The 66,273-nt window shown below is 35.1% G+C and overlaps 4 protein-coding genes across 6 annotated transcripts in view; 1 reads left to right on the top strand and 3 right to left on the bottom strand.

Moving 5' to 3' along the window:
• Positions 1-13,965: 13,965 nt before the first annotated feature.
• Positions 13,966-31,345, bottom strand: ywhae2 (tyrosine 3-monooxygenase/tryptophan 5-monooxygenase activation protein, epsilon polypeptide 2). The gene is made up of 6 exons (XM_056462466.1): positions 31,101-31,345; positions 29,060-29,259; positions 27,257-27,363; positions 25,294-25,500; positions 23,323-23,459; positions 13,966-19,330 (listed from the first exon to the last, which is right to left on the bottom strand). The coding sequence occupies exons 1-6, from the start codon at positions 31,162-31,164 to the stop codon at positions 19,278-19,280; spliced, it is 768 nt and encodes a 255-aa protein (XP_056318441.1). The 5' UTR covers positions 31,165-31,345; the 3' UTR covers positions 13,966-19,277.
• A 3,503-nt stretch (positions 31,346-34,848) lies between these two features.
• On the bottom strand, positions 34,849-42,198 carry psmd9 (proteasome 26S subunit, non-ATPase 9). The gene is made up of 6 exons (XM_056462467.1): positions 41,897-42,198; positions 40,506-40,605; positions 39,781-39,968; positions 36,322-36,423; positions 35,681-35,769; positions 34,849-35,025 (listed from the first exon to the last, which is right to left on the bottom strand). Exons 1-6 carry the CDS (start codon positions 42,023-42,025, stop codon positions 34,998-35,000), a joined length of 636 nt encoding a protein of 211 aa, XP_056318442.1. The 5' UTR covers positions 42,026-42,198; the 3' UTR covers positions 34,849-34,997.
• Positions 42,199-53,565: 11,367 nt separating this feature from the next.
• LOC130232513 (uncharacterized) lies at positions 53,566-56,919 on the top strand. The gene is made up of 7 exons (XM_056462465.1): positions 53,566-53,648; positions 54,123-54,215; positions 54,363-54,500; positions 54,602-54,694; positions 55,094-55,143; positions 55,924-56,026; positions 56,332-56,919. The coding sequence occupies exons 1-7, from the start codon at positions 53,631-53,633 to the stop codon at positions 56,650-56,652; spliced, it is 816 nt and encodes a 271-aa protein (XP_056318440.1). The 5' UTR covers positions 53,566-53,630; the 3' UTR covers positions 56,653-56,919.
• Positions 56,920-61,211: 4,292 nt separating this feature from the next.
• lrp4 (low density lipoprotein receptor-related protein 4) overlaps positions 61,212-66,273 on the bottom strand; it is a 165,469-nt gene continuing 160,407 nt past the window's right edge. For 2 of the 3 annotated variants that reach the window (XM_056462455.1, XM_056462456.1), the window contains exons 37-38: positions 66,006-66,147; positions 61,212-62,307 (exon numbers count right to left, since the gene is read on the bottom strand). In XM_056462455.1, the coding sequence (XP_056318430.1) occupies positions 61,978-62,307; positions 66,006-66,147 (472 nt within the window). In that variant the 3' untranslated portion in view covers positions 61,212-61,977. Of the gene's footprint in view, positions 62,308-65,340; positions 65,422-66,005; positions 66,148-66,273 lie in introns of all 3 variants that reach the window. The other variant, XM_056462457.1, reaches the window with a different exon arrangement.

Below are 66,273 nucleotides of genomic sequence, written 5' to 3'. Positions count from 1 at the left end.
TATATATTGATTATTGTGACAGGCCTAATTACAAGTTCATATTTGGATATATATATATATTATATTATATTGGATATATATACATTATTTCAAAACATATGCTTCATATATAACACATTTTATAAATTTAAAATCCAAACATGAACTTGTATGTCACGTATGTTATTTGTATATATTGCCATATATCAGATTTCTATGTGAGTAGATTCTCTTTGCTCTTGTGAAAAAGAAGTACACTTTAGCACATTTGTATTTATGTGCTAAATATTATTTCTGTAAATATGAGTTGTGACGTGTTTTGAAAAAAACATTTTAAAAGAATATACTTAAGTGTGAATGATATGCAGTGTTTGCAGACAACTGAATGTTACTGATATTAAAAGATAATGAAAACTCTTTATAATTTAATTTGATGAAATTGGATGCATTACATTATCCACTCAAGTAGGATTTAGGTACATCTTTTTTGCACGTTTATGTATTAATAGTCTTTGAAATATTTGAAGTGCACTGCCAAAATGTCATTACTGTCATTTCAACTGAAAGGTGTGATTTTCTATTTGTAGTGACACATTTGGAAAACTAAATACTGCTAAAACTATAATCAAATCCCTTACATGTGCTGTAAAGCACAAACATATTAAAAATAAAACTTTAAGAAACATTCAAGAAAGTGTATCATGAAAATGTATAAATATATACTGTTAAAGCGATTTAAAGTAAAGCAATCGCCTTAAAGAAACAAGTTGACAAAAAAGGAAAACTCTTAAGTTGACTAAGTTATGCAGTTCATTTCCTTTACTTTAAAAAGTGAGTAAACTCATTGCATTAAAATTTAGTCAACTAATCACTTAAAGAGAGTGACCCTGTTGCTTTTAAAGTAGTCAACTAATCGATTTAAAAGCAACAGGTTTACTCTCACTTTTTTAAGGTAGTCAACTAATCGCTTTTAAAAGTAATGAGTTTACTCTTTTAAAGTCAACAAATGATTTAAAAGCAATGGGTTTACTCACTTTTCTAAAGTTAAGTCAACTAATCGCCTTTAAAGCCTTGGGTTTACTGTCTTTTTTTGAAGTTAAGTCAACAAATCGCTTTAAAAGCAATGGGTTTACTTTAAAAAAAGAAAGTTGTCAACTAATCACTTCAGAAGCCACAGGTTTGCTCACTTCTCTAAAGTAAAGTCAACTAATCGCTTAAAAAATAGGTTAACTTTACAAAAGAAAGTAGAGTCAACTAATCACTTTAAAAGCAACGAGACTTCTCACTTTTCTCAAGTTAAGTCAACTAATCGCATTTAAAGCCATGGGTTTACTGTTTTTTTAAAGTGAAGTTAACAAATCGCTTTAAAAGCAATGGGCTTACTCTCTCTTTTTAAAGAAGTCAACTAATCACTTTAAAAGCGATGAGTCTACTCACTTTTCTCACGTTAAGTCAACTAATCACCTTAAAGAAGGTAAAAACCCATTGCTTTTAAGTCAACTAATCACTTTAAAAAAAGAAAGTAGTCAACTAATCACTTTTAAAACGAAGAGTCTACTCACTTTTCTAAAGTTGTCAACTAATCGCCTTTAAAGCCATGGGTTTACTGTTTTTTTAAAGTTAAGTCAACAAATCGCTTTAAAAGCAATGGGCTTACTCTCTCTTTTTAAAGAAGTCAACTAATCACTTTAAAAGCGATGAGTCTACTCACTTTTCTCAAGTTAAGTCAACTAATCACCTTAAAGAATGTAAAAACCCATTGCTTTTAAGTCAACTAATCACTTTAAAAAAAGAAAGTAGTCAACTAATCACTTTAAAAACGAAGAGTCTACTCAATTTTTAAAAGTAAACCCATTGCTTTTAAAGTCAACTAATCACTTTAAAAGCATTGGGTTTACTTTAAAATAAGAAAGTCAACTAATCAATTTAAAAGCTACGAGTCTACTCACTTTTCTAAAGTTGTCAACTAATCACCTTAAAAGCCATGGTTTTACTCTCTTTTTAAAAGTTAAGTCAACTAATCGCTTTAAAAGCGACAGGTTTACTCGCGTTTCTAAAGTCAACTAATCGCCCTAAAAGCAATGGGTTTAAAAAAAAATTGTCAACTAATCACTTAAAGCCACAGGTTTGCTCACTTCTCTAAAGTAAAGTCAACTAATCGCTTAAAAAATAGGTTAACTTTACAAAAGAAAGTAGAGTCAACTAATCACTTTAAAAGCGACGAGTCTACTCCTTTTCTCAAGTTAAGTCAACTAATCGCCTTTAAAGCCATGGGTTTACTGTTTTTTTTTTTAAGTTAAGTCAACTAATCGCTTTAAAATTAACAGGTTTACTCAATTTTATGTAAAGTTAACTGATTGGTTTTTTTTTTACAGTGTAAGTTGTCTTATTTCACCCGCAAATAGTCGTAAAAACAGTCTTGTAATGTTGTAAAAAGTGCACATTCAGTATATTTATTAAGTGTACTTCTTTTTCATGAGGGTGTTTCTGTTGATGAGTATTTACACAACAGCTCAGCTGGTCCTTGAATCTGATTGGCTGAGCCGCATTACAAGAGACGCGTCAATTTGTATTAGTCTTAGGCTGTTTCTCAATTCCAAGAACGCAGAGAACGGACTTGCGTTCTTGTGGAAAGCGGTCTTGCCAGATGTCCTCGGAAGAACGAACCTGGGAGACCACGAGAACAGAGAACGCGTCCTCTGAGAAATGAGATGCTGCATTCGTCCTGATGGTCACGTGACCTTCACGCGTTTTAAATGGAAAATGATTTAAACATTACAGTGTTCATACAACGATTTATTGTTTTCCCCTTTTCACCAGATATACTCTGCACAATATAAATAAAAGATTTTAAGATGAATTTTAGCAAACAAACACTCTTAATGTGTTTATTCCTTTATTAAGATGTCCATGGTAATGTTTATATTGACCGTTTCATTTAGGGAAACTCCTGAGGTAAATCAGTGATATCTCTGAGCTTTAATAATGAATCTATATAAAATGCTGTGCTTCCCACCTCCATTCGCATTGACTTCTGGGACTTCTAGAGCAAGTTCGGAGCTCAAGTCTGCATAGGTGCGTCCTCGATATCAAGAACACATCCGGGAAGTTTCACGCGTCCTCTATTCTTGCGGTCTTGAGTATTGGAACTGAACTTTGGCAGCTGATGATGACGTTACACGAGGACGCAAGACCGCATATTGAGAAACAGCCTTAATCTCCGTGTTCACAATCTAAAACTATTGTGTTGAACTAGTCTCTCTATTAAACAGCACTTGGGGAATATTTTGATTAAAAAAATGTATAATGAATTCACTGGAGGCCTAAAATATGGTATACATGTCCTATAAAGGGGAATGATTTGGAGCTACATCTGAGAATGTGTTTATTGCAAAATTGGGAAAAAAAATATGAATAATTAAACAAAAAAAGAGGGATCATAAAAATTGCATGGTGTTTATTATTTACTGCCCTGAATAAACAAGCTAACAGAAGAGATGTTTATAATTGATCAAATAACTGAAGTGGCACAGATGAAGCAGTTTTAATGTGCGCACATCTTTCAGTCCTAATAATGTGCATCATGATCTGCATAATCAAGGATTGCTTTCATCATATACATGTTTTTCATATATGTTCTGCCATTATTTTGTCTATATATTTGCCTGTAATGTCAAACAGCACATCCAGCATAGATCCTACATGCATTTCTTTTATGATCCCTCTTATTTGTTTTAATTATTACAATTTTGAGTCCGCTCATAGAATCTTAAGTATTTGCCTGCTTAAATACAACAGTGTGTTTTATTTATAAGTGTACATAATATACAGTATGTGTTATGCAGTGTTGGATATAACTCAAATTTAATTTACCATGAAATATAAATTAAATGAGTTCAGTTTTGGGTTACTTGTAATTAAATATGAAGAGTTCAGATGTAAACATCTCTAAGTGCTGTCTGATATTTTGCGGTATGTTTAGTTGTTTCACTTTAAAGGCAATAAAAATAACCTATTCTTTACACTTTGATTAATTATTACTGAAGCTACACACAACAGCCTGATAAAAATGCTCTAATCGAATGACAATTTCACACGGCACTTGGAGGTTTTTGCATTTAAGCTCTTCATCTTTAATCTAATTACTTTGGCAGATCTTTTTGTTTATTTGAATGAAGACTAATATTGTATTGTTCTGACAAAAACACACACAAAAAGACCAAAAAGGAGCATTTTCCTTACACTACTGCAGCTTTTTTTGTTGACACAACACAAATAGCCTTAAATGATTCTTTATTTATTGCATGTTTTAATGGAAATCTAGTTTATATACTGAATTATTACACATCTAAATCTATTATAAATCTGCTCATCTATAAATTAAAGGAATGTTCACCTACATTGTATTAATAACTGTGGTGATCACTTCAGGAGTTTATACATAGAGAAATATAAGTCTATATAATATGATATTTAGAGGAATATTGGTAACCGTTATTATCTATCTATCTATCTGTCTGTCTGTCTGTCTGTCTATCCATCTATCCGTCCATCTATCCATCCATCCGTCCGTCCGTCTGTCCGTCTATCTATCTATCTATGTATGTTTGTGGAAAAAAGGGCCACTCAATCTATCCATCCGTCTATCTATCTATCTATCTATCTATCTATCTATCTATCTATCTATCTATCTATCTGTCCATCTATCCATCCGTCTATCCATCTATCTATCGTCTATCCGTCCATCATTCCTTCTGTCTATCCATCTATCTATCTATCTATCTATCTATCTATCTATCTATCTATCTATCTATCTATCATTCCTTGTCTATCCATCCGTCCGTCCGTCCATCCATCCATCCATCATTCCTTCTGTCTATCCATCTATTTATCCATCAATCTATCTATCTATCTGTCTGTCTGTCTGTCTGTCTGTCTATCTATCTATCTTAACCATTCTATCTATCTATCTATCTATCTATCTATCTATCTATCTATCTATCTATCCTTCCATCCATCCATCATTCCTTCTGTCTATCCATCTATCCATCTATTTATCCATCAATCTATCTATTTGTCCGTCCGTCCGTCTGTCTATCTATCATTCCTTGTCTATCCATCCATCCATCCGTCCGTCCGTCCGTCTGTCTGTCTACTGTCAGATGATGAGTGCTGTGAGCTTGTTAAGAGAGGACTGTTCAAATAAAATAACATTTCCCAGTGAGCAGTAACAGCTGCTGATTCACAAACAACAATTGTTTAATTTATTTCAATAATGGTGACAAGATTAGTCTGATTGTTTTTAATTTATTTATATAAAAATCTAATTACAAAAAATGGCTAGGTAACTGTACCAAAGTTTGTGAACTTGTTTTTTATTTGTGAATTTATTGCATTTTATTTTATTTTAGGAAGATAAAGGTTCCTTTAGATGTTAAAATATCCTTTAAATGTTTTTATTTAAATATTTTTAAACATAGTAGATTATTAAAAAAAAATTGTAAATAAACTGAGAAAAAATACCTATAGAGCAAGAGAATGTTTTGAGTTTCAATGCTAGGGCCCCTTACCTTCAATTGCTTATGGCCTCCAAATCACTGAGTCCACCCCTGAGTATAATGGTTACCAATATTCTTCAAAACATCATCTTTCTGTAATATAATTAATATTTTTGAGGGAACTATCCCTTTAAGTATTCACCTTTCAACACATAATAATTACCTAGATAAGACAGCAGGCATTAAAGCTGACTAGAAGTTAAGACTACACTAAAAAAAGTCCACATCTTAGCATTTTTCTGTTTATTTTTTCCATTATTTCTGCTTTTGAGTTGCATTATGGGATCTTGATATTTCTTCCAGCAACTTTTAACCTTGAAAAGTTGGAAAAAGTGACTTTGAGGAACAGTTTTAATAGTTTAAAATGATATATAGTGTGAGTTGGTGTTATATATTACACTGCAATAATCTTGTAATAATCACCCTGTACATTTTCTGTTATTTTACAGACTTCTTTCTCTATATATCATTTCTTAAACATTATATTATTTACTAAAAAGTCAATAAAAGTCACTTTATTAAACTGTAGAGTTGAATTCTCAACATCAGAAGAGCAGAAATCAACATCCCATAATGCAATTCATGCAAATGCAATTCACAAACTACAGAAAGTGTTAATTAACTCACATTTTTACAGTGTAGTTAACTTTAAGGCACGAAGGTCAAGCGAATAAACCCAAAACTACAATTACATATATACATATTCATTAAAAAATGCATTTATTTCTGTTGAGTGATGGTGAAATAATACATCAGCATGTAGTCCATGAAAAAGTAACTGTGCTCTACTTATGTGTTGTGTTTTGTAAATGTGATGTACACTAATTACAAGTATTAGTTTTTTGTAATCGGATTATGTACTAGCACTGGTTTATTTACTGTAGTCATTGACAAAGTAATCACGCTGTGGTAATTCTGTCTTTAATCCATTTGCACTGACTGTAGCAATACAAAACTGAGTGTGGAAATACTTACAGTAGTTATTTTAGCGATAATACGACACAGGTTTTGCCTGTAGTGGTCATTTCTTGTGATTGTATTTTTGCTAGATGTTTTTCGGATGTTTTCTAAAGAGGTTTGTAGCTGGTTGTTATAACACACGTGTACTGATATTTTTATTTTTGGTGAAACTGCAGAATAAAAAAACATCATAGATGTACATGGATAATGTTAATAGCGAAAAATGTTATTTATATAGATTTAGATTTGTTGGTTATCATGAGTGTGCACACACACGCACAAAGAAATCTTTACGGTTTATATTTACTACAATTTACCTAGTTTTATAAAGTCTAGTTGAAGTGTTTTGTAATATTTCTATATTATTAAATAGAAATTAATACCTTGAATTATGGAAGACCGTTCCTGACTCTGAATAAAAAAAAAAAAAAAAAAGTTGTTGCTATTTGTTTTCTCTGAATCGCATGATGAAAACTCACAATTGTTTCCTCAGACTTATGAGATTAGTAAGAATTGCAAGATATAAACTCAGATTTCTGAGAAATAAAGTCACAATTTTGAGGTGTAAGTTCTCAATTCTGAAAATAAAGTCAGAATTTGGAGATAAAAAGTCACAATTCTGGGTTATAATGTCAGAATTTAGAGATAAAAAGTCCATAATGATCCAACAATTCCATAATATAAAGTCAGAATTTGGAGTTAAAAAGTCACAATTCTGGGTTATAATGTCAGAATTTAGAGATAAAAAGTCAGAATTCTGGGTTATAATGTCAGAATTTAGAGATAAAAAGTCACAATTCCATAATATAAAGTCAGAATTTGGAGAACTAAAGTCAATTCGTATATAGAAAGTCACAATTGCGAGTCATAATGTCAGAATTTGGTGAAAAAGTTGCAATTGCAAGTAAAAGTTTTGAGAAATAGTCACAATTGTGTGACGTAAAGTCAGAACTCAGAAAAATAAAGTACATAAACTTGGATAAAAAGCTGCAATTGTGAGTTCTAAAGGTTATTTTTCTCAGAATTGCATGTTGCAAACTTAAAATTGCAGAACTGCAAGATATAAACTCAGAATTTAGAGATAAAAAGTGCCAATTTCATTAAATAAAGCGCAATTTGGTGAGAAAGTTGCAATTGCATGATATAAAGTCAGAATTTGCAGATAAAAAGTCAAAATTCTGAGTTATAAATTGAGAAATCTTTATATCTCGCAATTCTGAGCAATAAAGTCGCAATTGCGTGTTTTAAAGTTAAAATTCGAACATAAAATGTTGCACTTCTGAGTTATAAAGTCAGAAATCAGAGATAAACAGTCGCAATTCCATGTTATAAAGTCAGAATATGGAGATAAAAAGTCACAATTCTGAATTCTAAAGTCAACATTTGGAGATGAAGAGTCACAATTGTGAGTTATAAAGTCAGAACTCTAAGAAATAACATCGCAGTTTAGTATATAAAGTGAGAATTTTGAAAAAATAAAGTCGGGTTTAGTCAGACTTCTGAGATAAAGTAGCAACTGTGTGATACAAAGTCAGAATTCAGAGATATAAAAGTCACAATTCCAAGATATAAAGTCAGAATTCAGAGATTTAAAGTCACAATTCCAAGATATAAAGTCAGAATTTGGAGAAATAAAGTGGCAATTCTGAGTTATAAAGTTAGAATTCTTACTTTATATCTTGAAATTATGAGAAAAAGTGGCAATTGCGTGTTTTAAAGTTAAAATTCAGATATAAAATGTGGCAATTTGGAGTTATAAAATCAAAAATCAGAGAAAAAAAGTCTCAATTGCATGTTTTAAAGTTGGAATTTTGAGATAAAAAGTCACAATTGTGTGATATAAAGTCAGAACTGTAAGAAATAACATCGCAATTGTGATATAAAGTGAGAATTTGGGAAAAAAAAGTCATGTTAAGTCAGATTTCTGAAATAAAAAGTCGCAACTGTGTGATATAATGGCAGAATTTGGAGATAAACGTTGCAATCGCGCGATATAAAGTCAGAATTTGAAGATAAAGTTGCAATTCCAAGATATAAAGTCAGAAATAAAGTGGCAATTCTGAGTTATAAAGGTAGAATTCTTGCTTTATATCTTGGAATTCTGAGAAAAAGTGGCAATTGAGTGCTATAAACTCGCAATAGCAAGGAAAAAAGAGTTGCACGTTATAAAGTCAGAATTGCGCGTTATAAAGGAGTTTCCTGTTATGGAGATTGACGTTAAATGTGGCCAGGAAAAAAGTTTGCATCACGCCATTATGGGATTAAAGGTCACAATAACCTTTTCTATTATTCAGAGCCGGGAACAGACTTTCATATTGAATAGATGTGGTGTGTGTTTTGTGGAGAAAAACCCTAAACATCAGAGTCTAACAATAACATCCAAAAGATCTCGAAACGTTTTAGTTGTTGTACATTTTCACTCTATTGATCCAGTTTCTGATTTTGTAAAGCGTGTTTATACGGAGATCACGTTTGCTTCTGGATTTGGAGACTGAATGGTCAGTGCAAAGACAAAACAGTGAGGCCACTAAATAATAATAATAATAATAATAATAATAATAATCACGTTTGAGAGTGGAAAATTCAATGCTTTCTGTTTCTGGCTTTTGTTGTACAATAAAAGTCTGTTCTTGTGTGCAATAAAAAGTGCAATAAGAGGACTGAGCTTCTGTCCAGTTCATTGGTGAAGCATTGAGATGAACCCAATGTGTGTGTGTGTGTTGTTTTTGTGGAGGTTGTATTGCATTTTACAGCTCAGTTTTAGACAAATGTGTTGGATGTATTCAGGTTGAACACGTGTGTACGCCATAAAAAGTGATTTATTCCTGAAGCGAGTGTGTGGAGTCAGTGTGAAACATGGCGAACTTAATGGATGCAGCATTTTCTGGGGAGTATATTAACAGTATTCAAATACCAAAATTGGAGACGCAGTGGCGCAGTAGGTAGTCCTGTCACCTCAAAGCAAGAGGGTCGCTGGTTCGAGCCTCGGCTGGGTCAGTTTGGCTGTTTCTGTGTGGAGTTTGCATGTTCTCCCTGCGTTCACGTGGGTTTCCTCCGGGTGCTCCGGTTTCCTCCACAATCCAAAGACATGTGGTACAGGTGAATTGGGTAGGCTAAATTGTCCATAGTGTATGTGTGTGTGTGAATGAGTGTGTATGGGTTTCCCAGTGATGGGTTGTGGCTGGATAGGCATCCGCTGCGTAAAACATATGCTGGATAAGTTGGCAGTTCATTCTGCTGTGGCGACCCCGGATTAATAAAGGGACTAAGCCGAAAAGAAAATGAATGAGTGAAATACCAAAATTGAACAATCAAATGTAAAATAACGTGGTGATCATAATATAAAATTTACTATATATATAATATATAGTATAATATAAATATTTACTAATATAATTTAATCTTGAATAAATAATCGAATGCTTTAATGTGATTTATTGCGGATACAGACACTGCCATATCGATGCTCAAACTATAGATTGTTGAGCCCTGCTTTAAATCAAATCCTACGTTAAAGTTCTTTGTTGTCCCAGAAATGGGTTGCAGCTGAAAGGGAATCTGCTACGTTAAAAACATGCTGGATAAGTTGGCGGTTCATTCCGCTGTGGCGACCCCAAATTAATAAAGGGACTGAGCCAAAAAGAAAATGAATGAATGAATGAAATTTCTTTGTAATTTTGCTTGTGAAAATAAACACTGGGTTTATTTCAAGATTTTTTTTGACTTTATTTCTGTGCATCTCTAAGAAACATTAGTAAAACGCACTGGCGCCCTCTACCCGCACTATAATGCAATTGCAGTTAAAGCGGCTTCATTTCTTCTTTTGGAAATCAAACATGATATCTTAAAATCGTTAATGAACACAGCGAGTTTGTTTGTTGAAAATGTGTTTTGGTGTTTGGTGACTCTTTAAGCGTTGAGAGTCACGAAACACCAAAACACATGTTTTGAACTGTTGACAGTCATATGTGTGTCCCCACGCTGTTATAAACACTATTAGGACACATTTATTTCACTAAAAGGTGAAAATTGGTTGTTTTTGCGTTATTTCGAGCTAATTCGTTCTTCCGGTTTGAAATTATTTTTTGTAGCTGCGTCACGGCGATTAGATACTTGTGTGTAATCCAGCTTGGAGAGTGGACGTCTGTACCTGCTAGTGCATTGTGACTAGGGGTGGGCGGATCGATCCTAATATCGATAGTATAGATACCAACGTTGGCATTGATATCGGATCAATTGTAGCCTTCCGAGATCAATACTTTTATTTAAATTTCATCTAATTTACGTTAAAGGGCACATAGTTGACCTCTTTTTTATGATTTAATATTAATATTCTGGTTCTTCTGAGTGTGCCAGTTCAGGTTCAGTTTAAAACACAATTCAGATTTGTTTATTATAATGTGTTAAAAAGTCTCATGTTGGGGGCGTGTCCACAGCTCGCTGATTTAGGGGTGTGTTGCTTCACATGTAGATTAGTTTCTGCTTCCCGCCAACGTAACAAGGGGGCGGGGCCATGAGCTCACCCGCTCTGCGTTTGTTACAGAGTCTGACAGGAAGACTGAGAAGGAGTGAGAGGATCCGCATTCAGTCGAACATGTACGACTTTGACACAGACCAAGCAGAGAGTACAAAATCATTTGTGTCTTTGTACAGTTTTACAGCCAACTGTGTGCTAGTTTCAAGTGCCGAGCTTGTACACCGAGACTAATAAACACGCACACTGAATTAACTTTGACTGAGGCACCGGATGCACCGCTTGAAGCCACGACACGGCACACCAGACACTCTCTGTAGCGCGGCAGAAACATGAAGTGTCCCGAATCGTCACGCCACACATTTTTGAATTCTCAGTTGGTGTTGATTGTACGGTCTCTACAGATTTGGTAAGTGAGCGATCAGTGGTCTTTGTTTGTTTATTCAGAGGCAAAGTTAGCTCGTATCGTCAGCAGTATTCTTTCAGTGTTTAAAGACAGACCTTAGTCAAAATGATTGAGTTACTCAGTTTACAGGACGCTAATATCACTACAATATTATAGACTGAAAGATCCGCTGTAAATGCTGCTCTCTGAGTGTAAACATGTAAACACCGCAATCAAACGATTACCGTAGTGTAGGATTTTTTTGCCGAATTTTGTGACAGGATAGTCTATATACACACGGCTTTCTTACGCTACCTACCGAGTCCATCTAAGTTACAGAGAAATGCAGAGGCTTTTATTTTCCTCTTAAACGACGTGCGGTATCAAATATTCCACAGTCACTGTCTTTCTCCCCTGCCTCTGTGTTTTTGCTTTACCTCAGTGAAAATCAGCGCGTGCCCAAACGGAAATTCCTATTTTTATGCAAACCCTTCCCTCTTTCCCTCCCCCGACACTCCCACCTAAACAGAGTTAGACACACCCACTTTCCTGACTTTTTCCAAACTAGAGGTGTGAAAACACCCTGCTGAGACGGGGGTTTCGTGGCCCTTTAAAAGATGATCAAAGCCTACAATAGAAGTAATTGTCTAAGTTTCAAGTCTGGAAAATGTGATACAGAGAGTATATCTGCGTTTAAAGGGGCAGTTCACACAAACATTTAAATATTGTCATTATTTGTACACTACCTGACAAAAAACTCTTACTGTTGATCTCAGTTGTAAGAGCAATAAATAATAACTTAAGTTCTAGTTGATCATTTGGAAAAGTGTCAGAAGGTGGATTTTTCTGATGAATCATCTGTTGAACTGCATCCCAATCATCACCAATACTGCAGAAGACCTACTGGAACCCACATGGAGCCAAGATTCTCATAGAAAACAGTTAAGTTTGGTGAAGGAAAAATCATGGTTTGGGGTTACATTCAGTATAGGGGCGTGTGAGAGATCTGCAGAGTGGATGATCAACATCAACAGCCTGAGGTATCAAGACATTTGTGCTGCCCATTACATTACAAACCACAGGAGAGGGCAAATTCTCCAGCAGGATAGCGCTCCTTCTCATACTTTAGCCTCCACATCAAAACTCCTGAAAGCAAAGAAGGTCAAGGTGCTCCAGGATTGGCCAGCCCAGTCACCAGACATGAACATTATAGAGCATGTCTGGGGTAAGATGAAGTAGGGGGCATTGAAGATGAATCCAAAGAATCTTGATGAACTCTGGGAGTCCTGCAAGAAGGCTTTCTTTGCCATTCCAGATGACTTTATTAATCAGTGATTTGAGTCAGTGCAGAGATGTATGGATGCAGTCCTCCAAGCTCATGATGGAGTCAGACACAATATTCATTCTGTTTCCACTGCAGCATGAGCACATATTCTATACTGGACATTATTGAAGGTTCAGTGATGAGACTTTTGTCTGAGCAGAGTCAGACCTTACTGTCCTAATGAATAATTCATAATCAAGACATGATCAGATTTTATTTTGGTCAAATCAGCGTCATCTAGCGTAATCATATAAGCCACTTCTGATACCAAATTATCAACTAGAAGTCAAGTTATTATTTGCTGTTCCTAAAACTTGGAAAGACGACAAGACTTTTGTCAGGTGGTGTGTGCGCGTGCGTGTGTGTATGTGTATATATAAATGTATGTTTTCCCATCTTTCTTCTGTTGAATGCAAGGAAAAATATACTGAAAAGCAGCCACCATTGTATTTTTATGTCTACTTTGCATGTCAATGGCTGCTTTTCCCAAACATTCTTCAAAATATCTTGTTTTGTGTTCAACAGAAGAGACTCAAAGTTTAGAACCATTTACTATTACGATCATCAGTGTGTCCAGTCATTTTGACTGTGGTAAATAACTGCATGAAGAGTAAAAGCAGGGTGAATGTAGTGTTTTATTGGGTTTATTGATTGTTTGGATGGTGGAGTCATGCGGGGTCTCCATGTGAAGACTGATGTTGGTCAGCTTCAGGCAGAAAGAGCAAGAGTACAAATCAGACTGACATGAAGAAACAGAGAGAGAGAGAATCCATGAAGAAGAGAGAAGACACGCACAATCCTGATAATACTTTACAGTACCATCTCAGTTGAGTAACACTGTATTTTGACAGTCAGTTTTGAACATTCTGTTGACAACAAGATGCACCTACAGACATCATTTACATTATTAGGGCTGCACTATGTATTGTAATATTATCGTTAATAATAGTATATGCAATATGTGTGATAAATTACATTTTATCCATTGGTTATCTAAATTTGACCAATCAGTTGGGGCCTTGCTATCTTTAGCCCCGCCTCCCCAGTAGTAGCTGTTCTGCTATTGGCTGGAGCAACACAAAGCTGAACCCAGAGCTGAAAATAAACATGTGGGCGGAGTCAATAGAGGAAAATGACAACAGCCAATCAGAGTCTGGGAATATCTGCTGAGGTTTTCACTCATTCACAGGGTTTTAAAGACAGTTCTTTAATCTGAAGATTCATTTTTACCTGCTTATTTTAATGTCATTATATCCATTTAAAAACAAAGCCACTACAAATAGCATTTTTCAAGGGAAGGATTATATTGTAAGAACTATTGCTATCACAATACTCAACAACACTGTATATTTCTACAGTATAGTGCAGTCTTAAGTAAAATGTCTGCTTAAAGGGACAGTTCACCCTTATATTTTAACACAGTCATCATTTCCTCATCCTCCGCTTGTTCATACCCATTTAATTTTTTCATCTATTGAACACAATAGCAGATATTCTGAAGCATGGACAGCACATAAATGAACAGCCATTGACTTCAGTAGTATTTTTGTTCCTGCTATAGATGTCAACGGCTGCTTTTCATCCCAAACATTCTTCAAAATATCTTGTTTTTTTTCTGTGTTTAATAGATAAAAGGATCCCAGAACCACTTGAGTTGATCAAATTAGTCAAATTTAATTTTCTGGGGTGAACCGTCCCTTTAATTTCGGCATTAACATCTTCCAATAGCCATTATACATAAGAGACTTTCCAAGCATTCAAACCCTACCAGTCTACTTTTACTGTAGTAAGAGTCTGTAGATGCAAAGTCAACAGAATGTGTCAAACAGCCATCAAAACCAAGTGAAAGCCTCATTTGTTATCATCAGTTAATGCAGTTAACTAACAAGACACAGCAATGAGCAAAGCATGTGCTAATATTTCATTTCACAGCGTCTTGGTTACGTTGCATGTGTTTAACATCATTACAAGCAATGGTAACACTATTTTAAGGTGTCTTTGTTTCACATTGCATGTACTTACTATAGTAATTATGCATAATTACATGCATCTAACCCTAAACACTGCACATTCTAGCCCTGACCATATAGTGAGTACACTAATTAATATCACTCAGTAGTCAAATTAATAGTTACACGATAATCTGATCATAACCTACTAATCGTAAGTTGTTAAAGTAATCAGTACTTGTGTAAGTACACCATAAAGACACTAAAATAAATGGCAAAACTGCACAATAAAAGCCTCATTAGTTAATAATGAAAGATACATTAAAGTAGGGCTGCACAATATATCGCTTCAGCATCGATATCACAATCTCCAATATTCACATCGCAGGACGTCGAGCAATTTCAAGTGATTTTGAAGACTCAAGAAATTGCGTTGGCCATTTTAACAGACTATTTATTAAAGTAATTATTTATATAATGAAGGCTGCGTTATTTTACATTCGATAACTGAATTTCTGTGCCTAAATACTGTCAATGACTCTGGAATACATGAGACATCGTGTAGTTTTGAATGGGGATAAGTGTTACGGTCAATATACAAATGAAGCCCCGCCTTCTATTACAGGAGCCAATCATCGATTGATTTAGACTGACGATTCTCCAGGGGAGGGGCTCGAAACAGACTTGAGTTTCTGAAGATTTCTGTGATTTGAACATTTAGAAATGAAACTATAGGATGGTCTGTTTCATTTTATTGATGATCCCTAATATGAAGTTAATCAGGAGCTTGACGAGCACTTGTGGAGAATTTGATGTTTCCCCATTCAGACGGAATGCCTGAGCATACTGCTGGTTCAAAGATGTCCGCTGAGTGAAACGACTTGCCTTAAAGAGACTTTGAAAGCATAAAGAGCTGTTTATTTCATTTTTATTTTGTTCTGTTGATTTCATCTGTGCTTTCATTAATTTTGTTTTGTATATATACACACTAGGGTTACACAATATATCGTTTCAGCATCGATATCTCAATGTGTGCATCTGCAATGTCGAATCGTGATATAGTTGACTACACACATTGAAAACACACATTACTGTGGAGTAATCGCAAAGTTCAACCATAAAGTTACCAAAAGAAATGGGTTCTTTTAAGGTCTGTGTGAGCATTTCAATCCAGTTTAAAGCATTCATGAACAAGAAACTTTCATTTTTGTAATTTAAATAAAAATTGTATTGTATTCATGCACAGTATTTAAACACGATAAAAATGATTCAGTGTCATTTTACATTATTCAAGTTGTGTATTTAAATACTACTAGACTCCCAGAAAACCCTAGGGCATTTATTGAATTCTTAACTTTACTGCTTTGCTGTATTTATCGTGATTGGTTTATTACATTTGATGCACATATGCTCTATCTAAATCAATCTAAAATCATCAATACTTCGCAAATAGAGCCATTTAACTCATCTGGTAAAATCATATTCAACAACATGTATCGCAAAGAAATTGAATATCGCAATGCGAGTTTCTTCCAATATCGTGCAGCTCTAACATATGCACATTTCTGTATACTTCTGTAATAAAACGATTCACTCCAACAAACATCATCCCAATCAATGTAAAAGGATGAGTTCTTCCAAATGGAGACATCTTGTGAAATAATATTGTTAATGACAGATTGCACGCATATGTCTCAAACATAATAATACAACTTCAGAGTTATGAACAGTTGTATTCTGATGTCATCACTTTACTGTGCATTAATGACCAGGGCAAATTTAAAGTCTGTTCAAGTCCATTATTCAAAGTCTATTCAATATTTAGCATTTTAACCATTTGCGTTTTAACAGTAGACCTACACACAATATTATTGTTGTTTTACCATAAGTCTGAGAAGTAACAATAATAACAGCCTACTCATATTCACCTTTATTTTACATCTACAGAATCGTCAGAAAATGTACTTGAATAGAATGCAATTTATTTTATTTTTGCACCTTTACTTAAATTTTCCTTAATTTTGTTAATTTCTTAAAGAACAACAAAAAGAAACAAAAGAAACACATTGAAAACTTGGTCATTTACTTGGTAATTTTTTTAATAGCTCTTTTATTTGCATTTCATTTTAATTTTTTATCCAAATATCGTGATACACATTGTATCGTGAGCTGAGTGTATCATTACACCCCTAGAAATTATATTCGCTTTTCCAATATTGTGCATCCCTATTTCATGCAGATCCACTCGCCTAAAGCTATTCATTCTTCTCCAACAGTTACTCAATGAGAAATGATATTGATATCATTATATACTAAATACTGCAATGTCAGTCGTTTCCAATATCGTGCAGCCCTACATTAAAGTATATTAATCTTAATTGGCGTCAGGTAATATAAACACAACTGACCACTGCAAGCTAACGTTCATTAAATAGAAGTGTTAAATAAATGTTGAAAGTAATATTCAATAAGAGGAGTAATAAATGAATTTCATTGTTAAGTGATGCAGGTCATGTTAACAAATGGAACCAGATATTTTACAGCATTTATTCAGACTCTCTTCATTGAAGCTCACAGTGCATTAACTAACATTAACTCATGATTATTTTACAATCAGATCACCAGTTCGTGTATTTTCCAACATAATACTTATTCAGATTTAATCAATCATAGTTCAACCTTAAATAAAGCATTATTAAAATCCAAAGTTGTGCTTGTTAACATTAATTAATGCACTGAATTAACATGAATGACTTTATTTTAATTAACTAACATTAACGAAGATGAATAAACACTGTAATTAATGTATTGTTCATGTTAATAAACACATTAAACTAAAATCTTATTTACCCGTCTGCACATTTTTCAAAATAGCATTAAGATAAATTCATAAATTATTTATAAGCATCGCTCATTGCTAGTTAATGTTAGATAATGCACTAAACTACAGATATGACAAACAAGAAACCTTATTAGCCATGTTTCCATCCAAAGATGCTAATTAAATGTATGTGCAAACTGGAATACTGCATAAAACATGTTCGAAATTTCCATCTAATCAGTCAAAGAGAGCAAATTCGTCACTTCCTGATGAAATGGCGGCAAATGCATTTTTATACGCCGTTTATTCAACGCAATAATCCAAAATGTGCATCAAAACAACTGGATGGAAACATAGCTGCTGAAAAACATGAGCGAAATCCTCATCTAGACGTTGCGCTTCATATTCCACTGAAGAAAAACCACGAATGCATCTGTTTGTATGAGAAACGTCTTGGTTTTAACGACACACAGTCATTCTCGAAGACGAACACAGGAGAGCTTTATGGCTTGATAGCATTATTTCTGCAGCAGCCTTTGAGTAAGAGTGAGGCCGGGGTTGCGTTCGTTTCTCAAAAGCGTTAAAAGCCAGCCACTGAAACACAGACTGAGAAATCCATGGCTTTAAAACAGACATTTCTGCCACATACGGCGTATGTTTCTACTCTCCGCCATCCTGTCAGACAAATAAACCTCTGATAACGTTCACTAATCTCAACCCAAACCAGCAGATCAACACTGAGAAACAAACGAGCAAAGCGGACATCAGAAAGCAGATTCTCAAGGGAGCAAACAGGTAGTAAAAGCCAAACATTTCTGCTCCTTTCTAGCATAATATATAAAGATCCAAGTGTAAAGTTAATAATAATAATAAAAAAAAGTTAAGATTAAAAAAATAAAACCAACTAAAAATATACAGTATCAGTCAAAAGGTTTGGAATAATTCAATCATATTAGTGAATCATCTCTTATGCTCGGCAAGGCATTCATTCGATTAAAAATGCAGTAAAAGCTCAATATTTTGAAGATAGCACAATATTGTAGGATACAACAAGCAATTTAAATCATGGTTTTTCTATTTTAATGTATTTTAAAACATTTCTGTAATACAAATATTTAATTAATTCATTAGGAAATTCATTAAAACAATTTCAGCATTGTTATTTAAGTCAAAACATCCTTCAGAAATCGATCTATAATGTATATAAGAATAAAAAATATCATCATCAACGGTGAAAACTGGTCATTTCACATTAGGCTGATCTAAAAACAAAACTATAAATGTCTTTAAAAATATAAGACAAATGCTATAATCACTATTTTTCAGCAAACACAAATAAAAACGTAATTCATTTGCAAATAAAACTAAGAAACTCAGTTTCCACCAAACTATGAGGCAACATTATACATTTGAGGAGCTATCATGAATAAATGTGCATAAATCAGTGTATTAAAATAGTTTCTGAAGGATCAAGTGACTAAATAATAGAGTAATGATGCTAAAATAGCTTTTTAATCACACACTTCAATAGATAGAGTAAGAAAACATGATTTTACATGATAATAATTTCACTATTTGGTTTTTTTTACTGCATTTTTCATCAAACAAAAGAGCAGAAGAGACGTATCGTTTCGCAAACATTCTTCCAAACTAGCGTAGATGGTCAGAGAAGTGAGAGAAGGATAGGATAAAAGAAAGAAAAGCAGAAGGAGAGAGAGAGATGAAGAGATGGAGAAACAGCGCTGAGCATCTGAACTCTCCCTGAGCAGAGATGAAGGAGAAACAAACGGACAGACAGAAGGGTTGAGCATGGGAACGCTGAATCTCTCACTGCTTTTCTTCTTCAGCATCTGGTGGTGCTGTTTTACTCTGTTCTTCACCTGAAAAACAAAAACGAGTGGCGTTAACGGTTTAATTCACACACTGAAAAATACACTTCACATCATTTCAGTTGGTAACACTTTAGGTAAAGGGGTGTTTGGTGAAACCTCTATAATCAAGACATCACGCATGTTGTGAATGTGATTTTATCAATGCTACATTTTACTTGCTATTTAACTGCTATCAAGTGTCATTCGCTCAGTTATGGCATTTAAATGCAAAGATGGCATTGTTTTTAGGACAACTTGACATAAGTAAATACAGTAAAAGTCAAAATTATTCCCCCTCCTATTTCCCCCCAATATATCCCAAATGATGTTTAACTGAGCAAGGAATTTGTCACAGTATTTGCTATAATATTTTTTCTTCTGGAGAAAGTCTTTTCGGCAAGAATAAAATCAGTTTTTAATTTATTAAACCATTTTAAAGTGAATATTATTAGCCCTCTTAAGCAATATTAGTTTTGGGTTGTCTAAAGAAGAAACCACTGTTATACAAGGACTTGCCTAATTACTCTAACTTGCCTAATTAACCTAGTTAAGCCTTTAAATGTCACTTTAAGCTGAACACTAGAGTCTTTAAAAATATCTAGTCTAATATTATTTACTGTCATCATGGCGAAGATAAAATAAATCAGTTATTAGAGATGAGTTATTAAAATATTATGTTTAGAAATGTGTTGAAAAAAATCTGCTTTCTGTTAAACAGAAATTGGGGGAAAAAATAAACAGGGAGGCTAATAATTCTGACCTCAACTTAGAGCTGCACAATTAATCGAAAAAAGATCGCGATCTCGATTCGACCCCCTAGACCAGGGGTCACCAAACTGGTTCCTGGAGGGCTGGTGTATTGCAGATTTTAGCTCCAACCCTAATCAAACACACCTGAAAAAGCTAATCAAGGTCTTACTAAGTATACTTTAGTGAACCGAACCTGCATAGGCTGTGAATAACAGGTAATAAAGTTGTAAATAATCTTCAGTTTGTGGCACAGAGTAATCGTTTGAGAGCTGCGCGTGAAGTATGAACAGCACTTAGCTGTGAAAATGAAACAGAGCACATCATTTAATGATCATATCGCTATTTAGAGTTATGATTGCGACAAGCGTTTGATCTGTTTTTACTTTCATAGCGAACACACAGTTGTGCATGAAAATAAATATTTACAGTGTCAGAATAACTACTCTAGCCTATATAATGTTAATTTTACCAGGGAATTAAATGATCTAATAATGTTGTCAATGACAGATTGCAAGCATATATCTCAAACATAATTCAACATCAGAATTATTATAAGTAGAATAGAATTTATAGACACCAGTAGACCTTCACATAATATTATTATTGTTGTTTTACCATATGTTTGAGAAAAAAAACAATAATTGCCGACTCATATTAAGCTTTACTTTACATCTACAGAATCGTGAGAAATCTTTATTTTAAGCAAAAAATAAATAAAATAAATAAAAATCGTGATTCTCATTTTAGCCAGAATCGTGCAGCTCTACTTCAACTGTTTATCACAACCTGTTTTGTTTTTCATATTACAACAGGGTTAGGAAAGACAACAACGCTTGTCATAAACCTCTAAGTAAGTATCAGACATTAATGTACAATCAATTATTCCTTCCTTAGGCCAACTTCTGGCAGAATACCTTTCCCCTAATTTTATAATGACATTATTTTTGAAAACATTAAACAATATCTGCTCATTACAGAGGTTTTGTTCAATCCTCATGCAACAAACCATATGCAGAGAAACAAATGTTAATATTAGTAACTAACAGACAGCTGGGTGAGGGGGAAAAAGCATCTTGTGAAAGGTGTGTGTGTGTGTGTGTGTGTGTGTGTGTGTGTGTGAATAGTACAGCTTCAGATGTGGCACATTAGCAGACAGTGAAGGATGAAACTGTATTTGAATTCTTATTATTTTGTATTTTATTTCTTGTGCTCTTGCGGTAGTGTTGTGAAAAAGGGAAAAACCCATTTGCGAGCGAGTGCCATGCAGAGTGAATGAAGAGAGAAACACAGCACTGGAGACTTACAGAGAAACGTAGGAGCTTTTAGCATCACAAGTCTGGAGAGATGATTAGAGAGGTTAGAGAAGAGCTTACACACAAGTCAATCGGGGATTAGATTATTAAAGATGCTGTATGGCAGTTTTTGACTCTTTTAAAGCATAAAAATACCATACTATGTTTGCAGATATTCAGAAACATGCTCAGTGAACATAGCATGCTCAGTGAACAGATATTCTGCTTTGAACGTGTGTTCTCCGTGCCGGAATGTCTGTCTTTGTTTTGGTCATTTTAACCCGCCCAATGCCAGTTTAGCCAATTATATTTCAGCACTGAAATTTGGCTGTTTGCACCAGACGAAACACGACAGAAATGTAAATACAGGCATTCAGAAGCACAGAATATGCACTCACTCATGATATGGTAAGATTTATAATCTAATTAATACATATTAACCCTCTTTAACATTATTAAATGCTGAATCACTGATGTGTGTTCAGTTCTGAAGTTCAATTTCAGACGGTTTATATTATTGTCCAGATCTGAGCTGAACTATCTGCTGCTGCTTTCAGTATATGGCAATAAATGTCATGTAAAATGGCATTCAAACTCACATTGTTAGCATTTAACACTGAATAAAGCACATGAGCTGTACCTGAGGTGATCATTCAGTTTTCTGTTGTTCAGCTGTGAGAAATAGAAGCTGTTTCTGATATATCAATTCGAGGTGTTGGTTAGGACAAAAACTCCTTTTAATATTGAAAATATTCCTTCTATCGGGTGCCGTTGCTTTTATTAAGAGAACGTTAACAGCTAGATGACACAGAGTTGGGTCCTGCGGCTCCCACTGTACAGCAGTGGGAATGCGGACCTCTAATTCGTATTTACGTTTCCCTTCTCGTTCGGTCGAAACCCGAAATACTGCCACACTGCAGAGGTTGTGTTCTTTTTCGAGACCAGGTCACTTGATGCGTGACTCGCCATCTTACCTCACCTCTCTCTCTCTCCTCCACACTGTCCCTTGCTGACAATCACACATACGCATTTTTAGGCATTAAATAAATAATATTTAATACTCGTCTCCTATATAAGTGCATTGTTTTTATGACAGTATAACGGTGTTGAAACTAATACCGTTGCTATTTTTAGATCCCGCAGTATACCATATATTACCGCCCAAGCCTAGTCTGCAGAGCATGTGAGATTACCTGTGGCAGTGTTGTCAGTTCTCGCACACACAGAACGAGCAGTATGAAACGGGTAAAGGAGAGAAGATTTTCCTTTCCACTACTTAATCGCTTGCGGATGTTTGTTTATATTGGGTGGATACAAAAATTTTTTTCAAAAGAGTGTAAAAGGACGATAATAACAAGAAAATAATTAATAAATAAATAAAAATGTCATAAAATATACTTGGGCAGCCTGTTTATGTGTGGGGAGCACTGATGATATAATATTAAATTGGTTTTAGCTTGAATATCTTTTGAAGACAACAATAGGTAACATACCAAAAAATTATAATAATAATTCTGCAGGACATATATTAGCTCCGCCCCTTTATACATAATAAAAAACAACAACAGCTCTGCCAGTGAGAGTGCATCAAATGAAGGGGGCGGGTCATGTCCAATAACAGAGAGCATCTGATTGGTCAGAAGATTTGATGAGAAGCTGAAGCATGAGGTGACGTCAAAAAAAAAATAAAATAAAAAAAATCACTGATCCATGATTTATGCAGATGTGACAAACTGCAAGCTTTGGATGTTTATATCAGGTTTAATAACTACAAAACAGTGTCAAAATTCATGTTTAGGAGCACACAAGCTTATTGTTTTTTAGATGTTAGTATCAGTGTGTTTGTTTTCAGGATATCTATACTTTAATTTCATGGGACCTTTAAAAGCACTTATGAATAAACCCCATAGCTGTGTCAGGAAAGATGATGAATAAAGTCTTGATTTGTGTGTCTCTCACCGTCCCCCTGGATGTCTGATGTCCAGAGCGTCAGGTTGTCCCGCAGCAGCTGCATGATGAGCGTGGAGTCTTTATAACTGTCCTCACTCAGAGTGTCCAGCTCCGCTATCGCATCATCAAACGCTGCCTTCGCCAACCTGATGAAGAGGAGGACAGGACAGTAACACCACACTTTAGTCCACACGTACATGGGTATTTTCATAAACAGTTTTCCCTACTTTCATTTTTTTTTTAAATCTCGGTCCACATGAAAATGCAAAAAACGCATGTCTGATGCATGTTAAGGGCATGCCGAACAAACAGGCGGCAATAATGATGTAATTATAGGATGACAACACAAACGTTTTGGCTTAACGCCTTCCTCAGTGTGTGAAACTAATTTCTCCCTCGACCCTTTTTTTCAAAATGTCCATCACTATACGTCACTAATTAAATACTCCATTATTAAAGGGTCACGAAACACCAATGTAAACATACCCATAAAATGTACATAAACTGTTCCTGAATGAAAGTGAAAGTGCCAAACTGCAGTTAAAGTCGACAAAATAATAACTTGGCAAGTAATTCGATTACTGTCCATGTAAACACAGTCACTGTCTTTTTCCCAAATCAGCGCGTGCTCGAACGTGTTTATGCAAAACCTCCCCTCTTTCCCTCCCCCGACACTCCCACCTAAACAGCTATTATTACCCTCCATGACAACTGTGAGGGGGGTGAATTTTTTTATAACTCATCCATTTCCTTTATTTTAGGATATATTAAGTTTGCATAATTAAGGGCGTGGCCACTTGAGTGACAGCTAGGTCTCGCTGGTCGCCGTCACTTCACCTCAGCTGAATCCGGCAGATTAGCCACTGATCTCGGCATGTTCATCGTATTTTTGTGTTGTTTTATGTGGTTTTACACAGTCAGCTGCCTTTTGGACTTATTTCCTACAATTATCAGATGATATGGGATGCTGTGTGCATTTAATTGTGCTCACAAACCATTAATGTGGCCTCCGTTTCCCATGTGAGTAAAGTTATATACTTTATATATATACCATCTCTATAAATGTGTGTGTTTTATTTAAGATCATTTATCATTTATAATGTTCTTTAGAGCTGTAAAGCACTCCAGAATGTGACAGATTGATTAGCTTTAGGATCTAGAACAGTCATCTGAAGCGTTATCATACAGTGTTATGCTGGAGTTCATCAATAGTCTTGCATTTACTAACACACACTATAATTGAAGTGTTTGGACGTATTTCGGGTTTTCCTCCTGTAGAAAAACGTCATAAGAACAATGTTTAGTGGCTCAATGTGTTACAGCAGTGTTTTTAAAAGTCTAAACACTTTATTGATATAGTGTACAGCCAAGCACATGTGGTCAGAACACAAACGAGTCGCAGGTAATAAAGTATCAAGCGTTTCTCCCAAAGTAAAGTCTGTCTGCCAGGTCTAAGCAAAGTGCCAGCAGGTGTCTGTAGCTCCGCTCACTCTCCGCCTTTTTGCCCTTGTTTGGTATCCCGCCGTGGGTGCGATGACGCGAACAAAATGGCGACGGTTAGCCGCGCCTACTTGTAGCTTCTTTTGCGCTCTTCAGAAACCTATCGGTGACGTCACGGATACTACGTCCATATATTTTACAGTCTATAGAAAACACCCTGCTGAAACAGTGGGTTTAGTTTTTTTTCATTTGTACTTTAAAGACAATTTTGAGCTGAATCCATGGCCTTTGGTGATTTATACAATGGTAGTGAATGGTGACAGGTTTTAGAGATTAAAAATAAACACTTAATAATGAAGAAACACATTCTTTAATGCTCTACTGAACTAAAAAAACATCACCTACATCTCAGATGACCTGTGGGTGAATAAATTAACAGGAAATGTTCATTTTCGGGTGAACTATCCCATTGATGTAGGACAGATGAAGGTTTAACACCAAACATTTCACATTTGAAGTGAGGAGAAAAAGGAGTAGTACCTGCACGCGCGGTCGGGGGAATTGAGGATCTCGTAGTAGAAGACGGAGAAGTTGAGTGCGAGGCCGAGCCTGATGGGATGCGTGGGTGGGAGTTCGGTCATGGCGATGTCACTGGCAGCTTTATACGCCACCAAACTGTTCTCTGCCGCTTCCTTACGGTCGTTACCTGTGGCGAACTCTGCCAGATACCTGTGATAGTCACCTTTCCTGATAACACACACATTCAAAACACACCGATCAGTCATCTTCTCTTTAAAAGGATAGTTCACAAGAAATTTGGTGGTTTTCTCATCCTCCACTTGTTCAAACCTGTTTGAGTTTCTTTCTTCTGCTGAACACAAAAGAAGATATCTTGAAGTATGTTGGAAAAAAGCACCAATTGACTTCCATGTTATTTTCTGATCCAACTATGGATGTCAATGTCTGCTTTTTTCAAAAGATGAATGTTAATAAAAGGTTCAGAACCACTTGAGTGAGTAAATTTGGGTGAAATATCCCCTTTAACCGATGTCCGGACAGTAGGGTAGTACAATAAATCAGTTCAGCATTGATATCGCAATGTGTGTGTCCACAAAAGTCACGCTGCAGGATATGCAATGTTAAGGGATTATAGTTGATCAGCACAACAGCTAAGAATACAAAGTACACTCACTGGCCACTTTATTAGGTACACCTGTTTAATTGCTCATTATTGCAAATTACTAATCAGCCAATCACATTGCAGCAACTCAATGCACTTAGGCATGTAGACATGGTCAAGACGATCTGCTGCAGATCAAAGCGAGCATCAGAATGGGGAAGAAAGGGGATTTAAGTGACTTTGAACATAGTATGGTTGTTGGTGCCAGAGGGGCAGGTCTGAGTATTTCAGAAATTCAGAATACTCTAGGGTTTACAGAGAATGGTCCGACAAAGAGGAAATATCCAGTGAGCGGAAGTTCTGTGGGCGCAAATGCCTTGTTGATGCCAGAGGTCAGAGGAGAATGGCCAGACTGGTTCCAGCTGATAGAAAGGCAACAGTAACTCAAATAAGCACTCGTTACACCCGAGGTCTGCAGAAGAGCATCTCTGAACACACAACACGTCCAACCTTGAGGCGGATGGGCTACAGCAGCAGAAGACCACACCGGGTGCTGCTCCTGTCAGCTCAGAACAGGAAACTGAGGCTACAATTCACACAGGCTCACCAAAACTGGACAATAGAAGATTGGAGAAACGTTGCCTGGTCTGATGAGTCTCCATTTCTGCTGCCACATTCAGATGGTCGGCTCAGAATTTTGCGTCAACAACATGAAAGCATGGATCCATCCTGCCTTGTATCAGCGGTTCAGGCTGGTGGTGGTGGTGTAATGGTGTGGGGGAGATTTTCTTGTCACACTTTTAATTTACTTTTGTAATATTTTTGCTCATTTATTGTTTTATTGATTATTGTGTTGTGACTTTTGGCTTGTTACTGAGCTTTTATGCAAGCTTGCAATTCTGGCTTGGGTTACAGTTTATTTTTGCTTGTAGGTATTGTAGCGCTTTGAGTCTAAGAAAAGCACATAATAAATAAAATATATTATTATTATCTGGTGAAATTGTATTCATATCAAAATAGATGTCATATGTCACAATGTCATATTTTCCAATATCGTGCAGCGCTACCGGACAGTGTGATTCTGCGATTACAGAATTAAATGCAAAATCAAGCAAATGCCACAAAACTCTTGAAATTTGAAAGTAAAACAGAAAAAAATATTTATAAAAGACAGCATGCTCCTATTACAATTCACACGGTACAATTATTCAGAGATTTCTCCAGTAAGCTTTTTTTTTTCAAAACAAGTCAAGTGTACATTTCTAAATCTACCAAGAAAGACAAATGCAATACAATTTGATTTCATCTTGAACACACAGACTCCTAACTCATTGGAAAATGTTCAAAAAGACCTATAAAGGCTTGGATTTGTCAAACACTTACATTTTGTAGTAGAAAACTTTGGATTCTCCGGTGTTGGCTGCAGGAATGAGGTGTTTGTCCAGTACATCCAGTATGTCGTTACAAATAGATTTCAGCTCATTCTCAACCTGCAAAATGTAAGAGGAGATATGGCACAGTAATTATGCTGTCATATACACGCAGATCACATTACATGTTAAGAAAGACCCTGCTCAAAATAACACTGCAGGCCTCACAACTCAGGACAGGATATTTAAAAAAAGAATCATCATATAGGTAGATAAAAATACATCAAACATAAACAGCAATCTTATTTGATGTTAGGTTATTGCCACAACAACATTTATAATAAGCAACATCAATAAACTGAAAATATAGAGACCTTTAAAATTATAAATAAAAAATTGCTAAACCTGGACTAAAACATAAATTTTTTTACTAATTTCATTTGTCCCTTAAAACTAAAATATCACTGATTTAAGAATTAAAGGCATTTTGAATAATTATTTAGTTATTAAATTGTTTTCAAATGGTTGTTTTAATTGTTTAAACTAGCCTAGAGCACCATCTGCTGTTAAAAACTAGTCTAGTGTCATCTACTATTAAAAACTAGCCATCTCCTGTTAAAACCTAGAGCGCCATCTGTTGATAAAAATTTGCCTAGAGGGCCAACTGCTGACAAAAACTAGCCTAGAGCGACGTCTGCTGTTAAGCTGTTAAAAACTAGCCTAGAGCGTCAACTGCTGATAAAAACTTGTCTAGAGGGCCAACTGCAGTCAAAAACTAGCCTAGAGCGACGTCTGCTGTTAAGCTGTTAAAAACTTGTCTAGAGCGCCATCTGCTGATAAAAACTAGCCTAGAGCGCCATCTGCTGTTAAAAACTAGAGCGCCATCTGTTGATAAAAACTTGCCTAGAGGGCCAACTGCTGTCAAAAACTAGCCTAGAGCGACTTCTGCTGTTAAGCTGTTAAAAACTAGCCTAGAGCATCATCTGCTGTTAAAAACTTGTCTAGAGGGCCAACTGCAGTCAAAAACTAGCCTAGAGCGACGTCTGCTGTTAAGCTGTTAAAAACTTGTCTAGAGCGCCATCTGCTGATAAAAACTAGCCTAGAGCGCCATCTGCTGTTAAAAACTAGAGCGCCATCTGTTGATAAAAACTTGCCTAGAGGGCCAACTGCTGTCAAAAACTAGCCTAGAGCGACTTCTGCTGTTAAGCTGTTAAAAACTAGCCTAGAGCATCATCTGCTGTTAAAAACTAGAGCGTCATCTGCTGATAAAAACTTGTCTAAAGCGCCATCTGTTGATAAAAACTTGCCTCAAAAACTAGCCTAGAGCGATGTCTGCTGTTAAGCTGTTAAAAACTAGCCTAGAGCGCCATCTGCTGTTAAAAACTAGAGCGTCATCTGCTGACAAAAACTTGTCTAAAGCGCCATCTGTTGATAAAAACTTGCCTAGAGGGCCAACTGCTGACAAAAACTAGCATAGAGCATCATCTGTTGTTAAAAACTAGAGTGTCATCTGCTGATAAAAACTTATCTAGAGCGCCATCTGCTGTCAAAGACTAGCCTTGAGCGCTGTCTGCTGCTAAAAATTAGCCTAGAGCACCATCTACTTTTTTAATCTAATTATTTTTTAGGGGTTTTTCACCTTGAATTTGGACAGGAAAGTGGAGGTTACAGACAGGAAAATATTGGGTGCAGAGAGATGGAAAGGGTCAGCAAAGGACCTCAAGCTGGGAATCGAACTCGGGTCGCCATGAGCACCATGATGCTATATGTCGGCACTTTTAACCACTAGGGTATTGGCGCGTTCACTCGCTCTCACCGTTTGTCTGTATTCTCGGATCATCTTGAGTTTGTCGGCTCCTCCTTTGCTCTCCTCTTTCTGCTCGATGCTGCTGATGATCCTCCAAGAGGCTCTTCTCGCACCGATCACGTTCTTATACGCCACTGACAACAGGTTTCTCTCCTCTACTGACAGATCCTCATCCTTCCCTGCAACGTTCTTCATCGACTCTACCATTTCTGAAAGAAAAAGACAAGAATAATCATCCTAATGACATGAAAGAATCTCGTCAACAACGATCTGGATTCAAAGAGAAATAAAGTACTCTTCTGCCTTAGTTCATGAATCTATTCCATAGCAACAAGCTAATGTCACAGTCCAGAGGATGAAATAAAGAAACAAGAGTGATTTAAATACAAATTTATTTAGGCACTATATATTAACCCTTTATTAGGTGAAAAACCAAATATGGTATCTTATTGACTAGTTCAAAGGTCTTGTGATTACCCCTAGTAACACTCTATGGCCCTTCCAATGAATATTTCAATGTATTATTAAATACATGTTTTAAAAGGATTTAATATTGCAAATATTATTTCCCAGTGATGGGTTGCAGCTGGAAGAGTATTGGATAGATTGACGGTTCATTCTGCTGTGACCCTTTTAATAAATGGACAAAGCCGAAAAGAAAATGAATGGATAAATGAATTGCTAATGTTTGATCAGCTTGTAGCAAAACCCACTGACTGTTGTCATTCTGTATATCTAAAATATTAGGTCTGCAAGTCTACTATCATCTAAATGATCAAGTATGCATAATTAGACACTACAATTAAGCTCAAATCTGTTCCTTTAACAGGGAATTAAAGGGGACCTATTGTAGCCCTTTTTATAAGAAGTCAAATAAGTCACTGATGTACCTATGTGTGTGTTTATGTGAAGTTTCAGCTCAAAATACCCCACAGATAATGTTTTCTAACTCTCTGAAACTGACCCTTTTAGGCTTTGATTCTAATTGTGGTGTTTTGGTGACTGTCGCTTTAAATGCAAATGAGATCGTGCTCTTATTAAAAGAGGGCGGAGCTACACTGTGTCAGCATAGTGGCAGATTCAAAAACAAGTCTAACTTCCTATGCAAATGAGGAAAAGATGGTCACTAGTGGGCGGGGCTTTCCTCCACTGATGACATACGATGGGAGAATGTCAATCAAAGTGTTTCTGCAGACTGTATTTATCAAGTCTGATTATAAAAACTCAATTAATACATTTTTACTATTAGAAGCTGGTTAAATTCACACACTTCTGCCACATAAGTGTGTTTAAACCCCTTAAACAAGTGTTTTTTCGCATAATAGGTCCCCTTTAAACAGTTTATTAGTCCGTGAATATAATGCACCCACGAAAATGAATTAGAGACACCGCCCTGAAACCGACAAGAGAGCTGATTCATATAGCAACATCATATAAGGTCATATATAGCTCTACTAAATCTGTATGAACGGTTAAAAAAGTAAATAAACAAAAACAGAATGGGAGTATATTAAGAGTAGTTTATGAACCAGGCTACAGAATAACTAGCTTGATTCCGTCTAATCATTTTAACTCCACTCGCCTAATACATGAACTCGATTTGTTTTTATTTAGACTATTTATGAGGTTTAAGATGTCAAATAATCAGCATTAAAGTGAAATAAATTAACTAACGTTAACTAAACTAACGTTAGCCAGCGGCTTCAATCAATCTCAACCAGTTCGCGTAAACTAGCCGTCACAAAAACACACATTCATATGTGATGTACAGTTAGCAATGTGTTCATACACAACATTTACTTCAGCATTATAATCATACGACTCTAATAATAATGCTATAAGCTCTGTGTACAGCAATTCCAGGCCTTTCCAAACAGCAGCTCTGTGGGATTTTTCTTCCCATTTCACGTGCAATGAGAAACACGTGTTTAGTTTTTGTGTGTTCATCCCGCTAATTTAAGTCACACAACAAACATATCATCTTCAAACAGATGTCATACTGCTATAATTAAAACGTGACATTACACAAACAGCAAAAAAATTAACTCACCGTCGTATCTCTCCGCCTGTTCTGCCAGTTTAGCCTGGTAAACCAAATGCTCTCGATCTGCCATGGTTAGCCGGGGATCGGGAGGTGTGGAGCGGGTAAAGGTATGCGGTGACGTCCGTTGGTTCCGACGGATGCAGAAGGTGTGATAGAGTAAATAAATATACTGTTTTAAAGTATTTGATTGTGTTAAAGCAGCAGCTTAAATGTTCGCATTCAACCGGCGACCCTGCTCTAAATATGGCGGCGGAACTCCATCCGGGAAACTTCGACACACAGCAGCAGATCCTGCGCATTTCCTTCGCGACGGACTCGCCTTTTCCACACATATGAAAAAAATACTATAGTAATTTATACCGGGTATACTGTACTACAGTGTTTCTGTATACTATAGTAAAGTACTAAAGTGAATTTAATAAATGCTATGATTAAACAACATCTAACGTTTTAGTAATATAAACAAAATATCTAATACACCTAATAATCTAAAAAACTATATAATACAACTAGTGTATGTATAGTGTATATTATAAAATACTAATGTATTATGAGCCATTTACTATAGTGAAGTACTTGAATTTAATAAATGCTACATTTATTAAAAAAACTATAGTAGTATAAACAAAGTATGTAATACATACGGTTTCTACAACCTATATTAGGCTATCCCACATGAAAAAAATACTATAATAAATACTACATAGCGTTTTTGAACCATACTATAGTAAAGTACTTGAATTTAATAAATGCTATGGTTATACAAAAACTATAGTAGTATAAACAATTTACACATGGTTCTACAACTATATGTTATTACGAGTATATTATACCACATAGAAAAATACTATAGTAAAAACTATGTTTTTGAACCATACTATAGTAAAGTACTTAAATTTAACAAATGCTACGGTTATAACGTTACAGTAATATAAACCAAATATCCAATACATTGAGTTTTCTACAACTAAATAGTATATTTATCCCACATTAAAAATACTATAGTAAATACTAATGTTTTTGAACCATACTATAGTAAAGTACTTGAATTTAATAAATGCTACGGTTATACAACAACTAACGTTATAGTAATATAAACACAATTTACAATACACTAAGATTTCTACAAATATAGAGTAGGCTATATAATCTCGCATGAAAATACTATAGTGTTTCTGAACCATACTATAGTAAAGAATTTAATAAATGCTATAGTTATACAACTAATGTTATAGTCATATAAACACAATATCCAATACATTTAGTTTTCCACAACTATAGAGTATATTATCTCACATAAATAAAACACTATAGTATTTTTGAACCATACTATAGTAAAATACTTTAATTTAATAAATGCCTATTATACAAAAACTATAGCAGATTAAACAAAATATGTAATACAAAAGCTTCCACAACTATATGTTATTACAAGTAAATTATCCCAAATAAAAAAAAATACTGTAGTATTTTATAGTAAATACTAGTGTTTTTGAGCCATACTATAGAAAAGTACTTGAATTAATCTTATAGTCACTATGGTAAAAAACAAATAACTTAGTTTTCTACAGTATATTACTACAATACACCACAGTTTACTGTAATAAAACCTAAGGTATACTACAGTATTTAATACAGTTAATCAGTTCACTATAGTCAATACTATAGTATGTGAGTTTTAAATACTATAACATACAGTATTTACACTGATATACTATATTTTCTTTTGTGAGATAAAACAATACACCAGTTAACTCTGGTAAAAACTAAAGTAAACTACTGTACATTGTCTATTTATCAGGTCACAATAACTGATGCTACAGTATGCAGTATTTATTACCAAAGTGTTGTAAATACTTAAGCATAATATACTACTATAGTACTATTTACTATAAATTACTATAGTATTTTTTCCATGTGAGCTTTTCAAACAAATATATCTATCTATTCATTTGTAGTGTAAAGCTAGACATAATTCAGTTTTGGCTTCCAGATATTAAAATATTTCATTTATTTTGAAGTTATATGTGATGCTATTCTGATAAGTCTAATTGTTATTATAATTTTAATGTATTATTATTAATTTATTGTATTAATATCAAGAACATGTCATGGGTTTCTAACAAGACAAGATTAAAAAACATTATTCTCAATTAGAACACACTAATTAACCATGCAACATACTGAAAGCAAGTGAAACATCAAGATTACCGATAAATAAGAAACTCCCAATCCAACGCAGTCACTACACCTCCACTAACATGTCCTATATGTTATACGACAAGCAAAATGATTATTTAAAATCTAAATGGTAAAAAATCTACTTTTCAAGCTGTTTGGACAGACATATGTGCATGTATGGTGTATAGACCGTCATATTGGGGTGATATAAACACACCCAGTGCTTTTTTTTTCAATTTAACAACATAAAAACGGTGGACCAATTGGAGCGGTTTTCTGATCGACCGCAACTTTATGTAGGAGAGCGGTCCCCCCGCCCACCAATATTGATTGACAGGCGCGTCATCATATCCTCAGTTTGTTGATTCACGTCCGCCATTTTCAGCGTGAGTCGAAGCGATATCACTAAAGGAACACGCTAGCTCTATTTTTAGATGCAAGGCTCATTGGGCTCAACACAAGATCAATATTCTCCACATTATCGCTCTAATCGGAATTATTGGTTGTATCTTTAGGTAGGTTTGCAAACATGTGTACTTCTCATTGAGTCTACCTTATACTTCAGCCGTTTGCATTTCTCGCGATCCCAGAAGCTCCCTGTGATCTTAACTAGCATGCGTTTTACAATTCTAAACATCGGTTTCTATCAGGGTACACTCAAGTCGATGGCTGGGCGCCGCGGACCGCTGCAGAAACCTATGTTTAGAATTCAAAAATGCGTGGCGCGACGATTCGGGACACTTCATGTCTCTGCCGCGCCACAGAGAGTGTCTGGTGTGCCGTGTCGCGGCTTCGAGCGGCGCATTCGGTGCCTCAGTCAAACTTAATTCAGTGTGCGTGGTTATTAGTTTCTGTGTACAAGCTCGGCACTTGAAACTAGCACACAGTTGGCTGTAAAACTGTACAAAGACACAAATGATTTTGTACTCTCTGCTTGGTCTGTGTCCGAGTCGTACATGTACGACTGAATGCGTCATCTCACTCCAGCTTTTTCTCTGTCTGCCTGTCAGACTCTGTTGCAAACACAGAGCGGGTGAGCTCATGGCCCCGCCCCCTTATTACGTTGGGCGGGAAGCCGAAACTAATTTACATGTGAAGCAACACACCCATAAATCAGCGAGCTGTGGACACGCCCCCAACATGACACTTTTTAACACATTATAATAAAACAATCTGAATTGTGTTTTAAACTGAACCTAAACTGGCACACTCAGAAGAACCATAATATTATTATTAAATCATTAAAAAGAGGTCAACTATGTGCCCTTTAATACTTTTGGTTTGACAATCCATGATTATGTTAGTTATATTTTATTTTAGAACTGTATTGATGAAATGATTCCTAGAGATTTGTGTACGATAGACTTTATAGCTTTATTATGAAAGTGGTTGAACACAGAATAAAAAATAAAAGGTATTAAATCCGCCTTAATGAGGACCAACCTCTGTGTAATACACTACAATAAGCTTATCTTGTATAATAATGGGACAATTCACCCAAAAAATAAAATTAAAGAATTAAAGAATATTAAACAAACATTTGATTGATGATTGATGAAACGGAAGCCGAATGTCTGCCATCATCTCTCCTTGATAGTTTATTTACTTTGCTTTATATTTCCAATTAATGTGAAAGCAAACTAACATTAACCCACTGCAAATGTATGAAGTGCAAATCCGTTGTGCTGTTTTCCAAAGACGATCCTTTCTCTGTTTCACCGCTCATCTGTGAAGAGGTACTATGTTGCATCTGTTGACAGCAAAATAAAGACTGCATTAATAATGACATTCAACTTATTGCTTTATTTATTTAATATGTTAAATAAGGACATTGTGATTGATTGTAGAGTTATTTAAAATGCAGTGGTTGCGTCTTATTTTAAATCATGCAGATAGCCTGTGTTAAAGCAAAAAACCATCATCTTCACGTGCTCATATTTTTAGTCTTTTTGTCTCTTTCTTGACATAAATTATATAAATGTATATGAAATATTTATGTAACATAAATTATGTTAATCGGCCAACTTGCTTATAAAACATGGCTATGAAACTGGGAAAATTCGAGAGCTGTGCAACCTCAGTCGTTCATTTTCCTTCGGCTTAGTCCCTTATTATCAAGGGTCTCCACAGCGGAATGAACCACCAACTATTCCAGCATATGTTTTACACAGCGGATGCCCTTCCAGACGCAACTCAGTACTGGGAAACACCCATACACTGCCAATTTAGTTCATCCAATTCACCTATAGCACATGTGTTTGGACTCCACATAGAAATGACAACTGACCCAGCCAGGGCTGGAACCAGCGACCTTCTTGCTGTGAGGCGGCAGTGCTAACCACTGAGCCACCGTGCCGTAACTGTAACGAGATTTTCATGGTATGATAATAGTCTTAGAAATTTACCCAAGAAGTCCTCGTCCAGACCACTGCTGTGGGGTCAAATTCAGATGCACTTCTTGTCCGTTTCGGAAAACTCCGACACGGAGAGATTTCTGCCGGATAGAAAAGAGAGAATAAAGCTTCAAGACAAATCAGGCTTTACCTTTATAGGTCCCATGAAGTGCTTTGAAATGTGTATTTGTTTATTCAATGTTTGACGTAATCTCATGAAAAGAGGGTGGGGCATACAGTAGCTCCTCCCCTTTATAAACAGCCAATAGAGTTTTGTTTTATCACAGCTCTGCCAGTGAGAGTGGTTGAGCTCAAGCGCATCAAATGAAAAGCAAATGAGAAGAAAGGGGCGGGGCATGTCAGACACTAGAGAGCATTTGATTGGTCAGAAGATTTGATGAGAAACTGACGTCAAACAAATTGTTGATCCATTCTGATGGAAATTAAAATTCTTTATATCATTTTTAGATCTTCTAAATGTGAGTTGTCACTGTTTCGGAGCGCATTAGCTAATATTTATCCTTAAAGGCTAACATACTGATGGTAACATCTAAAAAAACTTATTTTAATAATATAAGCAATAATGTAGAGTATTAAAGAAGTGCAGCAGTTTGACACTGAATGCAGAGAAGTTCAAATGAGCGCAAACAAACCCCTTCACTGTGCTGGACAACAGCAGCGATGTCTCGCAGATTCCTGAAGTTGTGTGTATTTACAGAGCCAAACTCCATAATCTGATCACCAACACGCAAACCCTACAAACACAGCAAATCAAACAAACACTGAAATATTAGTTATGAACAAACAAACAAACACTTTAAGCAAACACTGGTGCACTTTAGTTTTGTTTGTGCCTAGTTAATGTTATAATGCCATATCAGCAGCATTGGCTATAATTATGACAATGTTTGTATTATGTATTCAATATATACACATTACAATCATAACGGTTTATTAATAATCATGCATTGTACAAAAACACATACAAATAACAACAGCACTGATTAAAAGATCTTTCAATTTGATTAGTGATAAATATTGAGAAAATCCTCCAGAAGAGTCCTCTACAGAAAATCCTCGTTTTAAACATTAAAATATTTTGTGAATAAAAACGCTCTTTAATATCGTTTAAAAATGATAGTTCTAATATCATTATAACTATTTCATTTAAATATTAGCATTGAAAAATTAGTCAACATATAGTTACAATTCAAGTTACAATTCAAGTGTATTTGTATAGCGCTTTTCACAATCATTACTGTTTCAAAGCAGCTTTACAAAAGGTAAACATTGCATTACAATCAAATTCAGAAAAGTTAAGGTTATTAGTTACCATAACTTAATCAGTTACTAATAACTTTAACTAGTAACTAACTACTAATAGCTTTTAACAGTTAAAGTTATTATATATAAGCATAAATAACCTGCAGCTATACAGAATTAAGGTAAATATTAAGGTAAGTATTTGCATGTGTTGTGAGAATTTGCAGTGTGTTTTATATTTGTGTTTGCGTTGTGAGGTTTTGCAACACGTGCTGTCTCACAAATGAAGATGTTTTCTTAACTTGCTGGTGTGTTTTTTTTTTAATTTGCAGCATGCCGAGCTCTCTAAGCCGCAGTAATTTTCCAAGTCAAATTTCAAAGTTTCAATTTTTATTTCTGTTGAACTTATTCTTCAATGCGGAAGTGCGCTTGCTTTTGCAATTGTTTCAGAACTTCTGATTTAGCTGCTTATGGGAGAAATAACTAGGAAAAATAAACGGCAGAAAACGATCAAACTACTTGCTCGACAAACAAGTGTGTTCACGGCTCTTTCATAACGGCAGATTCAAGAACTTCTTAAAGGTGCGGTATGTAAGTTTGACACCCAGTGGTTGAACTAGGTATTGCACTCCTGGATCAAAACAAACGCAAGCGCAGGTTGCCAGATTGAGGACAGGAGCGAGTGATTTTAAACCATATTTTAAATAAAAGCAACGGCACCTGATAGAAGGAATATTCTCCATATTAAAAGGAGTTTTTGTCCTAATCAACACCTTGGACTGATATATCAGAAACAGCTTCTATTTCTCACAGCTGAACAACAGAAAACTGACAATGATCACCTCAGGTACAGCTCATGTGCTTTATTCAGTGTTAAATGCTAATAATGTGAGTTTGAATGCCATTTTACATGACATTTATTGCCATATACTGAAAGCAGCAGCAGATAGTTCAGCTCAGATCTGGAAAATAAAATAAACCGTCTGAAATTGAACTTTAGAACTGAACACACATCAGTGATTCAGTATCTACATTTATTAATGTTAAGGAGGGTTAATATGTATTAATTAGATTATAAACCTCACCATATCGTGAGTGAGTGCAAATTCTGTGCTTCTGAATGCCTGTATTTACATTTCTGTCGTGTTTTGTCTGGTGCAAACAGCCAAAATGCTCATCACTGCGTATCTCGTCATGAAGCGTGTTGTAAGGACACGCGGTTACAATATAATCTGCACCGCCAGCATATGTAGCTCCACGAGTCCTAATTGTACTTAACATTTCAATTACACTTATTACTCACATTCAAAATGTCAGAGTGATGATTTTTGACCATTTTAAACATTCATGTTCATAGGAATTCAATAAAAAACGTTGAATTTATATTCGGTAATATTCAAATGCATTTTCTGAAATTTTTATAAATCGTGCATTATTTGTCATATGTTCTTATATAAGATTTTTTTCATTCTGTTCTTGACAGCAGCGTGACAATTTCAAATTTAATTCAAGCACTATTCAAGGACCTGTGTTTGTTTTTTCAAGCCTTGCATTCATATATCTGTAATTCAGGTACTTTCAAGATGCCTGGGAACTAGGGGTGGGCGATATGACCTAAAATTAATATCACTGTATTTTTCATCTTTTGAACGGTGACGGTATAATATCACGGTATTACTTTCAATAGCAAAATAATATACATCTCAAGGAAGAACAGACAAAAGAAAGTCTCACTTCTATCACTCTTTAAAAGTTTTGGTTTGGGTCATTGTAAATGCTCAGTCTCGTTATGAGCTGATCTTCATTTCTCTGTGTTGGTGGAATAAAGCAGGCGAGTCAGCCACACCAATTTATGAGCAGACAGAGCAGGATTCTCGCGATGACCACCAGCGCAATACTGCTCTTTGTTATGAGCCGTAGTTTCAGTGTAAACTTAGTAAAGACGAGTTTCTTTGGCGATGATGTCTACAGTATTAGACTTTATATTTAGCGGACATTTGCGCTGAACACGCGGTGAATGCAACGCATCAAGATTCAGGCACCTTCTCTGAAAACCCTCGATTGATCTCAGCTGGCGGATCAACATTTACCTCATGTAATGATCGCTGTCATCTGCGCCATTATTATTATTATAACTTTAGGTGAGGTTTGCAAACCTGTGCACTTTTCACTCTTCAGCCGTTTGCATTTTCTGCAGTAACAAAAGCTCCCTGTTATCTGACAGCGGGAAGCGTTGAGTGATTGACAGCTAATATGAACCAATACAGCGGCAGGGTAGAGCGATTCAGCAAGTTTTTAGAGAAAATCAAATCAGATTGCTCTACAACCATTATATTCAGACACACAAATGCTCCCAAATATATTATGAGGGCGCATAGATTACATTTCGGGCGCTCATGCGACCAAAATGGTTGCAATTTCGAGCCCTGTAGTATAAGGACATGTATTCAAACCACAACTGAACGTTTGAAGAAAATTTAATGCCTTATTATTTAGAATTAGCTATTATTGATGTAAATGCAGCCGTTTAAGGTGCATAATTGATTTATTACGGTATTGACGGTATTAGAAAATCCATGTCGTGGCGCAATGTCACACCGGTGATGACTATGACACCGGTGTACGCCCACCACTACTGGAAACCCTGATGACTACATAAAAAGTAGAATAATAAAATCAGTTTGCAACATCAAGAAGCATAATGAGCTGTTTTTACGTATAAAAATCAATGGAAGTGAATGAGACTGGACGTTTCGAACCAAAAAGATTGCAATGGTGGCGTTCCCTTGTATGTGAAGAATAAGGTCAAGTGAAGCGAATAGGCTAAATCTTCATGTTGTCAAACTCACGGCCTGAGCAGCAGGAGATCCGTGTGTTACTGCATCCACCAGAGCGAATGGAGACGGCGAATCCACCGTCTGACCGCTGGTTTCCATCTGTGTGTCGTCCTGCTCATGTGCGACTTTGGCTGTGGCGTGAAGCTTATGAAGAGCTTCCTCGATCTCCACCATGATGGCCTTGTGATCGTTCTGTAAACCTTTAATAATAACCACAATAACGAATCACCAGCAGGCCTGTACACTACTAATATGCTGCAAAACATTGTACAAAACAGCATTTACAACTGCTGAATTATATTTGAATGTTTTCATATGTTTATTATTATTGTTGTGGGCGCTGATAGTTATTATAAGTAGCAGTAGAACTTTATAAGAGCTCATATTTAACATGCTAATGTAGTTGGCTACCTGCAGAAGTGTCATTGAGAATCATTTTACCAATCTTTTTTATTCCTGCTTCATATGATCTATTTACTGCTAATGTCACAGTGCATTGTAACCCAATTTTTCAACCCTACAAATGTTATCCTGGTGCATTGACACAGATTTTATTGGTTGTATCATAGTGTGTTGTTAAATAAGTGTATATGTGTATAAAAGTGTATAGCAAGTAGTGATGTTGGTTCCACAATTATTATTATCAAGTGTTCATGTGATGGATTGCCTGAGGGAAGGGAATGTGTTGCTGAACACTGTGGTAGAGTGATACTGAACACAGATAAATGTGTACTCACAGGAGATGCTGTGTCTGGCTGTCCGCACTTTATACAAATCCACATCTGCACGAGGAAAACCTTCAACATCAACCAGAGGACCATCCGTACCTACACCAGCCTGCAGTCCATAACACACACAGACACACACGTTGGGTTTTATGGACTATATGCCCACAGCATTGTTTACTTTTGTTTGTTTATTGCCACATCAGCAGCTAATGGCTAGTTCATGGCAAGATCAACACAGATCAAACATATTACATACAGTAATAAGGTCACACTTTATTTTGATGGTCTGTTTGTTGAATTTAAGTTACGTTAAAACTAATTCTTATTAGATTATAAGTAGACCGTTAGGGTTAGTATAAGTTGACATGAACTTGTAAAGTTTCTTATAGTCAGTTAATTGCCTGTATCAGCAGATATTAAGCAGACAGCCTACTAAAACTCAAATGGACCATCAAAATAAAGTGTTACCCATAATAATAACTTCAATAACATCTATATATTTCAATAAGGGTTTGACAGTTATTACACATTGCTGGTACGTCATTCTTCAATAAATACCAGCGTGTCCTCCTCCCACAGACCTAATGGTATTTCTACTGTAAAAACTGTATCTGTCCTCCCTAAACCAAATATATAAATAGAAATAAATATATATATATATATATATATATATATATATATATATATATATATATAAAGATATATATACACATATAAATATATATACATATATATATATATATATATATACACATGTTGCAGCTGGAAGGGCATCTGCTGCATAAAACAAATGCTGGATGAGTTGGCGGTTCATTCCGCTGTGGCGACCCCAGATTAATAAAGGGACTAAGCTGACAAGAAAATACACACATATATATATATAAATATAAATACACACATATATATATATATATATATATATATATATATATATATATATATATATATATATATATATATATACACACATATACATATATAAATATAAATACATATATACAAATATAAATATATTTACACACATATATAAATATAAATACATAGTAAAGCAGAATTTTAAAAATGCTAATCCAGATTAATAATAATGTCGTACTACTGTGTTTACCAGGCTACTTCGCTCTGAAATCGCATGCAAATCTGACTTTAAAACAACATTAATATATTTAATTAACTGTAAACAATGTTGTACTTTGATAATCATTGGCTGTAATTACGATTTCCCCCTTCAGAATTAGCGAACAATACTTTTCTGAAATTATATTCAAGTGAAAGCCTGAATGTGTGTATATAGAACCAACTTTACACCGCAATCTAATGTAAACATTCTGAAGGACTGTCAGATGTATTAGCGACAATGTAAACACACACTATGGCTAAAACACTCAGTGTGTTGAACTTACAGACTCCAGCATGTCGTAATAAGCTTTAATTTGCTCCTCGATGTCATCTTTTCTCTTCATCAACAGCCGCACATCCTCTTCTGCAGTCACTCTGGACACAACAGCGCTGTTTTCCTCGCTCATTTTCATCACAGTGCCGCCAAAAAGAAAGCTACGGAATAGCCTTTAGCAAATGTATATCTAAATGCGTATTAACTGCGGACTTTACTACTTTTATTAATAGAAATGGTCCGAATGTTTACTCAAAATGATTAATCAATTTCGGAGGAGCACTGAAAGTTGTCACAGTGCTTTTGTTTCTTCGTTGAATACAGTGCAGGGCTGCAGGTGAACAGCGCCGTCTATGTGCTGGAGGAAAAAGAGAGATATAAAATAATAAATAAAAAAAAATAAAATAAAATAAAATAAAATAAAATAAAATAAAATAAAGTTATTTTTTTTCTTCTGTTGAACACAAAATAAGGTATTTTGAAGAATGTTGTAAACGAAATACTAATAATACATTCTTCAAAATGTTTTTAATTTTGTTTAGCAGAAGAAACTCAAACAGGTTTTGGAACAAGCGTACGATGAGTGAAATATAAAGACATTTATTTATGTAGTGTATCTGAAGAGTTCAGATGCAAAACCCTATAAATCCCATCTGAAATCTTCTAAAATGAGCATTTTTCTCAGCCTTCTATGTTTATGTTCAGTTATTTCTCTCTAAAGGCAATGAAAAGCACTTATTCGTCACTATAAACGTAAAACTACCGAGCCTACACACAGTAATCGGAGAAAATATCAAACGTAATATAGAGGATTTTGCATCTAAATTTTTTGTTTATTTACTTTTTATTATAAAAAGTATATTATATATAGGATATTATATATAGGTTATTAAAGTATATTATATATAGGATATTATATAAAGTATATTACATATAGGATATTATATATAGGTTATTAAAGTATATTATATATAGGATATTAAAGTATATTACATATAGGATATTATATATAGGATATTAAAGTATATTATATATAGGGTATTATATATAGGTTATTAAAGTATATTATATATAGGATATTAAAGTATATTACATATAGGATATTATAAATAGGATATTAAAATATATTATATATAGGTTATTAAAGTATATTATATATAGGACATTAAAGTATTTTACATATAGGATATTATATATAGGATATTAAAGTATATTATATATAGGATATTATATATAGGTTATTAAAGTATATTATATGTAGGATATTAAAGTATATTACATATAGGATATTATATATAGGTTATTAAAGTATATTATATATAGGATATTATATATAGGTTATTAAAGTATACTATATATAGGATATTAAAGTATATTACATATAGGATATTATATATAGGATATTAAAGTATATTATATATAGGATATTATATATAGGTTATTAAAGTATATTATATATAGGATATTAAAGTATATTACATATAGGATATTATATATAGGATATTAAAGTATATTACATATAGGATATTATATATAGGATATTAAAGTATATTACATATAGGATATTATATATAGGTTATTAAAGTATATTATATATAGGATATTAAAGTATATTACATATAGGATATTATATATAGGATATTAAAGTATATTATATATAGGATATTAAAGTATATTATATATAGGATATTAAAGTATATTACATATAGGATATTATATAAAGTATATTACATATAGGATATTATATAAAGTATATTACATATAGGATATTATATAAAGTATATTACATATAGGATATTATATAAAGTATATTACATATAGGATACTATATAAATTATATTATATTATATTTCAGCACCCCGGGTTGCCTTGGTGAAAAACAGAGTATTTTATTAATTCAGAAAAGCTCTAAAAGCATGTGTCTGTGACTGAAATAGACTCCGAAATGAGATGCAGATTCAGTTCCACATGAGGTTATTGATTAGCAAATGATATAAATATTATGAGTGTAAACATTAGCTGCGCAGGTTACATTGTAACCGCGTTTTCACCAGACGAAACACGACAGAAATGTAAATACAGCCATTCAGAAGCACAGAATATGCACTCACTCATGATATGGGAAGGTTTATAATCTAATTAACACATATTAACCCTCCTTAACATTATTAAATGTACATGCTGAATCACTGATGTGTGTTCAGTTCTAAAGTTCAATTTCAGACGGTTTATTTTATTTTCCAGATCTGAGCTGAACTATCTGCTGCTGCTTTCAGTATATGGCAATAAATGTCATGTAAAATGGCATTCAAACTCACATTATTAGCATTTAACACTGAATAAAGCACATGAGCTGTACCTGAGGTGATTGTCAGTTTTCTGTTGTTCAGCTGTGAGAAATAGAAGCCGTTTTCAATATATCAATTCGAGGTGTTGATTAGGACAAAAACTCCTTTTAATATGTAAAATATTCCTTCTATCAGGTGCCGTTGCTTTAATTTAAAACACAGTTTAAAATCAATCGCTCCTGTCCTCAATCTGGCAACCTGCGCATGTGTTTGTTTTGATCCAGGAGTGCAATACCTAGTTCAACCACTGGGTGTCAAACTTACATACCGCACCTTTAACAAACCGTTTACTACAGATTTTGTGTAATTTTGTTCACATGGATAATTGAAAATTAAACAGATGATGTCATTACGCTGCTGTGCCGTCAGCCAATCATCGCATTGCTGATCATGATTTCCAGGATTGATAGATCAGTCCTTCACAACACACGCTGTGATCTCAGATGAGTTCATCCAGACATTTTAATCTGATTCACGAACATGTTAGAAGAACCAAATTAGCCTAAGATCAGTTATCAAGATTAAAAGATCCAGGATCTGCCGAATCATCTTAGATCATTTAAGCAAGGTATGAAGAACAGACCCCTGGCAGCACTGAAACTGCTGTCACACCTAAAAACATTTACTTAATCCCTTAGTACCGCTTTGACCCAATTCTGAGTCAATGCAGTATACTGAAAAGAAATGAAGGCAAGAAAAGTACCATATTTTGTATTCAAAAGCCAAAGCAGATTTTATATTAAAGATAGAAAAAGAAGCAAAAGTAAATCACTGTCACACACAGTTTTGTTAGTATCGCAAAGGAGAACTACATATACAGCATCTTCATATTTACATACAAGTTACAACCAACAAAAACCGTATAAATATATCTTAGTTAACTTACAGCAGTTACATGTGTCTGAAACTTCAGGAACAAAACAATAAAAAATAAAAACAAAGCACTCTGTTAAATAACTGGCACCAATCCTACAGACAAATGAAGTGGTTATATCAATTAAAAATGCATGAATCAAATTAATGCATGTTTGTTCAAAAGACTCGTATTCGTTTGACTCCACTGTGAAGATCGAGTTTCAGGTCTGGAAAAAGAAAAAAACGGCATCAAACAATCCGAGCTGCCGAGACCAAGAGAAAGTAGCGAGGCCTAAACGCACCGTGTGTTTTAGCAGCAAAAACATCGTCCTGAAGCTCGGAGAAATCCCTCCGAGATGGTTGAGAGAACTCAAACACATACATAAGGGTTCGTTACAATCCTCCAATAAGCTTTATAGAAAAGAAACACGTACAAAAGCATCATAAAACATTTCCAAACAGGTCAATCTCACAAAAAACAAAACATCCAGTCACATTTAACCCAAAATAAATTAAGATATATATTTTTTGCATAATAAAATGTCTTTGTTGTTCAAAACCTATTATTATCATTCATAATCTTGTATTTTATTATCCATTTCAACAGTAAAAATAATACCATGATGCAGAAATACTTCACAATAAAAAAAAAAAACTGCGCTCATTACAGTCCTGACAACGTCATGTGCTTAAACTCTTACAAATTGGTGTACTTTTTAATATTTATTTTGGGGTAAATGTAAACTGGACATGCTCCTGACAGATTTTGTGACATTAACCCATTCACTTACATTATTACTATTATTATTATTACAGCCTTAACCATTTCATGAACAACCAAATCCTGTGTAAGTGCAAGGTGCTTTACAGATTCAGCTTTTTATTTCTGTTTTGCTTGCTAAATTAAAGTCATTTTTAATATCAAACTTGTACCGAATATATATACACAGTTTGGTCCATAAATATTTGGACATCGACACAATTCTAACACAATGGATTTGAGATTAAACTGACAAGATGTGCTTTAACTGCAGACTGTCAGCTTTAATTTGAGAGATTACATCCAAATCAGGTGAACGCTGTAGGATTTACAAAAGTTTGCATATGTGCCTCCCACTTGTTAAGGGTCCAAAAGTAATTGGACAGAGCGCAGAGTGTCAGCTTTAATTTGAGGGTATTTACATCCAAATAAGGTGAACGGTGTAGGAATTACAACAGTTTGCATATGTGCCTCCCACTTGTTAAGGGTCCAAAAGTAATTGGACAGAGTGCAGAGTGTCAGCTTTAATTTGAGGGTATTTACATCCAATTCAGGTGAATGGTGTAGGAATTACAACAGTTTGCATATGTGCCTCCCACTTGTTAAGTGTCCAAAAGTAATTTGACAGAGTGCAGAGTGTCAGCTTTAATTTGAGGGTATTTACATCCAATTCAGGTGAATGGTGTACACTCACAGAAATGATTCATGGCAGAGTTAGTTTTTATGCATTTACATCTATTTGACTTTATTTAAAAACTAATATTTTTAAAATCTATACATTAAAAGTAAATATACTCTAAAAGATTTAATCAATTATACAATTTATTTAATGCAATTAGTTAATAAATACTAACATTGTTTGAATAATAAGAGTTATAAAACAAACAAGATTCTGTTATTTAAAGTTTATGTGATTGGTTTTCATCAAAGTTATGAAAAAAATCAATTTGGAAACAGGAAATGACATCACTTTCGCTGGACACAAGCCCTCGGGATATTGTGGGAATCTGTCACACACATGTTGGTAAGTAATCCGAAACATCCTTTGTTGTATGGCTCCTGTTCTAATTATTTTTTTTATTTAGCATCGAGTGTATATAATATTAATCAATTTATGGTAATTTTATGTAGTTTGTGATTTTTTTTAAACGGTTTTATCGTACATTGGTTTACCGGAGAATACAGATGCCCGTTAGAATCATAACTTTAGTAAGCTTAGCCAAACAACTTTAAAATGCATCAATTAATCAAATTAACCCATTGCTGTCGGTTTTTATGTTTGTGAAAATAAAGAGAATCGAATTAGAAGTCAAGAATTGTCACTGTAATATGTAAGCTAATGTTTGCTGTTTTACGGCTAGTTAGATTACAGAACTGAATGACACCACTTATTTTATTCTTACGTTCTTTTTTTCCAGAAACGTAACTGGTTTTCCTCTCGCCGTGTTCTCACCTCCACGTGGCAACATAGATTTTTGTAAGTATAAGTTAAAAGATCTACACGTTAACATGTTTAACATATTAGATGAACTTTTAATTAATGTTCAGTCAATGTAATATACAATAGATTTTCAATATAATGCTGAAATGTTTAGAGTAAACGTTAACCCTCTGGTGTCCATGCCCGCCTCGCCCGGTGTGAGGCGTCTTCTCCTGAAAACCCCGAAAAGAACTTAAATTACACTTTCAGTTTTTATCGTACAGATAAGAGCAATACATCAATCCAATCTGTTAAGTGTCTACTTTTTTTAGGTACACTTACAATAACAACAAAAGTGTGTGCTTTTGCAAAATAAGGAAAGTAAACAGTGTACGCATTATTTCGTCTCTTCGTGAACCGTTTTAGCGTCACTAAAATGATCTGAAACTCTGCGAAAAATAAACACACAGACATGAGACATATATCTGCAGAAAGCTTGACGTGTCTACTTTTAAATGCAGCGAGTGCATGTTGAAAACAAATATTGTTTGATAACGTAATCAGTGTGAAGCGAACACTATGTCCAGTTTCTCAGTCTGAGCTCATTATTTTTAATGCGATCCCGCCCACGAGGCGTTGTTATTACCATGTGAGACGCGTGCGACATGAACACTGGTCAGAAAAAACTGCGGAATCTTCACGAATACATGAGAGATATACATGAGAGACATACCTGCTTAAAGCTTGGAAGCTGCACTTTCCAACTCATTTTGAAAACAAATGTTGTCCCGCATGGTTGTCCCTCTAACTCTCTCGGCAGAGCGCGCAGCACGCCCACAAACAAACACAGCGCACTGGCTAGAAAGATTATTTAATTTTCGTTCTCAGGAATAAGTTGGAATTATGACCTATTTAACCTCACGAGACCACCGTGATCTGATGCTGCTTTATTAAGAACGTGACGCATGTTATACGTGTTATTTATTGAAGTTTGGAAAGAGTTAACTAAGACTGCGATTATTTGTGCAAAATATATATAAAAGGTCTTAAAATATTATTTTGATTTAAAGTAATTGTTTTTCATGTTTAAAATATTATTTATGTGTGTGTTTAAAGCTTTTATCATTACTTTAATTATTATTAAATGCTGGATTAGTGCACAAGAACGTTTTTATTACAACAGTTTTGCAAACACGTTTTAAACCATTTCAAATATATATTTGTGTGCATACTGTATAAGTGCACATACACTTCTGTCTCTCCAGGTGTGAATTATTCATGAGCATTGTTACTCACGCATAGAGCTGCACTGAGCCCAAACAGACATTACTAAATGTTAATCATTGTAATGTTTTCTTTGAATGAGAGAACAGAATAACTTTCACATAATTGTGAAGTAAATATTCAAGCCTACAAGACTAGTAACTTAAAAGTCTCATTCAGGCCCATTCAGTCTGAATTTTTTGGACCTTATTTCAGCTACTTTTTTCTCCAAAACCTACTAACCACGCATAATTTTTTTTTCTAAACAATGCAAGCATGTACATCAATATTTCTCACATATTATTGTAGCACAGTTTGGCCAATACTATGTAAAAAGTAGCTGAAATAAGCACAAAAATCTTGGGGGCCCCAAAATCATCTCAGACCTCAGAGGGTTAAAATGTGAAGTATTTAATGTACAATATAAAATGATAATTATGCCTATAATGTTTGATATAAGACTAGGTTGAAAATGTGGGTTTTTTCCAGGTATTATTTTACATTATACAATTGAACAAGAGTTAGCTTCTACGTTTGGAGCATCATAAATGTTGTTAAACCCTAAAAAAATACTAAAGTGAAAATGCAGCTAAGTTCACAAATAACCTAAAAGAGTTGTTTTTGTGTTTGTCTTCATTCACAGGTGCTGTGTGAATGTGGCGTTGCAAATTGTGTGAAAGTTTGTTATCTTCCAGGTATGAATTATTAAAACATCTTAGGCTGAGACATTCACACCATAGCCGGACTTACCGATATCCATGTGTATATGTAGACTGCCCTTGCACTTTCACAACTTGGAAGAAACTTTTAAGTCACACATATCGAACACATAGCAAGTTAGACAAAGCTGGTGCACAGTCCACTACGTTTTCATGTCATACGTGTGGTTGTGAACAACTTGCAACAGAGAGGGAATACTTCAGCCATATTAATCAGCATCTTAGGCAATATGAAAATGTAACTTGTATGTTTGAGGGATGTACATATCAGTCAAACATATATGGCACTTTTAACTCGCATAAAAACCGTAAGCATAATCCTCACATTCTAAAGGATTTCAAAGCAGGCGTAGTTAAAGTCAGTGCACAGTCTAGTCCAGCAGATGAGGGGCCCATATGTACTGCAGACATAGATGTTGATTTGTCAGGCACGGATGCAGATAGTGATATTGATATTTCAGAAGATCTCCCTAAAGTTGTAGAAAAAAAACTTGGCTCCATTCTATTGAAGTTGGAAAACATTTTTCATGTTCCATCCACTGCTATAGACGAGTTTCTTGATGAGTTACACTACTTGCTGAGTACTGTGTCTGTGCCTATAACTTTTCGCAGTATTTCAAATTTTTTCAGAAGTAAAGACATTGAGGTTGATAGTTTGATTATTAAGGAATTAGCAGATTTACTGTGTAAATCCAGCCCTTTGGCAAATGCACTGGGAAAAGGTGGTCCCCTTGCAACAGCTTATAAGAGGAAAGAGTACTACAAAGAAGTGTTTAAGGTAGTTGAGCCAGTGGAGTTTGTTCTTGATAAAAAAAAAAAAAGCATCTTTTCAATATATCCCATTACTGCGGTCTTTGCAGCAGATACTCAATTCTCCTCAAGTGTTGAATAGTGTTATTGATAGCCGCAGAATACAGGGTAGTAACACGAATCAGCTTGAAAACCAGGAGTATCGTTCCATAAGAGATGGTACCTACTTCAAAGAAAACCCTTTCCTGTCAAGTGACGAGTTAAGGTTTTGTTTAACTTTATACATTGATGACTTCGAATTGTGTAATCCTTTGGGCACTTCAAAGAAGAAACACAAGTTGTGCAGCATATATTGGATTCTCAATAACTTGGAACCCGGTTCCCACTCAGCACTCACTTCTATTTATTTAGCAGTTTTGTGCAAGAGTAATTATGTAAAGACATATGGATATAAAAAAATATTAGAGCCACTATTATATGATCTTGTCACATTAGAAGAGCATGGTGTTTATGTTTCACAGTTAGGAACTTTTGTCAAGGGCACAGTGTACAGTGTTGTAGCTGACAATTTGGGTGCCCATTCTTTGGCTGGTTTTCTAGAAAGCTTCTCAGGGCATTACATTTGTCGCTTTTGTACTGCTCAAAAAGAAGAGATCCAGACAACTGATGTTTATTGTGGTGCTTTTTCTCTGAGATCCAAAGAAATACATGGTACACATCTGAAGACTGCACAGGACACTAAAACAAGTTGCTTTGGAGTGAAGCGAGCTTGCCCTTTAACTGAGCATCTCAAACATTTTCATGTCAGCACAGGCTATCCCCCAGACATAGTGCATGATTTGTTTGAAGGGGTAGTTCCATTTGAGCTAGCACTGTGTTTGAACATTCTGATTTCTAAAAAGTATTTCAGTCTTGAGTCTCTTAACACACGTATCCTCAAGTTTCCTTTCAAGTGGAGCGACAAAAAGAATCAGCCTCATCCTATACCACACACCTATTTCAGTAGGAAGACAGTAGGTGGCAACGCTCATGAGAATTGGTGCCTTATACGTTTCCTTCCATTTCTGATAGGAGACCTCGTACCAGAAGAAGAGCTTGCCTGGCAAGTTTTACTAGACCTGAAGGAAATTGTAGAGTTAGTTGTGGCACCTGTTCACACCAGAGAGACAATCGCCTACCTTGATGTCAAAGTGTCAGAGCACAGGGAGAGACTACTTGAGCTAATCCCTGGTGAAACACTGAAACCTAAACACCACTATCTTGAGCACTACTCGCACTTGATCACATGCTTTGGCCCTCTTGTTGGTTTATGGACAATAAGATTTGAGGCTAAACATAGTTTTTTTAAACAAGTTGCCCGCCACACAAATAATTTCAGGAATATTGCTTTCACTCTGGCAACCAAACACCAGCAATTAATCAGTTATCATTTGCATTCATCTAGTCTCAGTACTTCAAATCTGGAAGTGACAAATATCTCCACAATCCCTATTGATGTTCTGAATGAGGAGATCGTAGTGGCTCTAAGACAGAAATATCCAGACATTAGTCAAGTTAATCTTTCTAAGAATGTCAAGACTAACGGTATCAACTACAGAAATGGAATGCTGGTTGTATGCGATTCAACTGCTGGAATGCCTGAATTTGCAGAAATTCTAAACATGTGTATAGTAAGAGATGAGTTGAGCTTCATAGTTCGTTTGTATTTTGCTTGGTATCAGGATCATTTCAGGGCCTTTCAATTGACTTTGTCACCAGATAGAAAGGTTGCCCTTGTTCAGTTTGAGGAGCTAAGAGATTGCTACCCACTTGTGGCCTACACAGTTGGATCTAGACGCATGGTAACACTGAAAAGACATATAGTCATCAAAGGTAAGATTCTCATATACTTCACTGCTGTGAAAATAGTTTGAAATTACATTTAACAAAAAAAAGAAAGAATGTACACCAAAGAACCAACTATAGGAAAGTAAAATAACCTTGCTAAATTTATCAAAAAGAATCCCTTATTTATTTATATTTATTCTATTAAAGCAAATCAATGTTTCTCTCTCTTTGGCAGATTATCTTTGTTTAAACCAAGAAAATTAAATCCTGACATTTGGCTCATTTTAAGCATTTTAACTGAGCAGATACAGACTGTCTCCTGTATGTGCCTTCTACTTTGGTGTTTAAGTGTTTAAATAACCAAACTATTACCTGTCCACTCTTTCTACTTAGATTAGCAAATCAGAATGCCAGGACGCGTGACTTTCAGAGTCCTTTTCGGAGGTGAAGGCGATGCAAGAAAACTCATCATTGAATCAGGAATACCAAACACCGTGGATGAATTTGCTCTTCAAATAAAGAATTTCTTTCAAGTGACTGAGCCATTCAAGCTTCAGTTCAAAGACAGAGAAATGAACGATCAGTTCATGAACCTTATGTCAACTTCAGAACTTGAAGATAAAGCCACTGTAAAAGTTGTATACTTGCCTTCTGAGACTAGCTCTAATCCACTCACAAGAGATGCCAGGCCCACAGTCCCTGGTACTCCTTCCAGTGTAAGCTCCGCTTCACATGATGCAAATGATTCAGATTCCTACAGCAGCAGTGATACCATCATCATGTCATCACCTGAGACCCGGTGTTCTGCTTGGCCCGATGTTTTTGTTATTCCTCGCTTTTCATACTGTGCTGAGATGATGCTCCAGACTGGGAACAATGAGTTCAATGCACATGGAACTTCACTAACTCCTACTCCAAAAGTGCGATCAGATATCCTTGAGGGCTTAGCTGAAGAAATCATAAAATACACAGTGTATCCAAAAGATGAGCAGTTGGAGGAGGTCGCCAAGGCTTTGGTACAGTCTCACCCATGTCTTCTGGAAAAAGGAACTCGCGGTGGCTACTGCGGTTGGAAGCACTACTTGAAGATAAAGATGATGAACTTCAGATCAAAACTCAGGTGTGTTTTAATCAGCTTTGATCCTATCTGAATCACCCTTTCTTCTGCATTAACCAATTTATGCTGGTGCAAGGTGGTGAAAGGAATTAAATTACAATTCAACAGAGTCATAGAAGTCTATTTATTAAAATGTTTTTCTTCTCAGCCGAGCTGGACATCCTGAGGTTACAGTCAACTCTTTGAAGAATAAACGAAGAGGCCAGGAGAAGCCTGCTGCTAACGTGAAAAAGCCCAGGAAGGCAGAAGTTAATTTCTGTCCAAGCATGCCCAGTGGTGAAACAAGAGAGAGTATGGAGGCAAAAAGAGTGGCTCTACTGACAGAAGTAAAAAAGAAGAAAAAAGATGAGGCTGAGATCAAGAAAATGATGCAGCATACTTTTTCAAGAAGGAGGCAGGAGGTTCTTCAGGAGCCAGCAATTGCAGAGTTTGTAGACAGATGGCCGGCACTTTTTGACATCTGTGAGGTAAGTGTGAAGTGTAGTAATTTGTTCTATCAATGTTTACAAACATTTAAAATCAGTATCCTATGTGTTGTCTTTTACAGATTAACTTTGAATTTATGCGATTGACAACTGTACCTCTGACCTCCAAATTTCTTGGAGAACTGGACCGTCACTCTGGCAAACTGATAGAGATTTTTAATGCCAAAGGTGGTGCTGCAGGAAGAAAGATCAGCGCCATAATGGCCCAGATGAATAATGTACGTGTTTGTCTAATCTGATAAATATATGGTTTGTGTCATCTGTGAAGCTCATATGTCAGTTTTTTTCTCTGACCTCTGACGTTTGTGAGCTTTACTGAGGTACCTAGCAAAAACAAAATTTTACCAAGATTTTTTACCTAATTTGTAGTATAAAATATCTTAAAACACTTCCATAAAAATTGATTAAAATTTATATAAAACAATATCAGTGTTATCGAAACTTGCTTTTAGCATTTTATACTGTAAAGCCTTGTATATAGAATAATACAATTAAACAATTAAAATTAACTGAAATCAATGGGAGTTTACTTGCTTGATAGAAAGATGTAACAATCATCTTATTTTAAGGAGCCTGAAAATGAGTTTCCATAACAAATAAAGTTTATAAGATTGTTAGTTTTTGCAGTGTAAAACAAGGTGATTGGTGTGGTCAAGAAGAGAAATGTCTTTGAATCTGTTGGCTTTTAACAGAATGAAGATGTCAATGTGAGGCGAGATTGTGTGATGAGCTGTCTGAGCATCTACCTCAATGAAGACCTGGACACACTTGTTAAAGAATATGTGGTATGTATCAGAATAGTGTGCCAGTAATTTTTCCATCTAGATAATATGGATTGTTCATGAGAATGGAATGGACAAGAGGACACATTGACCACCAGTATTTCAACATTGAGTCCATTGGGTTGTTTTGAATTAAAAAAATCATGCAAGGTAAATGGTGGTAGAGCTGTCACTCTGAGGGAATTAAATCCGCTTGGTCCAGAGGAACCTGAAGATGAAGTTGTCCGGGTTCTGGCACCCACATGCCCCTTCTCTGCCAGAAACAACAATCCTCGCCTAAACAATAAGGTGATGACACAGACATTTCCTAGTGGTCATGAAACTGAAATGATTTTACTGCATTGATATGATTTTGGAAATGTTTATTAAGAAGTGCCTTGTATCACCAGGATGCATGTTCTGGACTGTCTGCTTACGAACTCAAGCGCCTTGAGAACATCGCGCAGAAGGAAGCCTTCTTGTCGTCTCTGAAGATATGGCAAGTATGTGGACATTTTAGTAAAGGACTAATCAGCTGTTTTCCATTTCATTTGCCCTCTCCCTACCTCAGTCTCCACCCTACTCTCCTCTTAGTCTCTTTTTCTCTCCCTCCTGCTCTTTCACTGTTGTCCCCCACTGTACGGTCCTTCTCTCCTTCTCCTTTCTTTCTTTTGTATTCACTTGTTATCTTACAGGTGTAACATAGATTTTAAAAATATGTAAAATTAGATTTTGGTGGATTCTTGTATTTTTTTTTAAAAATGTAGTTTACAAAATATTGTAATTTCTGTCTTCATCCATTAGCACACCTTTTAGTATAATTATGGTTGCTGTCTATACAGAAAAACAAGGAGATAACTATTCTTCTTTGTCTCGCCCGCTCTCTCTCTCTCTGTCAAAAGGTAGTGGAGGATCTGAGGCAGTCAGTGAAGCCAAAGCCCAATGTCAAAAGGTAAATAAAGCAGTACAATTAAAAGCATGGATTTTTTTTTACTGTTGGGGCTAATGGATGTGGAGTAAACTCTATCGTTTTATGTAATGATAGGAGCTTTATAGCAGTAAGTGACGTCATGGTGCACCTGCGGTTTATTAGAGTAATTTCATTGGAAGAAACCGCTTCATCAGGATGGAACTCTTAAAGGGATAGTTCACCCAAAAATGAAAAGTTTGTCATCAATTACTCACCTTCGTGTTGTTCCAAACCCGTATCACCTCCATTCATCTTTGGAACACAAATTAAGATATTTTGGATTTAATCCAAGAGCTTTCTGATCCTCCCATAGACATTACTGAAAATGCACATTTAAAGTCCACAAACATAAAGTCTTTATTTTTATAATTTTTTCAGCCAAAAAGTATTCTTGTTGCTTTTATCATGTTCAAATTGAGTGACCCATGTCACATGGACTACATTAACTATGTTTTTAGTAGGTTTGTGTAATTTGAATGTGCACTTTCAGTGGTGTCTATGGGAGGATCAGATCCAAAATATCTTAATTTGTGTTCTGAAGATAAACAGAGCTGATATGGATTTGGAACAACACGAGGGTGAGTAAAAATTGTATTTTTGGGTGAACTATCCCTTTAAGTTTCAGGCTTGATGGACATACTACACTCATCCTGACTTGATTGTCAGATTATAAATTGTTACATTGGCAGAAAGGTGCACAGCATTCATGAGAAGCGTCTCCATTTTTAGTTAACTTTTTTTAACTGCATTTTTTTGTGGCAGGTTAACGGCTTCATTGGAAGAAAAATCTCTGCAGTCTCCCCGGAAATCCCTCCGTTCTAAAACAGAAAACTTCACCCCAAGTGAAGGGTTGACCCATAATCAAGTGAGAACAAGACTAATACTTGGATAATTTTCAGATATTATATTGTTGTTGTTACATTAATAGGAAATTGCACAATTGGAGATAAAAATGCATTGTGTTGTTGTTAACTTATTATCCACAGCCTTGTGACTTTTATTTTTTCAGGCTTTTAGGGGGTGATCAGGTCTTAAGGTCATTATCCTGAACTTGCATCCATTCCGTTCTCATGAATGCATATATGCTGTGTGCTTTAATGAAAAGATGTATGTATGTGTGCGTGCATGCGTGTGTGTGTAATATTATAAGTGTGTGTTTATACATTCCAGGACATTGAATCCAGAGAGGCAGAGGAAGACATGGCAGGAAAGACCATGGGCATCTACAAAGTACAATCAGAGGATCATGGTCAAGGGGATGGACGCTTCACTGATGTCCGTGTTGTGCTGGAAGGTGTGGAGGTTCTCCACAACCTGCAGAGTGTCACTCATGCATGCGTTATGTTATATGGCCTGATCTACGCGCTCAATTTGAACTACCCTAAAAGCCTGAAGTGTACATTTGAGGTGTACCAAAAAATCCTGATGGACCTGGACTCAACCAAGCTTTCCCCGAAAGTACAGACACTGAAACTGAAATTGCTCCAGTGATTTGGCTAAAAATATTAAGTTATACAGCCCCTACCCATTTTTTTTCACATTGTGCTCCAACCCAGAGATATGTTAAAATGATTTCCTAGTTCTATAATGATATGTTAATTAGCAACTGAAAATGGATCTCGGAGTACAGTTTTATTTTTTATTTATTTATTTTTTTGGGTGTCCAAGCATGTTCGAGTGTGGCTGTGTAAGTGGGTTCATATGGATGGTTTCCTAAATGTTGGCTGATGTTAACTTGGCTCAATCCAGAGTTTTGTATCAAAGACAAATATAAATAAATCTGGAATTTTCCAGTTGGTCTAATTCAATGTGATGCATTGTTTAATTTGGTTTAGTATATAAGCATACATTAAACATGATTCAAATAAATGTTATTTATCTTTTTTAGTTACCCCGATTTAGTTCTCTTAATTATTATGCAATTTATACAATAAACTTTGTGTATTTTAAATAAATACACTTTTTATTATTAATTTAGAATAATTACATTTTACATGAACTAATTACGTAAACCTGAGGATTATGCATTTAAAATAAATAGGTTTTATTATCCTTATGAAAATAAATAGTATAAAGTTTATTTGGTAGATTTGTGTTAAAATTATGAAAAAAATATAAATGGGAATTTGTCATGTAATAAAATTAAATAAATCTTAAATTTTGGATGAAATATTTCTGTGAGTGTAGGAATTACAACAGTTTGCATATGTGCCTCCCACTTGTTAAGGGTCCAAAAGTAATTGGACAGAGTGCAGAGTGTCAGCTTTAATTTGAGGGTATTTACATCCAATTCAGGTGAATGGTGTAGGAATTACAACAGTTTGCATATGTGCCTCCCACTTGTTAAGGGTCCAAAAGTAATTTGACAGAGTGCAGAGTGTCAGCTTTAATTTGAGGGTATTTACATCCAATTCAGGTGAATGGTGTAGGAATTACAACAGTTTGCATATGTGCCTCCCACTTGTTAAGGGTCCAAAAGTAAGTGGACGACTGGCTTCTCAGTTGTTCTCCTGGACAGGTGTGTGTAATTCCCTCATTATCCCAATTAAAATGAGCGGATAAAAGGTCCAGAGTTCACTTCAGGTGTGCTATTTGCATTTGGAATCTGTTACTGTCAACTCTCAATATGAGATCCAAAGAGCTGTTACTATCAGTCAAGCAAGCCATCATTAGGCTGAACAAACAAAATGAACCCATCAGTGAGATGGCAAAAACATTTGGAGGGGCCAAAACAACTGTGTGGAACATTCTTAAAATAGACAGAACGCACTAGTGAGCTCAGCAACACCAAAAGATCCGGAATACTTCGGAAACAACTGTGGTGGACGACCGAAGAATTCTTTCCCTGGTAAGACAACCCCCTTTACAACAGTTGACTAGATCAAGAACACTCTCCAGGAGGTAGGCGTATCTGTGTCAGAGTCAACAATCAAGAGAAGACTACACCAGAGTGAATACAGAGAGTTCACTACAAGATGTAAACCATTGGTGAGCCTCAAAAACAGTAAGGCCAGATTAGAGTTCTAAAAAAGCCTTCGCAGTGCTGGAACAACATCCTATGGACAGATGAGACCAAAAAAACTTGTACCAGAGTGATGGGAAGAGTATGGAGAAGGAAACCAACTGCTCATGTGAAGCATGGTGGTAGTGGTGACATGGCGTGGGCATGTATAGCTGTCAATGGAGCTGGTTCTCCTGTATTTATTGATGATGTGACTGCTGACAAAAGCAGCAGGATGAATTCTGAAGTGTTTCAGGCAATATCTTCTGCTCATATTCAGCCAAATACTTCAGAACTCATTGTATGGTGCTTCACAGTGCAGATGGAGAAATGACCCAGAGCATACTGTAAAAGCAAGCAAAGAGTTTTTAAAGTGAAAGAAGTAGAATGTTGTGCAATGGCCAAGTCAATCATCTGACCTGAATCCAATTGAGCATGTATTTCACTTGCTAAAGACAAAATTTATGGGAAAATGCCCCAAAAACAAACAGAAACTGAATAGTCACTGTAGAAGCCTGGCAGAGCACCACCAGGAATGAAATCCAGCATCTGGTGATGTCTGAGTTCCAGACTTTAGGCTGTAATTGACTGCAAAGGATTTCCAACGTGAAAGGTTTATGATTATTAATCTGTCCAGTTACTTTTGGACCCTTAACAAGTGGGAGGCACATATGCAAACTGTTGTAATTCCTCAACCGTTCACCTGATTTGGATGTAAATATATATATATAATTGGATGTAAAATCTCAAATTAAAGCTGTCAGTCTGCAGTTAAAGCACATCTTTTTCGTTTCATTCCAAATCCATTGTGCTGGTGTATAGAGCCAAAAATGTTAGAATTGTGTCAATGTCCAAATACTTATGGACTTAACTGTGTGTGTATATGTATATGTATGTATGTATATATAATTATTTAATTTAAAACTGGTTTTACCTTTGAGAAAATAACTGTAATACTCTTTAAAACGGACTGTGATTTATTAAGAAATATTCAGTGTAACCAAAAAATAAAATAAAAAAAGCAGGTTCTTCATGAGTGTGTGAATTCTGTCCTTTGGCACCATCACAAAGAGTCTCTCGACAGTCCTAACGCTTGTAAAAACTACTTCAAGAGAACAAAACATTAAAAAGCCAATCCAAAGTACACAAAGTTCATAAATACAATTGCTGACGACGACGAGATGAAGTTGTGGATGCGGAGCGTTGATGAAACCCAACAGATCCCTGCCGCTCGCTTTAGAAAACAGAAGCGGCTTTCTTCAAAAGCGTCTCTCTCAATACAAAAAAATCTGTCAGTGTGTCTGTTTGTCCACTCCAGATCTCCAGAGGGCAGTACAAAACTCGATGCAGATTTGACTGGAGGGTTTGTTCATCAATGTCAGCGTACCGTCATTATTATACACGTCTCAGAGTGATGGAAAGTTCAAGTATGAGCTTCGTCCAGAACGCATTTACAGGGAATTTTGGCTGATGAGGGAATTATGCATCTGCTGAAGTATAAACACTAGCGGTCAAACATTTGGGTTTAAAGAAGCTTATTTTGCTCACCAAGACTGCATTAAATACTAGAAAGAACTTAAATATTATTACAATTTAATGCAACTGTTGTGTTATTGAATGCAGTTTGAAATGTAATTTATATCTGTGATTTAAAGCTGATTTTCCAGCATCATTACTGTTGTCTTCAGTGTCACATGATCCTTCAGAAATCATTCTGATTGGCCAATTTGCTGTTCTGTTATGATCAATTATTACTGGCATTACAATTGGTGGAATTTGGTGTAAGTTTGACATGCTTGTATATTAGATACATTTGACGTTTTAGGATTTTTTTGAGCAAAATAAACTTCAAAATAAAAGCATATAATTGAAATAAAATCTTCTAGATGATAAAGTATTTACTTTCACTATTCAATGCTTTAATGTGTCCTTGATGAAGTAAACACATTTTAATTGTACTTTTTAGCACAGTTTATACTAAAAAGTAAAACATCCCAACAATTTTCAACACTAATAATAATAATAATAATAACAACAGTTTTTTGAGCACAGATTAACATAGTATAATGATTTGCTGATGTGTTTTGATCAATTATTATTGGTATTCAATCAATAATAATGATTCTTATAATTGTCTGTTGGATTTTCTTTCCTGCTTCATAGTTTTGTGGAAACTGGGATACATTCTATTTAAGAAAGTTCAAAATAAAAGCATATATTTGAAATAAAATATTGTACATTATAAATGTATTTACGCTCATTGATTTCAAAAGAAAACACATTTTAATTGGACTTTTGTATAATACAGCAGCACAGTTTACATAAAGCAGCAGGCCAAAATGCTTTAATAATAATATAAAATAATAATAATATATCTAGCAAATACAGCAATAATAAAATAAAATTGAATAATAGAATTTTCATTATTATTATTATTATTAACAACAACAATAATACTATTATTATTCATATTATTATCGTGATTATCAACACCATCATCATCGTTATTATTATTATTATTCATATTATTATTAATATGAATAATAGTCACAATAATAATAAATATATATAGCAATAAAGCACTAACCAACATAATTTTTAAATAAAATAATCATAATTTTCACTTTTATTATTATTATTATTAATAATAACAACAACAATACTATTATTATTATTAATAATAATATTAATAATAATAATAATATATCTAGCAATACAACAATAAAATAAAATTTAAATAATAATAGAATTTTCATTAATATTACTATTATTATTATAATTATTAACAACAATACTATTAGTATTATTATTATTATTATTATCATCACGATTATCATCATCTTTATCATCATCGTTATTATTATTATTATTATTACTATTATTAATAATAAATATATATAGCAATACAGCACTAATAAAAATAAAATGTAAATAAAATAATAATAATAATAATAATTTTCATTATTATTATTATTGTTAACAACAACCACAACAATACAATTATTATTATTATTATTATTATGATTATCATCATGATTATTTTCATCAGCATTATCATTAATATTAATAATAGTAACAATAACAATAATCGTTTCTCGAGCTGCATATCATCATATCATGCAATGATTTCTGAAAAATCGCTTGACACTGAAGACTCCAGAAGATGTGCATGAATAAATTCATCCTCATATCGCAAACATCAATTACAACTAAATCAACATTCACCAAGCACGCATTTCCTTCAAACACTAATAACATTAGACAATTTTACAGTATTTTATGCAAGTCTCCTTGTTCTCTTTTTAAAAGCATCTCATGGTCCCGAAGGTTTGACCGCTGCTGTGTGTACTTGTTTTTATATCCCAGTGAGGACTTAAATCTGAATGCACACAGACTCATGGGGACTTGTGTCACCGTGGGGACTAAAATTGAGATCCCCAATGGGTAAACATGCGACTAAATCGGAGTTTCCCAACCATGTTCATGGAGGCACACCAACAGTACATATTTTGGATGTCATCCTTATCTGACCCATTCATTTCAGGATTTGAAGTCTCTTCTAATGTTCTGATGAGTTAATTTAGGTGTGTTTGATTAGGGAGATCTGTACTGTTGGTGTGCCTTCAGGAACAGGGTTGGGAAACACTGGTATAAATCACACAGAATGTAGTATTAATGTAAATATAATATGAAAACGCAGATTGTTGAGGGTTGGGGGTTTTAGGAGAGAGAATATATGGGTTGTATAATAGAAAAATCATTATGTTAGTCCCCACTGGGATATAGGAACAAGTTTCTCTGTGTGTGTGAGTCCCTCAGACCTGGCTCTCGGTGGAGGTTTTGCGCTGGTGTCTCCAGCCGGTGTCTGGATGTGTGTTGTGATGTGCAGTGGTGCTGATGCTGGAGCACTCAGACTGATGATCTCCCTCCTGCAGGAGCTGCTCAGTTTCTCCATCGTTCAGAGACGCTGAGCTGGCCTGCAGAGACATGGTTTCAGTGCGCATGCAGTTGTGGAGACCAGACCCTCTGCACGCCTTCAGCTGCCGCAGGTCTTCCCAGTACAGATCCTCTCCCGACAGCAGACACACTCCCTCCACGATGCGGATCTTCTCTTTAGTGTAGCCTCCGTCCACCACACCCTGAACCTGCACATGCAGAGTCACACAGTTGAAGATTCATTCGCCCTCCTTTGAATATTTCCAATATTTCCCAAATGATGTTGAACAGAGCAAGGAAATTTTCACAGTAATTCCTATAATATTTTATCTTCCGGAGAAAGTCTTATTTGTTTTATTTCAGCTAGAATAAAAGCATTTCTTAATTTTTTAACACCATTTTAGCTCAATATTATTAGCCCCCTTAAGCAATATTTGTTTTGGACAGAACAAACCATCCTTATACAATGACTTGCCTAATTACCCTAACTTTAACCTAGTTAAGCCTTTAAACGTCACTTTAAGCTGTAATCGACACTATAATTATGAATATGAATACATGAAATGTCACAGCATTAGTAGCATCTTCCAGAATATTAGCACATGATCATAAATGTGATTCTGATTTTATACAGCTCAGCAAACAATACTGAAGGACATTTTAGACACAATATTGTTTGTGTATTGTTTGGCTGATCAAATCTTACACAAGGCTCATTGTGGATGTGTATCCTGGGGTCCGTTCTACGTGGATTACTCAATTAGCTGGATTTGGTTATTGGTGATTTGACCTGATCCAGGATCATTTCGTTCTTCAAAACTGATCCGAGAGTTGTTGTCATAGCAACAGTTCTGGTAGCTCAAACCTGCTCCGGATCAGCAGCTTATTTCATATAAGCAGGATTAGATCGGCTCATTTTAAGCAAAGATAATACTGAAAGTGTGTACCGAATACTGATATTTTCTTACAGTAATAACCTATAGATTATTTACACTTGGTAAAATAGTAAAAAAAAAGGATATATATTATAATATATGTATAATTTATGTATATATACAGTTGAAGTCAGAATTATCATATATATATTTTTTAAATATATATATATATATATATATATATATATATATATATATATATATATATATATATATATATATATATATATATATATATATATAAATAATTATCATCATATTTCCCAAATGATGTTTAACAGAGCAAGGAAATTTTCACAGTATGTCTGATAATATTTTTTCTTCTGGAGGAAGTCGGATTTGTTTTATTTTGGCTAGAATAAAAGCAGTTTTTATTTTTTTAAAAACATTTTAAGGTCAATATTATTAGCCCCTTTAAGCTAATTTTTCCCCATAGTCTACAGAACAAATCACTGTTATACAATAACTTGCCTAATTACCCTAACCTGCCTAGTTAACCTAATTATCCTAGTTAAGCCTTTAAATGTCACTTTAAGCTGTATAGAAGTGTCTTGAAGGATATCTAGTCTAATATTCTTTACTGTCATCATGACGAAGATAAAATAAATCAGTTATTAGAGATGAGTTATTAAAACTATTATGATTAGAAATGTGCTGAAAAAATCTGAAATTGGGGGAAAAATATAAGGGGGGGGGGGTGGCTTCAACCGTATATTACTTCAGTATATAATACCCCCACTACACCCCAGTTTTACCCTTAAAAGCCTGCTCATTTAAGTCATCATGGATTAATATACAAATGTTATGCAAAATTATTGAATTAGATCAAAAGTAGCTGCCTACCAAGCATAAAATAACAGCAGACCTAACTTTTTAGCTACAGCTTGACAGAGTTGGCACGGGTAAAACAATAGGCAGTTTTATTCCTGATAAGGGGTGGAGAGCTGGCTCAGTGGTTAGCACTGTCGCTAAAACCGGTCACCATTGACTTTCATAGTATTTGTTTTTTCAAGTATGTAACCAAGTCAATGGTTTCAGATTTCCAACATTCTTCAAAATATCCTAATTTGTGTCCAACTAATTCGAAACAATGCGGCACGGTGGCTCAGCGGTTAGCACTGTCGCTTGTTTGCATATTCTCTCTGTGTTGGCGTGGGTTTCGTAATTCTCTAGATATTACTTCTTATACATTATATTATTTACTAAAATGTCAATAAAAGTCACTTTGTTAAACTGTAGAGTTGAATTTTCAACATCAAACGTGGACAGAGCAGAGATCAGCATCCCATAATGCAATTCACAACCGCAAATAAACAGGAAATCAATCACAAAATATAGAAACTGTTCATTAACAGATACTTTTTAAAGTGTGCATTAACTAAAAGCTCAAATGTGACCCTGAATCACAAAAGCAGACATGGGTTGATTAATATTCGTCATTTGACATCCTATACTTGTTCCAAACCAGTTTGTTTCTCTTTCTTCTGAAGAACAACAACAAAAAAAGATATTCTGAAGAATGTTGAAAACCGGTAACCATTGACTTTCATAGTATTTGTTTTTTCAAGTATGTAACCAAATGGTTACAGATTTCCAACATTCTTCAAAATATCTTAATTTGTGTCCAACTAATTTGGAACAATGCGGCACGGTGGCTCAGTGGTAAGCACTGTCGCCTCACAGCAAGAAGGTCGCTGGTTCGAGCCTCGGTTTGGTCAGTTGGCATTTCTGTGAGGAGTTTGCATGTTCTCCCCGTGTTGGCGTGGGTTTCCTCTGAGTGCTCCTGTTTCCCCACAGTCCAAACACATGCGCTATAGGGGAATTGGAGGAACTAAATTGGCTGTAGTGTATGAGTGTGTGTGTGAATGAGTGTTTCCCAGTCATGGGATGCGGCAGCATAAAACATGATGGATAAGCTGGCGGTTCATTCCGCTGTGGTGACCCCTGACAAATGAGGGACTAAGCCGAATGAAAAAGAATGAATAATTCAGAACAAGTAAAGGATGTGTAAATGATGACAATTTAAATTATTGTGTGAACTGCCCCTTTAAATGAATATTGGCTGATATACTGTATGTCAGAGGTATGTGTTATTCTTTTCAAGGCAAATCACTGCATTTTCAAAGACGTTGTTCACAATCCATGCTAAGATATGCTCTTCTACCATGTTATTTTTTTCAATCCTCATCTCACTCACACTCTCATGCATTGCTCAAACTGTCGGCATGCAGGATGAAGAAAAAACTGAGATGCTGGACTTCACGATAAGCCACAATGCTGACTTGAGATTGTCTCTTTTTGAACTACCTGGTCTGCCGTTCTGATGAAAATAAAAGCGTGATGGAGTCAAAAGATGAAAGGGGAAAGCGAGTTGTACGGATGACTGAGCTGCAGTGGAGAACATCAGATAAACAGATGAGCCAATCACAAATCACCCGAATAATTACAGTCCAAAAGATTTAAAAAATGCTGGGTTGAATTAAGGGGATGGTTCATCTAAAAATGCACATTCTGTCATTGTTTACTACTAATTCTTTACTAGTTTACTAGTTTCTTTCTCCAGTTGAACACAAAAGAAGATATTTTGAAAAATGCTGGAAATCGGTAACCATAGACTTCCATTGTTTTTATTTTTCCTACTGTTCCTGGTTTGGTTACAGGTTTTCAGCATTCTTCAAAATATCTTCTTTTGTCTATAGTAGGAGAAAAGAAACTCATAAAGGTTTGGAAACACTTGAGGGAGAGTAACAAGTGAGTACATTTTCATTTTTGTGATAACAATTCCTTTAACCCAACTCTGGGTCAACAAAACTTTTTTTCATTTTTTTTTTTACATTAAATTTAAAATGAATTTACAACCCAGATTTTGGGTTTGTTCATATTTGACCCAGTGTTGGGTCAATATATAACCCAGCATTTTGTTCGAGTTTAGAAACTTCTTGTGTGAAGTCTTGAAGTGTGGTAAACCGTACCTCTTTCTTATAGCGCAGCTGGCTGTTTACCGCAGGCTTCTGTGCAGTTTCGATCTTCACCTCCTGTGTGGAGGTTCTGTATGACGGGTTGCTGTAGGTCAGGTTACTCACGCCGGGATCTGCAAACTTGAACTTTTTGTGTCTGCAAGGTAAAAAATAACCTCTGTTTGATGTGTTTTTTCTGTTTAAACATTATTTTTTCCACTCAGTGGCCAAAGCAACAGCTCTCATTTTATTTCTGTTTAATTTGATGCATTAAAATAAGTGA

The sequence above is a fragment of the Danio aesculapii genome, chromosome 7, assembly GCF_903798145.1.
Source record: "Danio aesculapii chromosome 7, fDanAes4.1, whole genome shotgun sequence".
Classification (NCBI taxonomy): Eukaryota; Metazoa; Chordata; class Actinopteri; order Cypriniformes; family Danionidae; genus Danio; species Danio aesculapii.
The sequence above is the reverse complement of the archived record's forward strand: the minus strand, read 5'-3'. Positions and strand labels throughout refer to the sequence as shown.

Excerpts from the sequence above, each read along its gene's own strand:
- ywhae2 (XM_056462466.1), bottom strand. The coding sequence starts at position 31,164 with ATGGCAGATCGAGAGCATTTGGTTTACCAGGCTAAACTGGCAGAACAG. Across the intron at positions 29,260-31,100 it reads ACAGGCGGAGAGATACGACG|AAATGGTAGAGTCGATGAAG; the intron begins GTGAGTTAATTT and ends TTTTTCTTTCAG. Across the intron at positions 25,501-27,256 it reads AAAGTTTTCTACTACAAAAT|GAAAGGTGACTATCACAGGT; the intron begins GTAAGTGTTTGA and ends GTGTGTTATCAG.
- LOC130232513 (XM_056462465.1), top strand. Across the intron at positions 54,695-55,093 it reads CGTCTCTGAAGATATGGCAA|GTAGTGGAGGATCTGAGGCA; the intron begins GTATGTGGACAT and ends CTCTGTCAAAAG. Across the intron at positions 55,144-55,923 it reads CCAAAGCCCAATGTCAAAAG|GTTAACGGCTTCATTGGAAG; the intron begins GTAAATAAAGCA and ends TTTTTGTGGCAG.
- psmd9 (XM_056462467.1), bottom strand. The coding sequence starts at position 42,025 with ATGAAAATGAGCGAGGAAAACAGCGCTGTTGTGTCCAGAGTGACTGCA. Across the intron at positions 40,606-41,896 it reads ATTACGACATGCTGGAGTCT|GCTGGTGTAGGTACGGATGG; the intron begins GTAAGTTCAACA and ends TATGGACTGCAG. Across the intron at positions 35,026-35,680 it reads TCTGGACGAGGACTTCTTGG|ATGCAACATAGTACCTCTTC; the intron begins GTAAATTTCTAA and ends TGCTGTCAACAG.